The following is a 72,089-nucleotide window of genomic DNA, read 5'->3' as shown; positions in this document are numbered from 1 at the left end:
GGGTGTGCAGACCGATGTTGGATCGCTCGATGATCGTGTTCATCGACGACATATTGGTGTATTCGAGATCCAGAGAGCAGCATGAGCAGCATTTGAGGGAGATCCTTGGAGTCCTGAGATCGGAGAGGTTGTATTCCAAATTCTCCAAGTGTGAGTTCTGGTTACGGGAGATTCAGTTCTTGGGACACCTCGTCAACCAGAATGGGATATTGGTCGATCCGGCCAAGATTAAGGCAGCCATGAGGTGGGAAGTGCCGAGATCACCCACCGAGATCAGGAGCTTTCTGGGATTGGCCGGCTACTATCGGAGATTTATTAAGGATTTATCCAAGATCACTGTACCACTCACCAAGATGACCCGGAAGGGTGTTGCATTTTCATGGGGTCCGGAGCATCAGACTTCATTTGAGACACTTCGCCAGAAGTTATGCGAGGCCCCAGTATTAGCTCTTCCAGAAGGGATGGAGGATTTTGTGGTATATTGTGATGCATCGATATCCGGATTGGGAGCGGTGCTTATGCAGAGGGGGCATGTGATAGCGTATGCTTCGAGGCAGCTTAATCCTCATGAGTCGAGATATCCCACTCATGACTTGGAGCTGGGAGCGATAGTGTTCGCTCTCAAAATCTGGCGACATTATCTGTACGGGGTTCGGTGTACGATATACACGGACCACAAGAGCTTGAAGTATTTGATGGATTAGCCCAACCTGAATATGCGCTAGAGAAGGTGGTTGGATGAGGTCAAGGATTATGATTGTGAGATCCTGTACCACCCGGGCAAGGCTAATGTGGTAGCCGATGCATTGAGCCGTAGGGCGGAGGGTGCCCCAATTCGAGATGTTTGTTTGAGATTGACAGTGATGACTCCGGTGTTAGATGCTATCCGTGGGGCCCAGGCTGAGGATGTGAGGTCAGAAAGCCAGAAGAGAGAGCGAGTTGTCGGGCTGGTATCGGAATTCGTTACCGATAGTCGGGGGCTTATGACCTTTCAGGGTCAGATATGGGTATCGTCCGTGGGCGGAACGCGTACCATCTTATTTGAAGAGGCTCATCGATCGAAATTCTTAATCCATCCCAGGGCCACTAAGATGTATTTGGACCTGAAAAAGGATTATTGGTGGCCCGATATGAAGAGGGGTGTCGCATGGTTTGTAGAGAGATGCTTGACTTGTTGCAGGGTTAAGGCCGAGCACCAACATCCACATGGTAAACTGCAACCATTAAAGATTCCCGAGTGGAAATGGGAACAGATTACCATGGATTTCATCACCAAATTGCCAAGGACCGCGAGGGGTGTCGATGCAATTTGGGTGATTGTGGACATGTTGACGAAGAGCACTCACTTTCTTGCTATCAGTGAGAGCTCTTCTGCTGAGAGGCTGGCAGAATTGTATGTGAGGAAGGTGGTATCGCGACATGGAGTTCCGATCTCGATTGTTTCAGACCGAGATGTGCGATTTACTTCCAGATTTTGGAAGAAGTTTCACGTGGAGTTGGGTACGAGGCTGCATTTCAGTACCGCATACCACCCACAGACGGACGGGTAGAGTGAGCGGACGATTCAGACGCTCGAGGATATGCTTCGGGCATGTGTATTGGATTTCAGAAGGATTTGGGACACGTATTTTCCCTTGGCGGAGTTTTCTTATAACAATAGCCATCATTCGAGCATTGGCATGCCACCCTTTGAGCTGTTGTATGGGAGGAGGTGTCGAACCCCCATTTGCTGGGGAGAAGTAGGGCAGCGTGTGATGGGCAGCACCGAGATTGTGCTTCAGACGACAGAGCAGATCCAGCAGGTCAGACAGAGGTTGTTGACCGCTCAGAGTCGGTAGAAGAGTTATGCGGACAGACGTCGGTCCGAGCTCGAGTTTCAGGTCAGCGACTTCGTGCTCCTGAAGGTCTCTCCTTGGAAATGAGTGATCCGATTCAGGAAGAAGGGCAAGTTGGGGCCCCGATATATTGGTCCTTTCAGGGTGATCGCGAGGGTAGGCATGGTAGCCTATCGTTTGGAGTTTCCTGCAGAGTTAGGTCAGACTAGGGGTGTAAGTGAGCCGAGCTACTCGTGAGCTACTCGGGATCGACTCGTTAAAAGCTTGACTCGAGATCGAATTAAACGAGCCCGAGCCGAGCTCGAGCCTAGATATGAGGCTCGTTTACTAAACGAGCTCGAGCCGAGCTTCAATTAATGGGGCTCGCGAGCCTAAACGAGCTTAAACGAGCCTCTCTCTCTCTATATATATATATATATATATATATATATATATATATGTGTGTGTGTGTGTGTGTGTGTGTGTGTGTGTGTGTATATATACATATATATACATAGAGGCTCGTTTAGGCTCAATTAGGCTCGCGAGCCCACTAAATTTTTCATGAGCCGAGCTCGAGCTTCATTGTAAGGCTCGAATCGAGCTCGAGCTTCGTCAAATTAAACGAGCCGAGCTCGAGCTTGGTCAGGCTCGGGCTCGGCTCGGCTCGTTTACACCCCTAGGTCAGACGCATGACACTTTCCACGTGTCGCAGCTGCGAAAGTGTATAGCCGACGAGTCGACAGTAGTGCCATTAGAAGATATTCAGGTGGATGCAAGCTTGAATTATGCTGGGAGACCAGTGGCAATCAGGGATCGGAAGATCAAGGTTTTGAGGAACAAGGAAGTTCCTCTGGTGCAGGTCCAGTGGCAGCATCGGAAAGGGTCAGAGTTGACTTGGGAACCGGAGCGTGAGATACGGGAGCAGCATCCAGAGTTGTTTTCAGAGTAAGACTTCGAGGGCGAAGTCTGATTCTAGTGGGGGAGAATTGTAACATCCGGGTTCCCAGGTATTATTTTTATTCTTTTATTTTTATATTGTGAGGGGACTCGGCGAGTTGGCGTGTAAACTCGCCAAGTATGGTCGCGGATGTTCACGTGGGTTCGCGTATGGACTTGGCGAGTCCACGGGGTGGACACGGCGAGTCCACGCTGTTTAATGAAACCCTAATTTCATGGGTTTGGGACCTATTTAAAGGCCCTTAGGGCCGTCATTTGCATCTATCAGTCCCTTGAGAGAAACCCTAGAGCACTTGAGCGTTTTGGGAGAGAGAGAGAGGAGGCTATTGTTAACCTTTGAAGCTTTGTTTAGCAAGGAAAAGGAGGTTTTAGCCAAGAGGAAGCAAGGGGGTGGACATCCTGCGAATTTGGAGCTCAGAGCATCACATTAGAGGTAATATCTTGGCTCCCCTTTTGTTGTTATGATGATAATATGGATTTAGGGTTTCTTGGACCCTTTATTGGCTAGATTTGACGTCCAATCCGTCCCAATGTGTGGTGAGGCTGTAGATCTGGATCCATTGAGGTCCGGAGAGCTTTACTCCTCAATCTTAATGAAGATCATTGGGGGATTTGACCATGTGTTATGATAATTGGGGCTAAAACATCATATAGAAGAAAATAGATGTTGTTTGTGTGTCAAGGTCCGAACTTTACGTGATTATCATGCTTGGGGAGGCTAGATCTATGATTGGATGGAGCATATCTAACCTCAGAAGTCGTTTTTAGTTTGTGCGTGGCATGAACTCGCTGAGTCTGAAGAACAGACTCGGCAAGTAGTTTGAAGGTTGCCCGTTAATCACTTAGTGAGTGGACTTGTCGAGTTGGGGGAATGACTCGGTGAGTCAGGGAGAGTCAGGTGTCTGAGTTCGAGTTGGAACTCACCGAGTTGTTTTTGGGACTCGGCGAGTTGAGTCGGGGTGGCCCCGCGATTATTGCCAGGTGGAACTCGTCGAGTCAGGGGAGTACTCGACGTGCCAAGAGAGGGTTTAAGTGAGAGTCAGTGGACACGTGTAGACTCGCCGAGTCGCCCTAGTGCACTCGCCGAGTCGGGTCAAAGTTTGACCATTGACCTTGTTGACTTTTAGGGTTGAGTGCAGTTGTATTTATGGGATTGTTTACTTTATGTGATTAGGCAGAGGCTAGATCACATTTCTACCAAGGCAGAGACTTACCGAGATATCAGAGGTGAGTCTTCTCACTATACTGTACCTGGAAGGGTACCTATGTGTGACCGAAAAGTCTTGTATGCTATGAGTTGCATGTTTTGTATGCTTTATGTATGTGATATGTATGCTATGTATGATATGGGCCGAAAGGCATTATGACATGGACCGGAAGGTCAGGGAGTCATGGACCGGAAGGTCAACACGAGTAGGACCGGAAGGTCTACTGGTACTGGGAAGGAAGTCCCCTGAAATGCATGGACCGGAAGGTCATGTGGAGTATGGCCTGGAAAGGCGTATGTGTGAAAGGGTATTCTGGGGAACTCACTAAGCATTTATGCTTACAGTTGTTGTGTTATGTGTTTCAGGTACTAGCGAGGACGGTGGAAAGGCGCCAGCGTGATTCGTACACACTAGAGAGAGGATTTGATTTTTGTGATCTTGGGATACGATATGTTTTGATAACTATTACTGGATATTTTGTAAAACATTTTATGTGAAAATGGTTGTGACAAAAATGAAATTTTTGTTTTGAAATTTACGTTGTTACAAATACATAGTTACAACATTGCCTGAACTTGTAATTCATCACGTACAGGTTATGAGTTTTTTGGTATTTCCACATGACTGTCTGAATAGTCCACGGTCTCCATCTATACTATGGTAGATGACTACATCGCCACATCGCCGGTCAAGGTCATGGTATCTCCTCTAATCTCACATCACCAATTTATCATCACCTATCTATCATCACCTAATTATCATCACCATTCTATCATCACCTATCTCTCATCACCCGTCGCTACCCAATATATATTTATAAGTATAAAAATGTGTATATAGTTTTAATCACATAAACATGTATAAATCGTTCATCTAGCATAGATATCAGGAACACAGATAATATGCACACATAGTAGGTAATTTATATTAAATACTTTATATATATGTGTAAGATGAAAGTAACTATGCACTCACTTGTTAAAGTGATGATTCCAAACTCGAGCAGCGCTTCGCTTCTAACAATTCTATTTCCCTTTGACGAAACATAGTATCAATACCGCTAGATTTTAGTCTAATATTTATTGCGACTATTTACGAGCGATATCATTTATACGTGTTGAACAATACTTTTCAACCACTATGTACAGACAGGGGTAGACATGAAACACTGGAGGGCAGGACCATTTTGGCATTATAACACTTCTGAAATCCAACAACCCTATGCGGCCCTTTAAACCAGATTCCCCGTACCGCGAGTAGTTAAAAGATATTATAATAACACTTTGTATACTATATTTTATAATATATATTGATTGTAAGTTCATAATAACGATATTGAACTTAAACATAAGCTATACTTAAAGTAGGGTAAACATAACTTACTTATAAGAGGGTTTGGCTGGGAACCGGGCTCTGTGGGGGTAGAACTTCCAAGCCGAAAGCTCTTCTTATCAGATCCTTTTAGTGTTGTGGGACTCGCCTCTTAGCACTTGGGAAGTACTAGGGATTGGCAGCGGTTTAGAGAGAAGTTTGAGAGAGAAAGAATGGGAAATGTGTGAGTTTTTTGGGGTGATTTGCACCTCTATTTATAGGCTGAGTTCAATTAGAACGTGGGGTGTTCCCTTGCTGAATGTTGGGCATTCGTGGCCAGGTATCATCATCTGGCGCCAAGCCTTGGTGTGGAAGCAATGGCTCAGATCGCGCCACATGTCACTCAGGACTACCATCTTTATTGAGCCAAGTTTTTATGCAAACCCTAGATCTACACTTTTTATCTTGTTTAGGGCTTTCTAACCCCATATCTTCATGCATGCACGTAAAGTTGGAAACTTTACGTGTAAAAACAGCCCTAGGAACCCAGATCTATGAATAGAATGCAATGGTTTCGAGCAGAATTGATTATATAGTAATGACATGCATGAGACTCGGTGAGTCGCTCTTCAAACTCGACGAGTCGAGTTGCGAGTCCCTGATTTTTTCCCCTTTGGGAGTTGAGGGTGGAATTAGTGAGTAGATAAGGGACTCAGTGAGTTAGGGCTCAGATCTAGTTTGGAAGGACTCGACGAGTTGTTCATACAACTCGGCGAGTCGTGGTTTGGACACATTCATAGGATGAAGGAGGACTCGACGAGTTGTTCATGCAACTCGGAGAGTCAGATGAAGATGGACTCGATGTTAGTATCGAATATGGACTCGTCAAGGCTTTGCTAAACTCGGCGAGTAGAAGCGTATAGAGATTTGGAAATAAGGACAGGGACTCGACGATTTGGCGGTCCAACTCGGCGAATCAGGTCAACTGAGAGTTGACTTTGGTTAGAAGGTTGACTTTGACCCGGGGGTAAAATAGTCATTTTACCCTAAGTTTAGTTATTAGTAATTAATTGAGTGTTTATGGGAATTGTAGTCTGGAAGCTACAGAGCAGCAGCAGCAGTCAGTTTCCGAGTAGCATTTCTTCAGCCAGTTTACGAGGTGAGTTTCCTTCCAGTAAGAACGAGTCTAAGGCTATAATGCCGACCCGTATAGTTAACAGTAGTTTTCGGACTTGGTCCGATGCAGTAGTCAGTATGTTTGATGTCTTCGTGAACCAAGCAGGATTATGTGTTATGTGTTCCGGACTACGGTCCGATGTAGTATGCAGTATATGTGTTCATGCTATGTGATTATGCTTATGCTATGATATGTACAGTCAGTTCCAGACTTCGGTCCGATGTAGAGGGCAAGGCCCTTGTTAGTTCTGAACTCCGGTCCGATGCAGTTTCTGGACTAGGTCCGAGGCAGGGGCAAGGCTCCGGATTAGTTCCGGACTTCGGTCCGATGCAGAGGGCAAGGCCCTAGTTAGTTTTGGAATCGAGTCCGATGCAGTGGGAAAGGCCTAGTATATGCTTTTATGTTATTGTATGGTATGTGGTAGTTTGGTGGAGCTCACTAAGCTTTGTGCTTACAGTTTCAGTTTTGTTTTTAGGTACCTCCGCTAGTAAGGGGAAGAGCTCGGGATGATGGCATGGCACACACCTTAGTTTTTCTGTTAGCCTGGGAGTTCACTCTGATGTTTTGATATGTTTGACATAGTTTTTTATTTGATATATTTTGATATGAATTTTTGAGATACATGGTTTATGGATTCTATTATATAATACTTGATATTATGGTTTTAATATGGTTTTCAAATGAAATTTTCGGGTCATATTTTTGGGTTGTTTCAAGTTGGTATCAGAGCCTTGGTTTGAGGGATTCAGATGCACTTTCAAGTGTGTCTGAACTCAAACTAAGGAAATGGTATAAGGTTTTCAAAAGAAAAACGTTTTCGAAAGAATTTTTGAAAAGAAACGTAAAAAGAAAAGAACTTTGAAAAGAGAAAAAGGGTGTGGGGCCTGCAATCAGCCGAGCTCAAGTAAGTACTCCCAAATTACCCATACAAGATTATGTTATGATTATCGGTTTCAATAGAACAACATGCTAGAATAGGACTAAGGATCTAGGAGGATGCCTTATGTGCCTGCTATATGTGTCTCATCTTTATGAGAATTACATGCTAGTATCAAGTGGGCACTAGTAGGATAGCCTGATTAGGATATGTCTGATAGTATGAGCTTAGAATCGTATGCTAGTGTAGATTCTTGTTATATGAATATGATTGCTTGATTATGTTATGGTTAGAATTTCCTTTGTCTGAATGCTGCTTGCTCTGTGCTTTGTGGGATTCCGAGTGATGGAAGTTGGTTGTTAGGTGAGTACGTTAAGTCACATGTAATCAGGGTTGAATAATCTCATAGTATTGGATTTGACCCTATTGCGTAGCTCTCGTTTGAGTCTTAACCATTGTAAGGATGAGTCCCTTACTCGAAGGATTATCCGAGCCTCGTTACATGTGATGGTATTCAGGTAATGGCTAATTGGCATTACGAGGAGACCTTCAGTAGCTGAGGACTGGTTTGTGGTCAGAGATTTCTCTAGAGTAAGCCTAGGATGAGTTTCATGCTGGGAGCAATAGTAGTAGTGAAAAGGGACTTGGTGGAGTCGAGGTAACTATCCGTACTCGATTTAAGAGGGGCCAAGGCAAAACTAAACAACTTGCAGAGTATGTGTGCGATTCCCCAGCAGTGATGTATATTCTGATAGTCATAGTGATATGTGTTTTGACGGTTGTTACGAAATGTTTTCAGTATGGTGACGCTGCGAGAGATACCAGTTGGCAGTTCAGGTGTCGGGGAGGGGTCTGGCTCAGGCTCTGGAGGCGGGCAGTTTGGTGAGTGGATAAGAGAGTTTATGTCAGCGGAAATTATGCGGAACGTCATTGATCAGACTCCTGTGGTATTTGGTTCGGTCAAAGAGCCCATGGAGGAGCTTTTGGACAGTTGTGTTGAGGCCTTTTGGGCCGAGATTGTAGCAGAGCAGGTGGGGGCTCATCTGGAGCCCGAAGTGTGGGGAACCCTAGGATCCTTCTGGAAGGAGGATCCTACGTTGTAGTCTGGGATCAAAAGTGAATGGTGTACCATGCTTTCAGGGGAGCCAACTATAGGAGTGGATTGCTATAGAGGTTTCGTGGGCCCTCCGTGAAGAGTTACCCGACACTGTTGGGCGTGCCACCGATAGGGTTGATGTTAGGATCGAGAGGCGGGCCTCAGCTATCCAGGGGATGAATGAGATGGTCAGGGTAACCCGGGAACAGGAGATTGGTTCAGATAGTCAGTTGAGGAAGAGGAAGCGGGCTTACGATCTAGCTCGACAAGCTGGACAGTTAGACGTTGCTATAGCTGGTGCCAGAGACCTGCGGGGTCGAAATGGTTGCCCGAGAAAGGAGGGAATGCGGGATGACGTACGCAACAAGTCTAAGTGCCGCAGATGCGGATGGAAGGGTCATAAGCACCAACAATGCACAATAGAAGTAGAGTTATGCCATCGTTGCCATCAGCCTGGTCATGTTAGGGAAAATTGCCCCGCTCAACGGTTGGGGAAGTCTCGGTACCATCGCAGGCTTTAGAAGGAAGGAGGATTCGAGGGTTCTTCAGGGCAGGTTACAGGTATGAATCTTTCTCTCTCTATCAGCTTATGCTATGAGTCTATTGTTTTGATACTGCATCGATATTATTAAGCATGTGTATTTGAGTATTATATTACCTGCTTGTGATTGAGTTATATGCCATCTGCATACCTTAGATTTTACAATGATGGTTGAGAATGTCGCCTGTAGAGCAGGTTACTTCGGATGCAGTAACTGTAGCAAGTATGAGTGAGGCTCGGTGGTGTCTTGCTATTTTCGGGAAGGTGTCATTTGGGTATAGGTCGTTTATATCCTCAGCAGTGGTATGCTCGAGTGCCCAGTGAAGTAACCAGAGGGCGATATGATAGTAGTTTGAGGAAGTTCCCCCTTAAGCGCAGGTTCTCAAGATGCAGTCTTTGTAGCAGAATCAATCGGGGATTAAAGGGTGCTTGGTTAATTGGCAAAATTCATTCAGGTCAGGTAAGGGTTAGTTGGAGCGCCAGCAGAGGTAAACGCTGGTTGGCAGGAGATCGACTCCTTTAGATGATAGGAGGGATGGGGAATCCTTTTCAAGCTGTGAGCTGTAAGAGATTAGTCGAATCAAGGTGGGGGGGAACCCTTCAAGTATTCAAGGTCAGTAGTATGCTAAACTTAGAAGGGCTACTGACCTTCGAGAAGAAAAGGGAAAGCAGTTTGAGGGGTCGTGTGGGTAAAAGGAGTTTAGTTGGGAGTTTGGGAAACTTCCCAACTTCGGGTTCATGTAATTGGGATGAGTAGACGATTGATTTGGGAAACCAAGCTGAAGGTTTTCTCGACGGAACGCAAGTGTAACAAGGATGTAAGACTACAAGATAGATGTGGCATTTGAGGGCTGAGGGCGGGTTTTGGAAATTAGGTCAGAGGATCGCTAGCAGTACTCGAGTGAGTCAGGATGCCCTCGGAATAGTAGTTAGTGATAGAGTCAGCAGGGAGAGTGTTGTAATTCTGCGGGTGTAGCCATAGCATTCACTAGCAGCCAGCTAGTGTTGGAGTGTTGTAAGTCTGCAGGTGTAGCCGTAGCATTCACTAGCAGCCAGACAGTGATAAAGTGATGTAAGGTTGCAGGTGTAGCCGTAGAATTCACCAGGTTGATAGATAACATGAGCGCGTTGTTAGGACGCGGAAGGGACAGTAGTACCCACCAGTTCGGGTGTGACAGTGAGGATATGGAAATCCACGGATTGGATTTTGGATTTTTCCCAAATGGTTTAGTTTTAGGTTGAGCCAACAATTTGGTAGTTGGAATGTCACCACAATTATGAGATTAGGGAATCGATGGACCGCTTGGGTTTATATATGATATAGGGCTACTGTCGGTCTCGGAGCCATCACTTTTAGTCTTGGATTTGATTATGTCAGGATTCGATGTATGGACCCGATCGGTTGGATCGGGAGGTTGTTAGAGCCACAGTGACAAGTTAACTAGTGGCAACTAGTTCCATAGAAGGATTTTGTCAGAAGACGTGTGAGCGACTAAGTAGGGAGTCCTTTGGCTCCGCAGTTGAGTTGGAACCCGGTATATCAGATGACCGAAGAATGAATGGAGACCGGGAAGGTCTTGATATGTTTTGGGAAGCATCCATGTAGCAGCGTGCTATTTCAGGTAGTTCAGTGTTCCAGGCAGATCAGTGTGTTGGATAGTTTCAGTGTTATGGTCATTATTAGTATTCATGTGGGTTGGAAGTGCAGACGGAATAGTTGGTTGATTGGGAAGTGACAAGTCACTCACAGCAGGATCAGCTGAGCCTTTGTCAAGTATAAGTGATATGAAGGGATAATTAGGCATGTAATCCTACTTTTAGGATGGGAAAAATTCGAGCTATTAGAGTGGAGTAGCCAGTTTAGAGATAAGTAGGCTGGTTTTAGCGATGATGATTCAGTAGGAGTGGTCTGTCAGGGAATCAGACTATCTCAAGACAGCAGATTTCAGACGGAGTAGATGTGATCATGTTGCAAGGGACTCGTTTCATCTTCGGGTTTTAGAACCTTACAGTGTTGGTCTTGGTTGCCTTGAAAAGGTTAGGTATTCATGTGGAGGCGATCATGTCGTTCAGGTTGTCGGGTGATGCTAAGTTGCTCACCGCGGAATCAGGTAATCTCAGAACGGTTGAATTGTCTATGTTGCGTAGTTCTCGTTGATTCTTGTCCATAGCAGAGAAGGATCTGCTTCTCGGCGGATTGTATGAATTCTTGCGCATAGTGGAGATTTTAGTACTGGAGCATCGTATGTGGAATTATTTCGTGAGTAGTGGTGTGATGGCCGACACTGGGAGTGGCCGAAATTGTAGCTCAGCAGAGAATTGAAGGATATCAGAAAGGTTTGTTGCTTACGGAAAGTTGCCTTAGAAAGGCCAGTGGAGGTGCAGGGTAAAGGGGTAAACCCCTTGTGTATCAGCTATAGGTGTACTGGGAGTACCAGCGGAATTTCATGTGGGCGATATGGTCCTCCTGAAGGTATCACCCTGAAAGGGTGTTATCAGGTTTCGGAAGAGGGGCAAGGTGGGCCCCAGGTTTATTGGTCCTTTTTGGGTTTCGGCCCGGGTGGGTAGGGTTGCTTATCGGTTGGATCTTCCAGTAGAGCTTAGCTAGATCCACAACACTTTCCATGTTTCTCAGTTGAGGAAGTGTTTGGTAGACGAGACAGCAGTTGTAACCTTGAAGGATATTCAAGTTGATAGAAGCTTGAATTATATTGAGACGCCAGTTGCGATCTTGGATCAGAAGATGAAGACCTTGAGAACAAGGTAGTTCAGCTAGTGAAGGTGCAGTGGCAGCACCGGAAGGGTTCGGAGTGGACGTGGGAGTCCGAGGAGGAAATGAGGGAGCATTATCCGGAGTTATTTATGGATTCAGCAGCAGCAGACTTCGAGAACGAAGTCTAAGATAAGTGGGGGAGAGTTGTAACGCCCCAATTTTGGTATGTAATCTAAATAAAGTAATGTTCATTTCTTAAGAGGTACTCGACGAGTCAGAATCTCGACTCGTTGAGTAGAGTCGGGATTTACACGCGGATTAAGTTGGCGACTCGATGAGTCTATATTCCCGGACTCGACGAGTCCGCCAGTCTGGATGAAACCCTAAATTTAAGGGTTTGCACCCTATTTAAATAACTTTATAGCCTGCCATCCCAGCCTACAACACCTCCAGAGCGAATTATTCTGTAAACCCTAGCCCCATTATGAAGTTTGAGTGTTTTGTGTTCTTTGAAGTTTTTGGAGAGAAGAAGGAAGGAAGACCCAAAGTGGAAGAAGAAGATCCAGGATCCTTGTGCCATCTCAGAGCTTGTTGAGGTATAAACTTGAACCTTTTCTGTTCCTTCACTTGAATCTCCTTTAAAGCTTAATATGGTCACTTTTGGGGCCATTTCTAGACTTGATTTTGAGTAGGGGGTATGTAGAGATAAAGGGACTTCAGATCTAGTCATGTTTGAGCTCCAGAAGCTCAGGACTACCATCTTTATTGAGCCAAGTTTTTATGCAAACCCTAGATCTACACTTTTTAGCTTGTTTAGGGCTTTCTACCCCCATATCTTCATGCATGCACGTAAAGTTGGAAACTTTACTGTGTAAAAACAGCCCTAGGAACCCAGATCTATGAATAGAATGCAATGGTTTCTAGCAGAATCGATTATATAGTAATGAAATGCATGAGACTCGGCGAGTCGTTCTTCAGACTCGACGAGTCGAGTCGTGAGTCGCCGATTTTCCCCCCTTTGAGAGTTGAGGGTGGAATCAGTGAGTAGATAACGGAATCGGTGAGTTAGGGCTCAGATCTAGTTTGGAGGGACTCGACGAGTTGTTCATACAACTCGACGAGTCGTGGTTTGGACACATTCATAGGATGAAGGAGGACTCGACGAGTTGTTCATACAACTCGGCGAGTCAGATGAAGATGGACTCGATGTTAGTATCGAATATGGACTCGTCAAGGCTTTGCTAAACTCGACGAGTAGAAGCGTATAGAGATTTGGAAATAAAGACAGGGACTCGACAATTTGGCGGTCCAACTCGGCGAATCTGGTCAACTGAGAGTTGACTTTGGTTAGAAGGTTGACTTTGACCCGGGGGTAAAATAGTCATTTTACCCTAAGTTTAGTTATCAGTAATTAATTAAGTGTTTATGGGAATTGTAGCCGGGAAGCTATGGAGCAGCAGCAACAGTCAGTTTCCGAGTAGCATTTCTTCAGCCAATTTACGATGTGAGTTTCCATCTAGTAGGAACGGGTCTAAGGCTATAATGCTGACCCGTATAGTTAACAGTAGTTTCCGGACTTGGTCTGATGCAGTAGTCAGTATGTTTGATGTCTTCGTGACCCAAGCAGGATTATGTGTTATGTGTTCCGGACTATGGTCCGATGTAGTATGCAGTATATGTGTTCATGCTATGTGATTATGCTTATGCTATGTTATGTACAATCAGTTTCGGACTTCGGTCCGATGCAGAGGGCAAGGCCCTTATTAGTTTCGGACTCCGGTCCGATGCAGTTTCCGGACTAGGTCCGAAGCAGGGGGCAAGGCTCCGGGTTAGTTCCGGACTTCGGTCCGAAACAGAGAGCGAGGCCCTAGTTAGTTCCGGACTCGGGTCCGATGCAGTGGGCAAGGCCCAGTATATGCTTTTATGTTATTATATGGTATGTGGTAGTTTGGGGGAGCTCACTAAGCTTTGTGCTTACAGTTTCAGTTTTTTTTTCAGGTACCTCCGCTAGTAAGGGGAAGAGCTCGAGATGATGGCAAGGCACACACCGCAATTTTTCAGTTATCCTGGGAGTTCACTCTGATGTTTTGATATGTTTGACACAGTTTTTGATTTGATACATTTTGATATGACTTTTTGAGATACATGGTTTATGGATTCTATTATATGATACTCGATATTATGGTTTTAATATAGTTTTCAAATGAAATTTTTGGGTCGTATTTTTGGGTTGTTTCAATATATATATATATATATATATATATATATATATATATATATATATATATATATATATATATATAGAGAGAGAGAGAGAGAGAGAGAGAGAGGTAGGTAGGTTCAAATGTTTCTAGCAACTATTGTGTGCATGTATGTACCAATAAGAATTCAAGAAAATTTTAAATCATTAATTAAATAAATAAGGGTAGTATAGTAAATTGGTAAATCAAATTAGGTAACTAATAATTATTCTTGATTCACATCCATTATTTAAAACAGAAAGAATTATTCAACGTAAACCCTAAATCACATCTACCAATCCTCCTGCAAAAGAACACAACCGATTATTCTTCACATTCATAGGTTGCAGCTTGTCGTCTTCGAAGCACGCACCACCAATCTTCTATCCCTCTCTGTATGTGATCCTTTTCAAACATCAGGAAATTGTTATTCAAGCTTTCGACTTGTTGATTTTATTGTTGTTGTTGTTTGTAGAGGGAGATTTAGAAAAAGAAGCGAAGATGAGTCGAGCCGGAGGTACCAGATCAAAGGGGGGAAAGAAGAAGCCAGCGACTTTTGTGATTGATTGTAGGAAGCCTGTCAAGGATAACATCATGGAGATAGCCTCACTCAAGAAGTTTCTTCAAGAGAGAATCAAAGTCGGTGGTAAAGCTGGTAATCTCGGTGATTCAGTTACGATTTCTCGTGAGAAGAACAAGATATTCTTCACATTAGACAACAACTTCTCCAAAAGGTACTTAGCATTCCTTAAACTGGTTCAGTTAATTTTCTCCACTTTCATGATATTTTTCTTTAAATGACTCGGGGAGGCAACAGAGCAGGACATCAAAACTTTGTAATGGTTGTTTTTAATTTAATTGACTTGGTTTCGTTTGACATGAATTGGTGGCTTATTCAGGTGCAAGACAATTGAGGAGTACAATATTGCTGCTTCTGTAAGCATTAGCCCTTTTCCATTTTTTCCCTTTTCCCCTTTCTATAAATCTAATTGTTTATTTCATGATTGTTTTTGTATGTGATTAATTTAGATGAATTTGATTAGTATGTTAGTGTGTTTGGCTGTACTTTATCTTATTGCATGTAACGTGTTTCTGAAAATGTCTAAAAGAGAACTTGATATAATATATACAATTTGTTTGATCGGTGGGTTTGGATATGTATTATCTCATGATTGATTTTGTATATGATTGATTTTAGGTGAATTTTATTAGTGTGTTAGTGTGTGCGGATGTACTTTATCTTATTACATGCTAGGTGTATTCTAGCAGAATGTATTCTACTACTTGTATTTCACTTAACAAGATCTGATGTGTATATACATGCTTGTATGTGTTCAATAGGTCTTTGATGGATATAACCAAAGAACAAAACATAAACAATAGAATGAGAAAACACAATATTCTTTTAGAATCAGGTTAGTAACACTCGTCAATTTGATGTCTATTATTCTGACAAAATTAGATTTCAATCTCCTTATTTGTCAAGATAGGAAAAGTAAAAACATTTTGTGATGTATTTTTTTTTGTCATATAGAAGAAAATAATATGATTTAAGTGTATTCTATGACATATCCTGTCAGAATTTATTTGTATAAATGCATTCTGTCAGAATGTCTTTAAGAATGTTTGTTGACAAGTAACATGCTTTTAACCATTCTTCGTTTATTTTTATTTATTTATTTATTTATTTTTGTATTTGTGATAGGAATGGTTGGAACAACGGGTTGAAGATATGATAGGAATAACTTGAAGAATGAATAAAAGATTGATCACACTCACAATTTAAGAATGTTGTTATTTTTTAAGAATTTTATTCATTTTTGTTGATATTCTTTTAGAATATGTATAATTATATTAAAATGTATAAGACTATTAGTCTGTTAGAATATGTAAGAATTTGAATTTAAGTTTGAATGTATAAGAATATATTAGAATGATGTTATTCTTCAACCGGGGATTCAAGAATTATGTTATTCTTCAATAATATTCTAATAGAATAAAATTCTGAAAGAACATCATTCTAACAAAAAAACATTCTGATAGAATAAAATCGGTTATGTTTACAAATTACATTAGAATTAAAATTGAATTAATATAAAAAATCCAGATTTTTAAAATTAGGAGAATTAATTATCCATAAAAACCGAAAATTTCCTTTTTTAAATATAGTTAATTGTCCAAAATACCCTTATGTAACATACAAAATTTTAGGTATTATATTTATTCGTTGTATTTCAAGTTTTGTGGAAGAACTCGGCGAGTTGGTGCGTAGACTCGCATAGTAGAGACGTGAATCATTATCCGGGTGGATGGCTGGACTCGGCGAGTCCACGCTGTTTAATGAAACCCTAATTCCTCAGGTTTGGGGCCTATTTAAAGGGCCTTATGGCCGTCATTTGCGGCTACCAGACCCCAGAGAGAAACCCTAAGTGAGCTAGAGCGATTGTGAGAGGAAAGGAGCCATTTCTTGATCATTTGTTAGTGTTTTTGCAAATAGAAGAGGACCAAGACAAGAGGAGGCTGAAGAGGGTGCTAATCCAGTGATTCCAGGGCTCAGAGACTTCAATTTGAGGCATTCATCCGACCCTTCTTCAGTTTATGGTGTAATTCCTAGAGTTAGGGCTTTTTAGCCCCTTTAGAGGAAGGTTATATTGAGTAATTGGTCCCTTCTCGTGTTGGTGCTGTAGATCTGGACTCAAAGAGGTCCAGAGACCCTTTTCCCTTGAGCTTTATGAGTGTTAATGGGGGTTATAAGCTTAGGATGTCATTTTAGAGGTCATATCTTCAAATAAGGCCTTTGAGCCTTTGCATGAGCACCAAGATGTTAGCTTTACGTGATTATAATGCTTTGGGAGGCTGGATCTACGGTTTAGAGGAGCGGATCTAACCTCAAGAGGTCAGTTCAGCTTGAGCATGGCATGAACTCGCCGAGTCCGATAGCCGACTTGCCGAGTAGGACGAGGGTTTTCCCGATAATCACACAGTTGGTGATTCACTGAGTTGGGGAAGTGACTCGATGAGTCAAAGGGAATCTAAAGGACAAAGTGCACGATGGTACTCGCCGAGTCAGGAGCCAGACTCGGCGAGTTGGGTCGGGACATTTCACAGATTGTGATCAGTGATGATTTGTAGAGTTGAGGTTGACTCAGTGAGTCGAATGAGGACTAGGAGAGTGGAGAACACGTGTGGACTCGCCGAGTCACAGTTGTGCACTCGGCGAGTTTGGTCAAGGTTGACCATTGACTTCGTTGACTTTTAAGGTTAGTCAATGTTTGGACCTTAGAGTCATCGGAAGGGTAGGATAGTCTTTTACCCTTCCTAGAGGATGTATAGAGAGAGAGAGAGAGAGATTAGCCTAGCCCTGAGGGTTGTATTAATTAGAGTATTTATTTCATGTGATTAGGCAGGGGCTAGACTAGGGTTTACCGAGTTAGAGATTTACTGAGATATCCGAGGTGAGTCTTCTCACTATACTTTACCTTGAGTAGGTAATCAGAGTTATGTGATACAGTGTTTGTATGCTATATATGTGTTATGTGTTGCACTGCATTATTCTATGTGATTTATGCTGTGCATGTTTACACAGTTAGAACCTGAAGGTTCATAGAGATAGAACCTGAAGGTTCACAGAGTTTGGGTGCACGGACCCACAGAGTTATAGCCTCGAGTGGCTAATATGTGTTATATATGGTATTTTGGGGAACTCACTAAGCTTCGTGCTTACAGTGTTATGTGTTGTGTGTTTCAGATACTAGTGAGGATCGCGGGAAGGCGCCGACCTGATCAGTACACACACGGGATTTTTATGTTATGAGATCTTGGAATTGATATATGTTATGAATTGAGTTTTAAACAATGATGTTTTTATGAGTAATGAATGAATTATATTTTTATAAAATGCGAAAAATTGTTTTGAAATTTACGGTGTTACACATTATGCTGAAATTTGTGTGATTATATGGCACATGCTATCCCATTGTAATATCATAGACTCTCAGATCATGATCATTGTTTATATTCCATCCGATGGTCCAGATCTATGCATTCTGGCACACAATAGATGTAAGAAACAAAATAACCTAACCCTATATATATATATATATATATATATATATATATATATATGTGTGTGTGTGTGTGTGTGTGTGTGTGTATGTGCGCGCGCACGTGCATGCGTGTGTGTTATTTTTTATCGTGTGCTTGGACTTCAAAGCGATCAACTATTCACACCCATTATGATTGATGGATCGATCTTCTGATTTTTTTTTTATTAATTTTAGGAATGATGCAAAAAGATGAAAATAGAAATATTTTTTTATATGAAATGCATATGCAAACTAAAAATAAGGTTAAAGCAAAATCTTTTTCTGATTTTTGACATATATAAAATCCTTTTTTTAGAAAAAAAAAATAAATGCAATGCAACGAATGAAGAATGAAATGATTCACCTTCTCCCCAAATTTAAAATTATGCATCGTCCTCGATATATAGGAAGAGAGTGGGACAAATTACTGACGAGGGTTTTGAAGGGGGTATTAAGGGTATGGTGGAGGATATTGGATGTGTATGGATGAGTGTATTGTTGTGGATATTGAGGGTAGTAGATTGATCATGTGGGTTGACCACCCAAACAAAGCACTCAATGCATATCAGTTATAAGTCATAAGAGTATCTACGTGTTGGTTATGTGTTTGTTGGTTCTCTTTAAAGGAGTAGAATTCTTCTCTCAACTCCACCATCTCATTATTCATTTCACAAGCCATGTCATAAAGATCAGAATAATCATGATGGAGGCGTCTATAGTCAATATGCAATTACTAAAATTCTTGCATATACATATCATGGTGAGGATGCATGACAAGCTCTTGCTGCACTGGCGCAACAACATCAGGAATAGAAGCATCGGGCATAGGCTCATCTGCATCAGACTCAGAAATAGCTCAGGCATTGCAACACCTAAATTGGATGTAAGTTTTCATCTCATGTCGAAGAGTGGGTTGATGAGAGCTAGAAGTTGGCGATTTCAACCATCAACACGAAGATTGTCTACAGCCTCAACCTACCAGTAAACATTGTAAACATTGCACTCATCCACCCAAAATATTTTGACCAATTAACGAAAAAAGACAGGATACTGGCTAAATTTGCGAAACTGGCTAAAAATGGTTATTCTAAGGTTTAACCGGTAATCTGTCTTTTTTTGTAAACAAAAACTAATTTGGGATTAAACCGTAAACTAACCCAAAATATAGAAACTTTATTAGAGATTTCCCAATAAACAAAGCATCACTCAGATATTAGTTTGTGTTTGATCAAAACTGTCTTGTTCACCACTTTGTAAACATTTTACCCCTGATGCTTAAATGTCAAGTTTCCAGTGGAGTTATAAAACTTGTGACATTATTTGGAATGAGCTCCTCTTCATCATTCATAATGTAAAATCGTAATTACACCAAATAATTGGGTTTCAGAAACAAATGAACTTCCATGGTCCACTACCTCAGCATTCTTATAATTTTTTGTGGTTATGCTGGTAGTATTACAGAGGAAAGAGGAAGCAAGAGCTTATGAGGATGTCATTTTTAGTTTCGAAATTGAGAAAATCAAGATTGCAAAAAAAAAAAAACTTTGAGAATAAAGAGCTTTTTTTTTGGTGTGATGAAATCTATTTAAACCAATTCTAGAGGGGCAAATTGGTTCAAATTACAACTAATTTTGAGAATAGATATAAATTTACCTAACTATCCATAACTTCAATAAAATGTCTAGCCTTCTTAAAGTAAATATTTCTTCAAAAAATGAAATTCAAGTACCAAAAAAGAAATTTTCTAAAAACCTGAAGCCACAAAAGCTTATATCTTTTTCTTGTTGCTATATAATACCATACTCATGCAAAAATCATCAAAAGATTTATATAACTTGGAATTTAAACACCCCAAATAAAGAAGAGGTCCAGTGTTTGAATCTCACATGCTTTAATCTTGGCGTGACCTGCTGTTTAAAGAAAAAAAAAACATTTGGAATCACACATTCGCATATACAATTATCATCATCGCCTATAAATAACATGTACAAATTGTTGAAAGCATCATAACAGCTTATTACCTACAGAGGGCGCAACAACGAATAATCTTCAAGATATTCTTGTTTTGTAAGAGTGTCATTTTCATCTTGTGGGGTCCATAACACCTCGACAGCCTGCAAATCGATCAAATAGTTAGCACATCCAACAGGAAAAAAAAATTAGGTTTTCGTGGCAAGAAAAAAAAAAAAAAAAAAAAAACGGAAATAGGTCCTACCTTAACGCTGCTTGAAGGGATAGTTGCCAGGTTTTGCAATGCTTCCTTCAATTTTGCACTGCTGTTTATGGGCGGCAGTTTATGTATGCCTCCAGCAGCAACAACGATTGTAATCTATATATACGGTTAATGAGAACAAAACTTAATCTGATAAGTTATATATAGTGTTTCTTCTTTTATTCAATGCAGAAAGAGTGATTTAAGAAAGTCAGTGAAAGAAGCCAAAAGCACTGACCACAATATACTCAGCATTGAAGTCAGTAGATCTTTGAGTTGTTGCACTTTGCTTTCTGATGTTGTTCACATTGACCAGAGTCTCCTCATCAAATTTACTCCTTTCGTCAATACAAAGTTGATTAAATAGTGTCTCAACATCCACGATGCTCCTCTTTGCGTCCACCTAGCAAATTAGAAGACCAAAACCCAAACATTCAATGTTTCAAAAAAGTAATAAAAAGTAACAATTCACTTTCATGTCACATAAATATTGTGTTTCTACATGGAAACTAAGGTGGTGTTTCTTTTTTACTTAATGTACTTAATGGGGATATGACTTATGGGTTTGTTTCTTTTAGACTTACTAAAATTAATGAGTTAAGCACTTAATCTAGAAAAATATACATGGTTGTTTCTTTGTTTGGACAACATGACTTAATGGGTTATTGGGTTAAGCCAAAAAACTTGGCTTAATATATTAAGACACTAAACATTTACTTATTTGCCATTTTTCTTTGTTTCTGTCAACTTGTCTCATGTTAAAATAGAAAAATATTGTGAACTTTGTTTTTTTTAGGAGTTTTAGAATAAATTGATCTTTGTTACCCATACAAGACTTTATGAGGTAAGAAAAGAAACAACCCTTTAATATGGTCAACTATTTATGAGTGCTTTTTTTTACTTAATCCAGAAAAAACAACTTAAGAAAAAGACAGGAAAATGAGAGTGTATTGCATACAGAGGAATAACCAGAGATGCAATAATCAGGATATCGTTGTAGAACTCGTGTTGTCTCTGCAACCAAAACGAAATCAGTATATGTAAACATCAATTACAAGATTATATGATTAGTAAAGGCTCAAAACTAATACATGTTTTGCCTGATTAGAAGATAGATAATGAGTTAAAAAGTAATATTTTGTGGTGCTTCATATATCCAAAATTGTTTATAAATCCTGTAAACATCATTCATTACCTTGTAATATATAGCTCAAGCCCTCAGGGCAGGATGTATCAGCTTTCTCAGCAATCCGATTGAGATCCTTTTGCATTGATCTAACATTACCCGACAATCCAACCTTAAGAATAATATACAAAGATAATAGTTACTCGATCATTACCCAATCAGCAATAAAGATGGATCAAAATTGAAAATGATTTGGCATGGATATCAGCAATCGTTGAAAGAGCATATATATAATACCTGAAGCTTCAGAACACTTGTTTTCTGGGCAAGCAGAGGTCGTGGTAAGATTGCAGCCACAAAACCTACAGCAAGAAAAATCATTGTGCCTGCAATTATTGGATCAACTCTAACCGCCGGCTGAATTCCAACGGCTGGCTCAACTGCAACCGCTTGATCAACTCCAACCGCTGGCTCTACACCATCCTTGACTGGATTTGGAGACGAAGATGACGACTTATTTCGCCTTTTAGAAGAAGACGAAGGTGACGACTTCGGGATTTCATACGAAGATGAAGATTTTGGGCTTTCATATGAAGACGAAGATTTCGGGCTTTCATATGAAGATGACCAAGAAGAAGAATTCTTAGACGACCAGGAAGAAGAAGACGTCTCTGGTTTTGTAGACGAAGACGACCAGGAAGAAGAAGAAGAAGACGATGAGGAAGGCTTTGTAGATGAAGAAGACGACGAAGATGAATATGATGAAGACTTCGGGGTTGAAGATGATGACGATTTCGAGCTTTTATAAGAGGAAGATGAAGAAGAAGAAGAAGAAGAAGGATATGACGATTTCGATGTTGTAGAGGAAGACGAGGAAGAAGAAGTGGATGACTTGGTAGACGAAGAAGAAAATGAGCTACCACCCATTCGCCCACCGGAAGCAGCAAACGCAAACTGATGATCATACAAAAATAACAAACCCAGTAAAACTCCAGTTATGACAGGAAATTGTAAGGCCGTCAGGATATTTTTCATTGATCTACAAAGCACTTCGTTTATATTTATACCGCTGCTAATAGCAACTGCTTTCAAATCGTTATCATCCGGGCATGTATTTCCACCAATTCCAGTTTCTCCTTTGGGCTTAGCGCTCATGAGGCATTTAATGCTCAACTTGGAGGAATATTTGATTCCCTTGTAAGGAGTGTAGTTCAGTTTGAAAGAATGATTATTTCCAGACGACAATTTGGTTGGGAAAGAACGAAGTGGGGACAAACGGAAGGTCTGTTGGAGCAAAGGGTTGAGATTGAATCTGGTTTCTAGCAGGAAAGGTGTGTTCGCCATGAGGAGAGGAAGCGGGTGGACGTTGCAGAACAATCAGGAGTAGGATTTGAAATGGGAATTTGGTAGCGGCGGTGGTCGTTGTGAAGGGAGGAACGAAACAGGACGAAAATTAAGGATGGGCCAAAAAAGCCCTCGGTTGTGGATTTCTGGTTGACAAGTGATTTATTTTTAAATAGAAATTGGTCAACTCATTTTCATTAATATAAATAATGCTTTAGAAATTATCAATGATATAGGTCCATGATCAAAGTAAAGGGGCATCTCCAATAAGTAAAGGGGTATCCCGATAAAAAAAATCCCGTAATACACAATAAGAAAAAAAATTTCGGAAAAAATTACACTACTAAATTTTTTTAGGGGTATCCCGGGATACATAGTAGATCCGCCTATGGTCGTCAAAAACCAATTTTTCTATAAAATGGTTTTGTGTTTTGCAAAATTTTGATTGAACTATCCTATCAAAATGAATACATATTCAAATTTGTTGATGAAGTTTTGAGTGTGGAGTATACATTATAATTTAGAAAAATATTTCATACATGTTGTAAACATTATGTATTACGTCTTTTATGTAGAAAAATTTAATTATTTTGGAAATATTTGTAATAAAGTAAAAAAGGTTTTTTTGAACAGAAAAATCTTATTATTTTGGAAAAATCACATAATCTTTTATTTTCTGTTAAAAAAAATACTTTAATTTAGGCAAAATTATAAATAATCAGTATTTTTCTGTTAAAAAAATTATGATTTTATCAAAAACTTTCTCAAAATAACGAGATTTCTTTGTATAAAATCCTTACATCTATACCCTTCAAAAGTTCATAATTACATATATATCCTTCTTAACCTATTAAACTCATATTTATATGCAATCGTATAATTTAATGAGGTATAAATCAATGTAATACCATAAAATATATTTAAAAATCAAATTAAAAGGTGATTGTACTAAAATACCCCTTCCAAATTATTAAAGAATAGAAATAATGAATTTAGTTAGGATTCAAATGCTAATGACGCCTCAAAAAGATATAAACCGAAATAGAGTGTTACAACTTTCCACGTTTCTTAGTTGCGAAAGTGTTTAGCATAAGATTCAATAGTGGTACCTTTGGACGGAATTCAGGTTGATAAACATCTTAATTATATGGAAAGACTAATCGTGATTTAGGATATAAAGATGAAGACATTGCGCAACAAGGTGGTGACCTTGGTGAAGGTGCAGTGGCAGTACCAAAAGGGTTCCAAGTGGACTTGCGAATATGAAAGGGGATGCGTGAGCCTTACCCAAAGTTATTTAAGACAATAGATTTTGAGGGCAAAATCTTATTCAAGTTTGGGAGAATTGTAACATGCTTATTTCCCGGTATGTAAGAATTTATGGTTCTATTTTACTTATTTGCTGAGAGTAAGGATTTAATCGTATGAGACATGATACATCTCTTAAGGGCGCGATGCGCCTAAACCCATGGGTTGAACGTCTTTTTAGGGTTTTCGGAGTTATTTAAGCATCATTAACTTTAACGGCTTAGCTCATTATCATATTCCATCATGCCTTAAATAATTTAAGAAACCCTACCCACATTTCATAGTTTTAAGCCACTGATCTCTCATCTCATCCTTTTTGGTATGTTGTTGGTGGTTTAGAGTGAAGATTTCTTACAAGATTGAGTTTTGGATTTTTGTATCAGAAGATCTCAAGCCTTCTCCAATCTTTTGGACCTTTATAAGTTACAAAGATCCTTGTTTTATTATATTTCATCTTTGGAATTGAGTGATTATGATGTTTTAGTCCATGTTTTGGTGTTTTTGCCCCTTAATTCTTTGAACTTTGGAGTTTAGACAACTCCAAGATCTTAGAACCAATGGTTAAGTTGAGAGAGCATACATAAGCTCTCTCTACTCCATACATGGAGAAAAATGGGATCTTGGACTTTTAGGAAACTAGTCTTTTGGGGTGTTTAAATAGACAAAGTTGGAAACTTTATCCATTAGGACATCATTTAGATTCAGATCTAAAAGACCGAAGCTTATACTTAATGGATCAAGTCATCTTTAAAGGGATAAATCAGGGTAGATGAGGCGCGTCTATTATGGTCGCGACACGCATTCTGGATTTTTCTGAAGCATGGCTATTTTGTGAGAAATACGCGACTGTTTTTTTCAAGTAGTGGGCACGAGGCGTCCGTTTGACCTAATGTTGACGTTTTGATATTTTTCCTAAGTTTGGCATTGGGTCAAACTTTAGGGTTTTAGGTCATAAACTGAGGTTTGACCTTTCCTTTATTGTTTAGGAGGTTTGTGAGACCAACTTTCTCATTGTTTCCGCAAGCTGTGGTGGTTATCAGTGTTATCTGCGAGGTGAGTATTTTCATTATTAATAGAGACACCCTGGCACCCCCAAAAGACGCCTCGCGCCCAAACATATTTTCAAAGGGTTTTTAACTAATCCATTAAGTCAAGGCTCAAATTCTTATATCTGATTCTCAATAGTGTATTAATGGATAAAGTTTCCGACTTTATCCATTAAAACGCCCCAAACAACCAAGATCTAGAACCCTAGTTTCCAAAAAGTTCAAGAATTGTAACACCCTGATGTTCAGGTACTTTTAAATTCATCCTTATAATTTTAATTCATGTCATTTTTGTCCCTTTAGTAGAAGGAAGTAGCCATGGGAAGCCCTAATGGCAAAACCATAATTTGGAAGGAGTGGGAGTACACCATGCGTACGTGTGTACGCTTAGCGTATTAGGGTGTGCCCTAGTACGTTGGGTGTACGTCAATGTACGTGGTCATACTCATCATATGTTGAAAACCCTAATTTTTAGGGTTAAGCCCTATATAATCCCCCTTATAACCCCATTTCCCTCACACTTTCAGCCTCCACTCTCCTTGAGACATTCTTGCAAGCCCTAGCCCTTGTGTGTGTGTGTTGAGCTTGAGTGTGTGTGTTCTTGGTGTTGAAGAAAGAAGAAAGGATTCTTTGAGAAGCTTTGGTGCGGGATTCAAGCTTGTAGATCTGAGATCCTCATCTCTTTGGGAAGCTCCAAAAGGTTTAAAGCCTTGAGCTTTACTTGTATTTCTTAGAGATCTAGCCATATGGAGTTTTATGAGTTTTGTCCCCTTTCATAAACTTAATGAGTAAATACTACTGTAAGACCAAAGAAGCTGCCTTTTCAGAAGATTTGAGTCATGTTAAGTCATAAAAATGCCTTCGTGACTCACTTAGTGCTTGCATGCAAAGTGTAGAGGTCTTTAGTGGTTAAGACAAACTAAGAGGTTGGTTTTGGGTCTTAATGATGCATGCATAACCATAAAGTTGTAAACTTTATGGTTAAGAGCACCTTCTTGGACTTGGATCTGGAAATTTGACGTTTGGACTGAATGAATTAAGCCCTTATTAGACAGTTTGCATGGCCACTGCGTACGTTGGGCATACCAGGGTGTACGCTGGCGTAGGTGGTCAGCAGCATGTTTTCTTAGTAAAAGGCGGAGTACGCAGAGCGTACCATCCCGTACGCACAACATACAAGCTCCAAAGCGTGTACGCTTAGCGTATAGTTGGGTACGCCCCGCATACTCAGTCTATTGGGTTTAGCAAGTTTGGGACACCTTTTGGGCTTAGATGCTTGGGCCCTTATTGGACCATCTAGGTATTGGTGTTTTAGTCTAAGTGAAGGGATGGACTTTAGGGTAAGGCCCAAGTAGGATTTTGGACCGAATTTGGAAAATTGGGTCGAATATGGGCCTTGAGTGATTACTTAGTTTTGGGCCTTTTTGGATCAAAGATTTGGCCCTGGCCCTGGGTCTTAGCCCAAACTAGGAAAAGGGCTAATGTATCCTTTTACCCTAATTTTGGACTAATAGCTAAGGTTTTTAATCCAGTTATTAATTGGATGATTATTTTGTTGTGATAGCGCGGGGATTTTAGTGAGCCAGCAGCCGGAGACTTTCAGTGTGATTCGGTAGTGTGAGGTGAGTTTTCATCACTGTACTTACGGGTCGAAGGCACCTAGTTGGCCCATTGGTTTGATAACATGATATTCGTCGATCTACTGAGTAGGGAATAGATATGCATGCTAGTTTTGATATGCTAGTCTGGTAGATCTATAGGACTAGCTATGATACTGTCTGTATGTTTATCTGTATATGTTTTTTATCTGATATATTTCGACATATTGTGTGGGCTAGGTTGACGTTGTACTGCTCCGAGCGGTAGTCAACAAATCATGGAGCAATCTAGATATGAGCTGAGGGTCGGGGATGACATGCCAGACTCATACTGACAGCTCATGAGCATTCTAGATACGAGCTGTGGGTCGGAAAGAGCATGCCAGACTCATACTGAGGGCTTGGTGGTATTCAGTCTGAGGGATGATCTGGTTGGGGAGCAAGCGAAACATAAACTGTGGGTTGATGGCAAACCATTGCATGCTTCAGTTTGTTAGTTATTTGTTGGCTGTGGACCCATTGCATGCTGTTATTATATATGTGTTATTTGTTATGTTGGTATTTTGGGGGAACTCACTAAGCTTTGGGCTTACATTTTTGGATTATGTTTCAGGTAACTTAGAGGATCGCGAGAAGACGAAGGCGTGATCGTGAACCTCCTTAGTGTGTTGTTTTATGATTTTGGGAAAACTCTGATATTAAACATGTTTTGAAAACTATTTTGTAAACAATGATGATTTATGGGTTGTTTAAAAGGTTTAAATTTTTCATGAATTTTATGGATGTTACAAGAAGCATCTTTCTTCATGCATGGAGAAAAGAGAATGTATACATACACTCAAAGCTTCTCAAAAATGTCAGATCTGAAGTAAAACATGCTTCTAGGATCATGGAGTTTTCGAAGCTCCATTAAATCAAGTCATAAAGGGACAAAAACTTCATGAAAAGGGACCAAAACACCAAATACTCTTCTTAGATTAAAAGATGAAACACAATAAAACATGGATCTTTGTGACTTATAATGGTCCAAAAGATGTAAGAAGCTTGACCTCTTTAGTTGCAAAGCTTCCAAAGCCAATCTTTCAAGAACTCTACACAAAAGAACCACCAAATGCACAAAAACTGGATAAGAGGATAGATGAGTTTAAAACCCATAAAGGTAGGCTAAAGTTTCACAAGGGTCGATATAGGGTTGATGGAGGATGAGAATGGCAAACCCTATCGATTAATGTCCTTTAAATAGTTCCTAAAACCCTAAAAAGATGAACAACCCATCGGTTTGGACGCTCTTCATGCCTTAGTTTATACTTCTAATTTTCCTTGGACATTGAAACCACCACTCAAATAATGGAAAAACATAATCGGAACTCGCGCGTTACACTTAGGTTACCTGATTGTATATTTGTTTCTATTTCTCTTCTTAGCATGGTATATTTGATAGTGTTGTGTCCCATTAAATCGTGGAAATCATAGTATATGTTGTTATCTCTAGGATTAAATATTTCCGCCTGTTTTCCTCCATTATTCTTCTTTCCTACAACAATTGTTGATCATTACGAGAAAATGTGCCTTTAATGACATGTAGACTATAACATGCATAAATGCACGTCATCTGTAACGCCCGCATATTCGGCTAGTAAATTTAAAGATAATAAGCGTTAAAAATGATTTTTGATAGAAGATTATTTAGGATAAATAATACTAACCAAAGTTATAGTATATGTCACAAGGATTCCATACATATAAAGAACGCTGAAATATGACTTATAACGAAGAAGTTATGACCCGTCGAAGTTTTGCGATTAAACCGGCACGGCTCCGCGTATCGTAAAAAGTAAACTTTTGACAAAATACTTTTTAGCCTTAACGATCTAAACGAAAGTCGTAGTAGACGTTAAACTGAGAGTGTGCATATAGAGAACGTCCAATTTCGACTTCGTTAGAGGATGTTATGATTTTTCTAAGATTCATCGTAGCATTATACGACTCAGAAATCGAATTTTAGATCAATCGATTATTAGCCGACACAAACTAAACAAGAATTGAAGATCTCGTTAATAGGAGCTCAACAATATTAAAACAGCCAAAAACGGACGTCGGATGACGAAGTTATGAATTTTTAACGAACTTTAACTATTTAAGTCTGTTAAAATATAACTTTAAAAATAAATTCAAAATTAGCCGATGAATTCTAAACGAAAATTGTAGATCCCATCGATATCTACGCGTAGATATAAAGAACATAAAAAATGAAGCTCGTATGCGAAAGTTACAAATTTTAGAAGATAATTAATTTTTGGATTAAACCCCGTAGTTAAACGTGGCAAAATCTGGGCCAATACTTCTTCCCCACAGCTTGGAACGAGATCACGACACCTAGACTCGGTACACCCAACGTAGCTCGAAGTACGCTCAATGCACTGCCTTTTTACCCATTACGCCCAACATAATTCTTGAGTACGCGTCACGTACTTGGGCACTCGCAGTTATAAATAGAGCTCATTTCTCACTCTTTTTTTCACACCTCTCATCCATTTCTCTCCCAAACACCCCCAAGCCTTTATTCCTTTCCCAGCACCTCCTAGATGTTATTAGCGAGTCCCGAAGCGCTTGAAGGCTCTGAGAAAAAGAGCTTTCAGCTCAGAAGTTCTGCCCGCGCAGAGCTCGGTTCCTTGCTAAACCCCCAGTAGGTGAGTTATGCTTACCATACTTTAAGTATAAATTATGTTTATGTTCATTATTGATATTATGAACCTTTAAACAAGACTTATCAGTGATTCAAATTCGTTATACTAATTGATCTACTTACGGGGATGATGTTTAGGCTGGATTTAGTGAGGAGCTTAAAGTGAGATTTCTAAATAGTATACTTCGTATACCAAACAAACCCTACCTCCAATATGATCCTACCTGGTTGTTCCTTACTTAATAGATCTTGAAGTAAACTTTGAATTAATGATGATTCTAGACTAATAATTAGTCGCAATAAATATTAAAATAAAACTTAGTGATAATGATACTAGGTTTCGTCAAAGGAAAAAACAATTGCTAGAAGCGAAGCGCTGCCCGAATTTCGAGTCATCACTTTAACAAGTGAGTGCATAGTCCCTTTCATGAAGATGATTTTAATACAAGTATTAATAAAAGTATTAAATATATCTTGAAAGTTTATATGTGAGTTATATGCTTATTATTTGGAAATATGTGTTATATGTATATTTAATGATATACGCTATACGAACCAGACATGGTTCTTATGTGTTAAGATGTATTTACATGATAATAATAATAGAAGTATTATAAATGAGAAGATAAATGTATGTTAATACTTAATACTTTGTATAAAATATTACACTAAATTAGTATTGTGTTGCTGAAACAGAGTTGGTATTGAAAGTTGATTATAAGCATTGTAGGTTTGCCTAGTGATGCAATAGGACTTAAAAAGATATGCTTAGTTCAATTAAGTTTGGATATTGGGTAGCATCTTATTAAGGGTACGTGTGTGATCGGAATAGAGAGTAGAAACTCTGTTCAAGGAGATTAATGATCGATGGAGTATGTCCTACGTACAAAAGTACTTTTTATGTACCAAATCTTTTTCAAAGCTTTGTATCTCAGGTGCTGCTTATGCCGGGGTATTATTATGTTCTAGGGTACGATTCGTACTCATACCAGGGTACTATAATGTGCCAGAAGTACTATCATGTACAAAGTCCTTTTTGACACTATTATGTGTCGGAGTACGGGAGCGTACGAGAGTACTTTATTAGTATTTCCCTATACTTTTTCTTTTGATGAGCTTTGTGTGTCAGTGTTGCCTTTCACGAAGTAATTGAGGGAACTTCATAGATTGTCTAATAGAGTGTGTCAGTAATAGACCACTACTAGGTATGTATGATGTTGTATTGCCGGATAGGGTGAGTCTGGGGGTAAAATACCTCACGGTGTCAGACCACTGCTAGGAACAGTTATCTAGATAACCACCCTTGACTTAATTGTCTTGTGATTTTTTTTACAAACAGAGGTTCGTGGTGAAACTTATTTCATTCCCCTTATTTGATGCATTTATAGATCCTCGTTTGCTGCCAGGGTAATATCCGAAGCGGTGTCGTCAGTTTGTTGTTCATATTGATCATTTAGGCTTGATATTGTAAGATCGTTGTATAGGATCAATACATGGGAATCGAAAGAATGGGAGAGATTGTTTTAGAGATATGATATATCTGTGTTAATGATAATAGTTGGTTTTGCAGGTTTGAGATATACATTATCGTCACATTGTGGGATTTAAATCCATATGTACTCACTAGGTTTCCCACATTGACCCACTCAATTTATTGTATCGCAGGTAGAGATATTAAAGATACATTCTTTTGAGGGATTCAAAGAGTATTAGGCTATTAGTTTAATTACTGTAAGGCTTGTAATATTTCATTATGCTTATGTTTCTGTATTGACAAAGACATTCCAATGTTTTAATATAAATAAAATACATTTCGTCGGAAATGTTTTGATAATATCGTTATCGTGTGTTCTGGGGAACAAATTACGCAATATTATTCTTTAAAAAGGATACTCTGATTTTTAAATAAACATAAAAAAAATCTGTCTTTTCTAGCTGTAAAAATTGGAGATGTCACATCATCTTTTATTGTTGTAAAATGAAAAAAAAAAAAAAAAAAAAAAAAAAAAAAAAAAAAAAAAAAAAAAAACAACAACATTGGAGGCACCTTTTACTTTTGCCTGTCATTTTAAATTAATATTGTGTCGTTTTTTAATTCCTTTGTATATATGTCCATATTATGTATATATGCGATTTAGGGTTTTCATTAAGAACTTATAAACCCTCAACGATTTTGTTTAGAAATTTGTTGACGTTTCCTCCTCACATTGATGCCTCTCTTTTATGTGTTATGCGTTTGTATTTTTTGGTTGTGTTCCATTCGACCATTAGTCCTCTAGTGAGCTTATTGCTCTTTGGTTGTTACCCTACGATTTAGGATTTTTTTATACCCAGTGATCAACACCATCAAATTAACCGCGTTGTTGTTTCTGATTTTAATAGAGTTATGTAAACTTTGCTTCTTTTAATACCAATGCAGTTAGTGATGATCTTAATCACATAGAAGAAAAGTAGACGTAATTAAGGGAATTGTTTGATTATAAATCCATATACACAAAATTTGCATCTATAAAATTATTGGTTTTTGCCTACCATATATGAAAATTTCGGGGTTCTACTGTTACTGTTCAGTAGTGTTGTAAATATCAGCCTAGGCGGCCGCCTAGGCGCTAGGCGGTCTGCAACTAATTACAATTAGGGGTGCTTGGCGAAAATTGGTCAATATTAGTCAAACTCGTGTTAGGGGGTCCTCGGTGCTCCTAGGCGGAAATATTTAAAAAAAAAACTAAAATATTAAAATTTTCAAAAATTACACCAAAATTTACAAAATTTTAAAATTTTAAATATTGAAATTTTCAAATATTATAACATATTTTAAAATTTTAAATTTTCTAATACTAATTTCCTTAGGATATATTAAGTTTAAAATAGTTTTATTAGTAATTTAGGTTCCCCGATTAATCCCTGCCAAATCGATTAATCGCTTGACGCTTGACAGAGTCGACCGCTGAGCTACCGCCAAACAATATTTACAACATTGTTGTTACGTAGTTCGAGGATCATAGATGGGTAAATCCTAAGCTTCAACCCAAAATTATTTGAACTTTTAAGTTAATTAGCAAAGAATTGACATTTATGATATAAGCTTAGGTCTTGCTTGTTTCAAAATGTTCATAAATGAATGACAAATGTCTTAATTTTACGTGTGTTTCTCAACTCATTTTAAGTTTACTGTGTCTACTTATACAAGTCTAGTTATATATTTTACAAAAGTTGAGACAAATAAACATTTAAAAGAGCATGTTCTCTTTGCCTGAGTCAATTGTATGGTCATAAGTTTACTTTGGATCAACCGGAAAACTCGAAATGTTTTGTTGTATAAAAGGGAGTTGCATATTAATTGAATGCTTTATGTGTTGCTGATTTTTTTTTTTTCACATTGGTAGTTTTAGGTCTTTTCAACCACTTTATAATCTTTATTGATCACATTGTGCGAGCGATGAATGGGCAGGTTTAACTTTCTTTTAAGACAAAACTTCATAAATGGTCCCTGCGGTTTCATAAAATCTGAAGTTTCGTCTCTAATTTTTAAAACCTTACTGATGGTCCCTGTGGTTTCAAAATTTTAATGTTTAGTCTTTATGCCTAACTCTGTCACTATTTGTCCGTTAAGTGAAGAGTATTTTCGTCATTTCACTATCCTAGAGACCATTTATGAGGTTTTTGCTTAATTTTTTTTAAAAATTAAAAAATAAACTTTAATATGCAAGGATCCCGTCTCTCTCTCTCTCTCTCTCTCTCTCTCTCTCTCTAAAACCCATAATGCAATTAATACATATATCACATAGTTGATGAGAAGCAAAAGATGAATGATGATGGGCCTGTTTGCTCAGAATCCATGAGCTAAAACCAATGTAGGGCCATTGTTTTCGGCGTACCAGTATCGAATTGAATAGCCTCTCCAGTTACAGATGGTAGAACACATATTGAGTCAAATCGAGATAATTAGTTTATTCACACATCAAAACACCCCCAAAATCAGGCTTCATAAATCACAACATTGTAAGTATCGTCTTAGTTTGCAAAATCAAGGAGTTCAAACAACCCTAATTAGTGAAATAGATGATGATACCATGTTTCGACTTTAACTTTGGGGCTGATTACTTTGACTGCTTCAATTGAAGAACTATCTGTTAAACACGAACAATTATTCTGCTTGGTTTCGAAGAAATGGAAGGAACCCGAGTTTTCTTGGGGAGACTCGATGATAAAGATGGAATTTTGTGCGTAAATGATTGTGGGAAGTGGAGTTTGGGCAATCCGAGTGTAGAAGAAGTGGTGCTCGCCATTGAGAGGGAGCTCTGTGTGCGCCTCACAACGTGTTCTTGAGCATTTGAAAGTTTCGAAGGCTTTGGAGAGAGAGAGAGAGAGAGAGAGAGAGAGAGAGAGAGAGAGAGAGAGAGATGTGGGACCCCTTTTCATATTAATTTTTTTTTTAAATTAAGTGAATACCTCATAAATGGTCCCTGGGGTAGTGAAATGACGAAAATATCCGTCACTTAAATACTAACGGAATTATCTATAAGGACTAGACATTAAAATTTTTGAAACCATAGGGACCATACATGAGGTTTTTAAAAATTAAGGACGAAACTTCAGATTTTGTGAAACCACAGGGACCATTTATGAAGTTTTGTCTTCTTTTAATTTAAAATATTTAAGATGGTTTGGTGGTTAGTGATCTTGTTGGATCTACTCAACGTTGAACCACTTATTTTTAGTTTGGTAAACCATTAACATTTCTAAAAAAAATTAATTTGTAAGAACTAACATGTGACAATTGTAGAGTTTTATTATATAAATGAGAGTGAATTGTGAATCGTAAGGGCTCAATGGGAAAACCTCCTTTTAGGTATCTACTTTTTGTTGTTTTTACATAAACTCAAAAGGCAATATCTATTTATCATACATTGGTAATAAGATTAACTGATTAACATATTTTGGGTGTTAAATCTGATTTCAAGAACAATTCTGTCAGTTACCTTGCCCACATTATATAATAGATATGAAGAGCAAGTTGATCGATGTGCTGGAATTAACTATCAACATAAATTTTTCAAGAAATGTAATACCCAAGGACAAATCTGTGTAACTATAAACCATATTATACACTCATATCTTCTTTGAATATCTTGTATAATCCTACGTTGCTCAAATGTAAATATATAATGTTTTTATTTTTTAGTCATTCCACTACTATATATTATGGGTTTGTTTTAAATTTAAGAACAATTTATATTTACTATTTCACGAGATATATTTTAGGTATATCAAAAAATTATGTGGGGCCCGGAACCCATGGGGCCTTGATCCCGTATATGGCATATTTGTTAAAAAATCGAGAGCAAGGACGGGGGCATGTTTAATCTCCGTTTTAATTTTGGGGACGGGGACGAGGGTAAGTAGTCCCATCCTGAACCCCCCATGATTTTGAGCTTGAAGATATGCAGAGAGCATGTACCCTGGAATTCCAAGGTAACCGGGATGAACATTTACCCCTGGTAGAATTTCCTACAATAATAGTTTCCACTCGAACATAAAGATGGTACCATATCAAGCTTTGTACGGATAGAAGCGTCGTACGCCGTCTTGTTGGCTTGAGGCTGGAAAAAATCAGTTTATGGGACCTGAGATAGTCCATCAAACTGTTGAAAAGTTGAAAATAATTAGGGAGAGAATGTTAGCAGCTCAGGATCGTCAAAAGAGCTATGCTGACAACAAGCGAAGACCAATGACTTTTGAAGTTGGAGATTCGGTTTTGCTTAAAGTGTCACCATGGAAGAGACTTATAAGATTTGGTAAAAAGGGAAAGTTAAGTCCAAGGTTTATTGGACCGTTTAAAGTTCTTCAGAAGATTGGGAACCAAGCTTACAAGTTCAAAGTACCCGAAGAACTGAATGGAATTCATAACACTTTCCATGTGTGTTATTTGAAGAAGTGCGCGGGAGAAGTTCCCGAAATAATTCCAATTTCTAAGTTAAAAATTGATGAGAACAAAAGGTTAATTGAAGAACCTGAGGCAATCGTTGACCGAAAAACTAAGAAGTTATGACGTAAGATGGTCGAATTAGTGCTTGTCCGTTGGAAACATACGAATGGGCCAAATCTCACCTGTGAGACGGAGAGTGACATGATGAGTCGCTATTCACATTTTTGTTGTTGATGTGTGATTAATCATCCTAAGGGGGAGAGAATTGTAACGCCCGTGTTTCTAGGCTACACATTAATGATGATGTAACTGTTGGATTAGTGTCTAAGTCCATAACTATTTTGGTATGTACTTGACCCGATGGTGCATGGTCCTTTTGGGTTGCCTTCACCAAAGCAACTTGATTGGAGAAATAAATAAAGAGAGAGAGGTTATTATGATTTATTAATATATTATAAGAATAATATATTGAAGGAGAAATCATATTTGTTTAATTAATATTGGTCAATAATTAATTAAGAATTAATTTTGTGATCAAGTGTAATTAATTAAACTAGAGGGGCTGAATTGTAATTATGTGATAGTTACAAAATAAGGTGAGAATTATCTTATATATATGGTGGACGAATTTGAAGTGATAATCACTTAGAATTTGACTATGATAAGGATTCAAGGATTATCTTATGGGTTGCTTGGTGGATAAGCAACTAGATAAGGATAATGACTGAAACTCTATCTTTACACCTATATAAAGACCCCAAGGCTCATGAATTCGTGTACTTGATCTCTAGAGCATCTAAGGACGAATTCCTACCCTTCTCCTCTCTCTTTATACCTTCTCCACTTGCTTATGGTGTTTGTAAGCCATTAGAGGAGTGACACTTGTGACTCTCAGCTTTCCAAGGTCAATTCAAGGAGGAATTGGATTGTTATTGCTATATAACAATTAAGGTATGTTCTTAAACCTATTTACATGTGAATTCTGATTTCCATATGCTAGAATTAGGGTTCAAAGTCTTGGATTCAAAGTATGTACAATAGAGAAACCTAGATCCGAGCTTTAGGGTTTGTATGAGCACATAGGATGTCTTATGACCAAAACCCATCAGTGGTATCAGAGCCATGATTGGTTTCTATTGTATTGATGCTTGATGTAACTGAAAATCGTGTTTTGGCCTCACTGTTCGACCTGACTCGGCGAGTCACTCTTGGACTCGGCGAGTCAGCCCTACTCGGCGAGTTCCAGAGGGTGACTCGGCGAGTCGGTTCGTCAGATAGTGCTTATCTCGGGATTTCTTGCTGTTTTTGCATTGGGATAATTACCTAATCATGTTAGATTAATATTAATCCGATTATATGATAAATTTGAGTATATTTTTAATCTAATTGAAGATATTTATCAATTAATAAGATAATTGTTTCCTTATAAGATAATTGATTAATTATTTTAAGTAAATTGATAAATTATTTTGCAAGAAATCATCAAATATGGATAATTATGTGATTAAATGTTAATTTGAATTATTTGTTATTTGATCCTTGTTGTTGTGAAAAGTTTCATATTTGAACCTTTAGGTTTTATAGTTTAAATTTGAACCCCAAAAGTTTTGTTGTTTTGAAATTTAAATAGTTGAAACCCTAATGTTTTGAAAAAGGTTTCAAAACTTGCCCTCAAGTTTTGGAATTTAAATTTTGATTAAATAGTATAATTTTGATGCATATTTAAATTCTAAGCCCTTATGGTTTGAAATGCTTCAAAACTTGCCCTCAAGTTTTGGAATTTAAAAGTTGATTAAAAGTTTAATTAGGAATGTTAAATTCTAAAACCCTAGTATAGTTTTGAAAAAGGTTCAAATCACACCCTTATGGTTTTATTAATTAATTAAGGTGTATAATTAAAAGAGGTTTAATAAATCCATAAAAAATTTTGGTTTAAAATTTAATTGAATTAAAAGTATAATTATTAAATTTAACCACATAGTATTTTAGAAGTGTTAAAATACATCCTATACTATATATATATATATATAACATTAAAAAGTCTAACATTATATATGTATGAGTAAAAGTCAGTCTTACCGTTAGTAGGCCTCATTCACGAAGCTAGTCTATAAGGGGTGTTTAAGGAAATTGCCTATAAAATGGCGATTGAATGGGTATCCACTCTTACCCACCGCACTCTTGACTAGTGGAGGGTCGTTAGCCGAACGGGTAGGATAGGACAAAACCTTCCATTATAAGTATAATGAATTATCAAGTAACTAAATGTTTTCATAAAATTCCCAATCTTAGTTACTTAGGCAAAAGTGAATTGATGCAATTCCATGAAATTACACTTTGTGCCCTTGCGAAGACGTTAGTGGAGCGTGTGTGGTTAACCGGCACACTAAATGGGTCTAAGCAAAGGTAGCAAAGGGTGACTCAATGTTTGTCATAGTTCGGTGGAGCGTGTGTGGTTTACCGGCACATCGAATAGGTGATTGTAACATATGAGGTCACCATGTAAATTTGCATGGTTATTCACACCCGCTTTGTGATCCTCGGCATCCCAGTCACAAACAAGAGGGGCATATTGAGATTAAAACATGCCATTGAAAGTTCAATGAATCTCAAAGGATCTAGGAGTTTTCATAGATTTAAAACTTAAATTTCTTTTTCGTTTTTCATGGTGGAAATTAGTGAATCGTCATTCACTTACCTTCAAATATTCTGCAATTAGGGTTACGGCATCCCTCTCCCGAGTTGTAGAATATTGTGTTGGGTCCTAGCCTTAGTATCTCATTTGGGTGATTTACGAAGGACTTAATCAATCAACTAACTTGAATTCGTTTTCTCCCGTTTTGTAGATGTCAAAGTTCGACAACTATGGTCTTCTCAAATCCCGTGGAACAATCATTCCACATGAAGATGGTATTCCACGATTCGATCGAGGAACAAGAAATCATGCTTCACTTCCTCTACCTCCTCCAATTGTTCTCCCTAACCCACAAGATCGAAAAATTGAAAGGTTCAACATCACTAAAGCCCTATTAGAAATGAAACATGAAGATGGTAAACCCGTGTGTGCCCACGTTCTAGGAATAAAGTCACACATTGATAGGTTGATAATGTTGGGTGTGTCATTCCCGGATGAGTTGGCTGTGAATTGGGTTTTGCAGTCACTTCGAGAATCATATAATGAGTTCAAAAGAAAGTATTATATGATGGATCATGACGACAACCTCATTGACCTAACTTACATGCTCATTGCTGCTGAATCAGAAATGATTTGGCGAAGCAATGGAGCGTATTTGTTAGGAGAGTCAACCGACCATACTTCCGAGGACGCTCTAGGAGAACCGACCTGCGTTTGCTGCCAAAAGAAAGGGCGTTGGATACAAGTCTGCCAAAAGAGCCTGAAGAGTCCAAAAGATGGGAGAGTCAAAGAGTATGGCTGCGCTTCAGGTAAAATCCACTATCTAACTCAATTAAGTTCCTATTCATTGATTCTTAATATATAATGTGATAAGATTGCATTTGAATGTTTTGCAGGATCGGTGAAAAGAAATGAAGCTTGGTGAAAAGAGCAAGATGAATCTAATCACAAGGAATGGATCTTGATCGCATGGACTTGAAGATTAGATTTTGAGCCTAGATAGTTATGATAGAGTTGTTAGAAATTTTCTTTTTACATAGTTTTCAATGGATTTTGCATTGTAAGGACAAATTTTTCCGCTGCTTTATAAATAAAATAAATTTTCGTTTGACTTATTTATTTGTTTGTTTATTTCCTTGCAATGAAATCATTATGAAAATTGGTGTTTGCATATTTCTACAACAAATGGATATGATTCTTATTTATGGTGTTTATGGAAAAGTCGAGAATTTACCAAATAGGGAGAGTTTCTCATCACCCAAGTTTCAATTGGACAGAAACTTGGAATCATGCAACGTGGATGCATGATGAATGAGAAATTTCGTATTTGGAAATTAGACTAATTCATTGACAAAGTGTCAAGTGAAGGACTTGGAGATCGAGTACACAAAATTATGTGTTGATCAAACTCCACCATAAGAGTAACAAGATATTCGTCATGATTTACTAAAGGTTTAGTAAATATGATTATACTTATAAGATTAAGTGTAATTCTTAGTTGATTGAAAAAGTTTAAATCAATAGCAGAACGAATAAGAAGAATCAAGAAGGCAGAAAGATAAAAGTTTCTCCATTCTAAGAAGAAGGGAGAGTAGCTTTTATGCTTTATGATAGGTCTTAATGATTGAGAACCATATCTCAATTGATCCTCTAAGTGAGTCTTGGTACAATTGTATGTCCAAGAAGAGGAATCAAGAATTGAAGAAATGGTTAAATCAAGAAGTCTATCATACTTCGTTCCAATAACAAGTCTTAAAGTTAAGATTGTGACAATGAGTGAAAAGTATTAAAGGTTTATAACATTCATCAAATGTGAAAAGTTGTGATGTCTTGAATAAAACAAAGTCCAACTTGGACCAATTTATGAAGTGTTTTGATAAAAGCTACACTAACTCTTGAATATTTATTTGTCAAGAAATGTTTATTGACAAAAGAATCTTATATGTCAAGGAGTCAGTGAGAGTCTTAATGGTCTTGAAAGGTTTCAAGAACAAATCAAATAAACCTTATCGACATCACTAGCACACGAGTTGAGGTTTACAACCTATCGTAATGACATTATTTTGTTTCTGTGCCAATCCAATCGAGTTAATTATGCATGAGAGTTATATGAGTTCTCATTTTGAACGCATAAAAGGCAAAGCACCTTAATCAATGAAAGGTACATTGATAGGAAAGGGTGAGCTGCTTAACTACTAGGAAGACATGGTGGGCAGCTGTGCTACCATAAGGCAAGAAATCAAGATTAAGAAAGTTCGGTCCATATGAGTTTGAATTTGTTGTAAACTTTAGTTTTAACAAATTCACATGGAAAAGAACATATACGCTGCTCAAATCTAAGTGTCATAAGATTTCCTCCTTCATGAAAATGATTGTGAAGAAATGCTTTCACTAAGAAAGATTTTAAGAAGATAGTGATTGTAAAATTGCATTTGCAAATTCGATTATGGTTACGGCATCCCTTTCCATAATTTGAATTCTGAGGTTTGGCAATTAGTCTTAATTGTTTAGACACACATATGAACTATCGAAGGCAAAGGTGTATAAGTTCAAGAAGCATTGATAAAGGATTATCAAAGCACTAAGTATTAGAAACATGAACTTAAGAAATTCAATAAGTATTGTTTTCTGAAAGTTAAGATGTTTATGAATACATGTCGAAGCTAGTGGGAGCATAAGTGTTATGTTTTATAGTAATCATAATGATAGTGGGAGCATAAAAGTTATGATTGTATGATTATTAAGGAAAGTATTGCAAGTTTAGCAATATTAATTATAGAAAACATGAGTCATACTTTGCAAAGTCGCAATAGTTGAAAAGTTGTTTTGCTATAATTAAGGGAGAGAATATTATGCTTCATTTCAAATCTAAAGGTTTAGGTTGAGAAATGTTAATAAAATTTAGTCAAAGGTACAAAGTGTGTTCTTAAAATTTCGATTATGATTACGGCATCCCTCTTCACAATTCGAATTTTGAGAACATAGCAAATAAAACATTATGTGTCGTGTCCCATACGTTTCGGGTATAGGATCGATTGCAAATGCTTTTAATGTTTGACCATTCTAAAATTTTCCAAATGTCGAGCACATTTAGAGGGAAAAGGGACTAGAATTGGTTTTGACTAAAATAATTAAACAACTATCAAAGGACAATCCAAGTTCGACGAGGATTGGTCGCTTGTGAGTAGTTGGAAGTATAGTATTGGAAAATATGGAAATGTTTCCATATTGGATGGACCATATCGACATCATTACGAATAGATAAGATTCTATTAAAAATAAGTTGTCATATGGAAAATATGGAAATGTATCTATATTGGGAATTGAATATTGAAAATCTATGTCTAGATTAGAAACTATTATGCAAAAGGATGTTCAAAGGAATGTACTTTGAGTGAGAGACATCTAAGGAATTGTCTTGTAACAATCTCCGATAGAGGACTTTGTAATATCATTGACAATAGTCTTTGTGACTTTGGTGCAGTGACATTACGAAAGGATCATTGCATAAAGTGTTAGAATCTAGCATATTCTATAAGTAGCAAGAATTGATATTCTTACACTTATGGAAAAAGGATTTGGAGTTGTAAAATGAGAAAGATTGGAAATGTGTTCAATTGATCTGTTTCACGAAGTAAGAACCATAGGTAAACATTGTGTGCATGCTAGGAGCATGAGACAAGTGTTGGAATTCAAGTAAGAAGTTGATTACCCGAAACGACAAATAATGAGTAATCAATATGGTGATAAATAAAAGGTGTTTTATTTATGCTCAAAGGTTTGAGGTCATATGGGATTAGTATTATTCTTGTGTTTCACTTTGCATGTTTTGACTTCCAGAATAATTGAGTTTATTAAGAATAATCAAATTATTCAAACGGGCCACAGTCGTTCATATGTTGGAAGTAGATATGAATGAAGACTGTCATGAATTGGTGTGTGGATTGTCTAAAGAGCATTAGACATAAGCAATTGTTTGCTGCAACGTTCATGAGTGCTTATGAATATGAATTTGAGCATTGGATCAAACCCACGCTCACTTGGATCACTCCATGAATTGTATCACGAGTGATTGGTGAGACGATAACATCTTATATTCTTGAAACCGAGATGTGTGAGTTGTATCTTGCGAATCGGTTGCACATTGATAATATGTAAACGCACTAGTAACTTGGTGTTATAAAACATATTGTTGTGTGTAATTCGGTGCATGAGTGCAAGCAAGCATTGTATCAAAGTTTATCCGTTCCTTTTATTCAAAGTAGGATAAAAGCGATATCTTTGGGCCCCTCGATGGTTTAGTGATGACAAACGTAAATGCTCGGCCAGGCTAGGGCTAATTTGATTTGTTCAACTAGTCAGTCGTCATAAATCGGAAATCGAGATATAGTACAAAGAGAATGATTTGAAATCATATCTTATACGATATCTAGAATGGAGGAATATATGATCCCTTATCTAAGGACACGCGTATTTGATATGATCAGAGTTGACAGCGGCTTTGGAAAGCTACGATTGCAGACCGGGATCCGAAGTCATACGCAGAATAGTTGTTAGACTTATCCAAGTGGGAGACTGTTGGATTAGTGTCTAAGTCCATAACTATTTTGGTATGTACTTGACCCGATGGTGCATGGTCCTTTTGGGTTGCCTTCACCAAAGCAACTTGATTGGAGAAATAAATAAAGAGAGAGAGGTTATTATGATTTATTAATATATTATAAGAATAATATATTGAAGGAGAAATCATATTTGTTTAATTAATATTGGTCAATAATTAATTAAGAATTAATTTTGTGATCAAGTGTAATTAATTAAACTAGAGGGGCTGAATTGTAATTATGTGATAGTTACAAAATAAGGTAAGAATTATCTTATATATATGGTGGACGCATTTGAAGTGATAATCACTTAGAATTCGACTATGATAAGGATTCAAGGATTATCTTATGGGTTGCTTGGTGGATAAGCAACTAGATAAGGATAATGACTGAAACTCTATCTTTACACCTATATAAAGACCCCAAGGCTCATGAATTCGTGTACTTGATCTCTAGAGCATCTAAGGATGAATTCCTACCCTTCTCCTCTCTCTTTATACCTTCTCCACTTGCTTATGGTGTTTGTAGGCCATTAGAGGAGTGACACTTGTGACTCTCAGCTTTCCAAGGTCAATTCAAGGAGGAATTGGATTGTTATTGCTATATAACAATTAAGGTATGTTCTTAAACCTATTTACATGTGAATTCTGATTTCCATATGCTAGAATTAGGGTTCAAAGTCTTGGATTCAAAGTATGTACAATAGAGAAACCTAGATCCGAGCTTTAGGGTTTGTATGAGCACATAGGATGTCTTATGACCAAAACCCATCAGTAATAGTCTAGGTTAACCTTTGTAACTCGTTTTGAAATAATAAGAATGTATTATTTGAGTATTATGTGTTTATTGCTTAATTGTGTGATTTAAATGAATTAAAGATAAAATAAAATATTAGATAATCCCGATATCCATACATGAAGTTGTAGTGGTCGTGGCAAGGTTTCCGAAAATATAAAGAATGCCGAAATCCGAGTTATAACGAATAGGTTATGACCTGTCGAAGTTTCGCGACAGAACTGGTACGACACTATGTGATGTAAATAGTAAATTTACGATAGAGCGATATTTAGCCTTAGTGATCTAAACGAAAGTCATAGAATACGTTAAACCGAGAGCATACATAAAAAGAACGTCTAAATCTGACTTCGTATGAGGAAGTTATGATTTTTCGAAGTTTCAACTTAGCGGTATGCAGCCCAAAGTTCGAATATGAGATCGAGTGGTTTCTAGCCGAAACAATCTAAACAAGAATCGAAGATCTCGTCGATAGTAGTCCAACGGTAAAAAGACAGATGAAAACGGACGTCAGATGAAGGAGTTGTGAATTCCTAACGGAGTTTTCCTGTCCCGGCCTACTGAAAATAATATAATAAAAGTTGAAGTCAAAATTAGCCGACGGAGTCTAAATGAGAGTTGTAGAGCATCATCTCACCTACGCGTGCATATAAATAACGTCAAAAACGGAGCTTGTATGCGAAAGATATGAATTTCTGAAGTTCGGGGCACGAACCCCGACATTGTGTCTGAGTTCACGACGTGAACACAGTGTTCACAACGTGAACAGGTGCTGGACGCCTTCCAGAGCAAGTGGACTGATGACGAACGCAATGACCTATTCCTGAATGAACTCACGACGTGAATTTTGAGATTCACGACGTGAATCCAAAAAATGACCCTATAAATAGAAACCGAAGGGCAACCGGCCATGGTTGCTAATTCCTTCACTCTCTCACTCCCGATACCCTCTCTAGCTGTCTTGAAGTACCCCCAAAGCCCCGGTATCATCCTGACACCCGAAACAAGTCCCGACGCACTGAAGATCCCGAGAAGAAAAGAGTTTCAAGCCGAAACTCTGCCCGCGAGAAGCCCGGTGTGTGAAGATATTCCGGTTTCACCGAAGAATACTGCTTTAAGAGCCGTAGTGCTGTCCGATAATCTTCTTATCAAGTGAGTGTGTAGTTGCTTTCTTCTAACACATAGATATGAATTATTCTCTATAAAATACATGCTATGTGTTTGTATATTACCTGTTACCTGGAATGAGTATTCAATGGATATATTATACAGGTTTTAAAGTTGTAAAAGTATGTATATATGTATATGTTATCTACAAAATGTTGGGTATAACATGGGTAGATAGTTGATGTGTGATGAAATAAAATGATGAGAGGCCTCGATGCTGTTGTGAACGATGTGTTCATCGGGGTACTCTATCCCCCTCATGGTTGCCTTTAGGACATCTATTGTTGAGGAAACCCCTTTGCAGTAATGTCCATCCCGATGAAAATCCTAGATTAGGTCCCTGGAAATAGCTGTTGTTTTAGGGACGTAAAGTGAGAATAACGAGAATGAGTAATCGAGTTATTGTTGGTTGGTGAAATTAAATATAATTATTTATTGTGGGTTGAAAACCCTATATGCTCACCAGGCTCCCAAGTCTGACCCACTCAGTTTTATTTGTATTAGAGGTAGTGGCGCAAGAGCATAATTTGGATGGATCATCAAGTTATTTTGTTTATAGGCCTGTAGTTGTATATAACTGTTGTAAGGCTTATAATGTGCCGTTTATGCTTTTGGTTTGTATCGGAACATGACATCCCGAGTTTTGTTATATATGAAAAGACATTTCCTTAAGAAATGCTTTCATAAGATTTATGCTATGATATTTTGTTTTGGGAACAAATTCCGCAACTCTTTTAATCAAATGATTACTCTGAAATTATTTTAAAAAGCATAAATTAAATCGGTTTTTTCTGGCCGTGATTTTGGGGATGTCGCACAGAGACACTTGTTGATGTTCAACCCTTTCTCTATAACCTCTTTGCAGATCTGGTATGTGTATTAATTCCTTTTTGAAAGTCTAAAGAAAGATTCAATGCTAATTTAGTTCCAATATTTTTCATCATGCTAACAATTTTAGTGTTTGGGACAAGATATTATCCGTCTACCAAGGTTGTTCTGTTTCCTACAACGACCGTTAGCACAAATCATTTTTGTATTAAGAGCAAGAAAAAGTAAAGAAGCTTATGCTATTGTTAAGACATGCTATTGTTGATGTTTGAGTTTATTAATTAACTTTCATCTGCTTTTTATATTGCATTTCATTTCAGTATATATTTATGATTGTAGTTGTTTGTTGTAGGCTGCTGCTCTAAATTCAGAACTTGAAGCTAAGAAATTACCTGCTAATGTCTACATTGCAATAAGTTACTGGCATCCTTTCACTGAAGAAGCTATCCAACAGGTAGTTAACTTATTATCATTTAATTATCCTTTTTCATTGTAATTGCTCATTTGAAGACACATTTTGGAGAATAAGTGGTTTACCATAGGGCATTTCAATTCCAACACAAAATAATAATAATAATAATAATAATAATAATAATAATAATAATAATAATAATAATAATAATAATAAATTAAAGATTACCATAAAGTGTTCATCAATTGAGATTGTTAATAATGATGTTTCTTTTTTTTATCCATGACAAATTAAGAGGGATGGGATCACGAGGCTTGTGGTGTTGCCTCTTTACCCTCAGTTTTCTATTTCAACAACTGGGTCAAGTATACGTGCACTTCAAAACATTTTTAGGTAAATCATAAATGCTTGATTTCATTTTCCGTTAGATTTTAGATTTTGAAACTCATTAATTTAAGTCACATCACAATCACATGCAGGGAAGACAAAGTTTTGTCTAAGCTTCATGTTGCTATTATCCAGTCTAGGTATCAACGATATGGTTATATCAAGGATATGGCTGACTTTTATTGAAGAAGAGTTGCAAAGTTTTAATAAACCTCAAGAGGTAAGCTTCTTTGTTGATTGCTTTTAAATATTAAATACCATGAAATCTCAAAGTAGAAGTATAATAAAAAAAGGGTGAACCAAGAAATAGCAACCAATAGATGAAATTTCTCTGAATGAAGGGAAAAGTGAAGAACCAAATCAATATGCTATGCTAGAAGACGGTGAGGATTTGGAACTAAAAGAACTACAAGCAACATAAAATCCATTAACATGTTATGCTTATTGTGCAACCAATAGGTTACATGGTTGCTCCCTTTGCAAATGCCAGGTTCATTTACTTGATACTCATTTCATTTCTTATTCTTGACTCACAAGTAAATCAGATATGATTCACAAGTAAATCACATACGATTCACATATAAATCACATGTGAATCGCACATAAATCACATTTGATTCACATATGAATCACATTTGATTCACATGTAAATTACATGCAATTCACATACGATTCACATGTAATTCACAAATGAATCACATGTAATTCACATGTAAATCACAAGTGAATCACATATGAATTGCATGTGATTCACATGTAAATCACATGTAATTCACATATGAATTACATGTGATTCACATGTAAATCACATATGTATTTTTGTGAGTGTTTTTGCATTAATCAATTTCTTTTTAATTTTCTTGTAGATTTGGAAGAAATTGTGGTGAATAATGAAGAGTTGAAAAATGATAAATTGAAGAAAATATGGAAATATTGACACGAAGACCTGAAAACCTTTTGAAATTTGTAGCATTTTTTTGTTTTTTATATTTTATTTTGTATCGAATAAAATAATTATTGTATTATGTTTTATAGATTAATAAATAAAATTAGTTTTCTTGTGATTTCTTTACAAATATTATAGTATACGAAATATGCATATATGCTTTTGAAAAAAATATGCATATATGCACCTAAAATGTTGATTTTTTTGGTTAAAATAGTTAGAGTTCATATATATATATATATATATATATATATATATATATATATATATATATATATATATATATATATATATATATATATATATATATTGTAGTTTTTGTTTTTTAATTTACTGATTTTTAAATATATTTTTTTTTAAAATGCAGTTTTTATTTTTGAAAAAATGTTGGTAGTTTTTTGAAAAAATTCCAGTTTTTTTTATAAAAAATTGCAGGTTTTTTTTTTTTTTTTTTTTTTTTTTTTGAAAAAAAGCAGTTTTTTTTAAATTGCAGCTTTTTTAAAAAAAATATTTTTTTTTCAATTTTTTAAAAAAAATTCATGTTTTTCTGAAAAAAGTAACAAATCTTCATTTTAAAAAAAATCAAAAATTATTTTAAAAAAATATGTAATTTGATTTATTATGTTAATTTTTAGAACATTTTATTAATATTCCAATAACAAAAAAAAAATTAAACATTAAATGAGATCGGTAAGATGACGATCATGTCCTTAATGAGTTACATTTGATCTAACGCTCCACCTTTAGTTCTCTGGTTCTCGGGAAACTATAAGTTTTCAACCGATCTCACCCTATATATATATATATATATATATATATATATATATATATATATATATCTTTACTATCTTATAAAAGAAATCCCACTATTTCTAAAAATAGATTGAATATAATAATAATATTTTTTTAAGACGTTCAAATCATTAAGCTAATAGTACAAGTAGTCATCAATAAAATAATATTAAATTTTAACCTATGTTTTGAATCCTTATATTTCTCAACAAATTCTATCTCCTTCCCTGAATTTCGGATAATTCAAAATTTGAAACCATCAGAAAATACATGTTGATTCAAATATCCCTCCTGCAGATGGCTCTTTCTTAATAGGTTTTTATTTTAATCCTTACTTGTAATTGATTTCATCATTTTTAACTTTTTGTATTTTTATCTTATAAATATATTGAGTGAAGGCTTTATTATATCAGGTTTGTTCCTAAAAAGGTTTTACTATGTTTCTTTAATGTGTTGGCTTTGCAGGTTCAAAGAACTCAACCAAGAGGGCCAGTTAGAGCATTGTATTATCATTAGTTTGTATATTTTGGCATCTTACTTTTGCAATAAAGAACGGTTAAACACAATATTTGACATGATTAAGGTAGTTTGTATATTTTTAATCTTGTTTAGTCTAAAAATGAAACCTTTTTCATCACTGGTCCTTATACTATCAAGTTTCATCACATGGACTTTCTGATTACGGTGATTATTGTCCTTATTATAAGGTTCTATATAGATTTTGTTCAATATTTTAAGGTTTCGAGAACCTAAATCAATATGAATCCTTGAATTACATACCATCGTTGAAAATGTTTTAATTTGTGACCAAACTTGGTTTAAGATCACAATGAACAAGTTGACACCTGAGTATTTTGGCCTTCTCAAAAGCATATTTATCGACTTTTGAATCACAACACCTGATATTCTAAAGGTTTATTTTATAAACTATTATTTATATATTTTAGCATTTTACTTAGTAGGACATTAAATTAATAAATGAATTAAGGAAAACGAAAAAAAGAGAGGACGATAAACAGTACAAGTGGTTTAGATATGTATAAATGGAAGTAATAACCATTTAGGGGGTGTTTGGCAGAAAAAGTTTATTGCTTATTAGTTTATTAGCTTATAAGTTAATAAGTAAGTGTAGGGTAACTTATGAAAAAATGACGTATTAGAGGTTCCCCACCGGAATAAGTTATTTTAATCCAAACACTTTTTTAACTTATAGTGATGTGGAACCTAATAAGTTGTTTTAAAAAAGCTTAGCCAAACACCCCCTTAATATGGTATGATAATGCTCTTGAAAAATAGATGTCATTTAATATTCATTTCTCGAAGTGAACGCAAAATGGTTTTAACTCTAAAGAGATCAAATTATTCGCCGCCCGCCGCTTTGCGCGGGTAGACAACTAGTATATATATATATATATATATATATATATATATATATATATATATATATATATATATATATATATATATATATATATATATATATATATATATATATATATATATATATATATATATATATATATATAGAGTCAAGATCAAATAAGAAGAAAATTTTTTGAAGGAAGGTAAGAAGTTTTTTTTCTACATATTTTTTTCGCGAACAAACAAAATGAATCATTAGATAATTCATTTGTAAGATGATTCACAAGAAAAAATTCTCAAAAAAACATCTCGATGATTCATTTATACAATGATTTTGTTGTTATTCACTAAAATTATCATAAAAATGAATTTTTTTCTTAATTTACTTAAAAATGAATCATAAAGATGTTTTTTTGGGAATTTTTTCTTGTGAATCACCTTACAAATGAACCATCTAGTGATTCATTTTTTTTGTTCGTCAAAAAAATATGTAGAAAAAAAACTTCTTACCTTCCTAACAAAAAAAATTTCTTACCGGATCTATATATATATATATATATATATATATATATATATATATATATATATATATATATATATATATATAATTAAAAAAATTAGATTTATACCTGAACAAATTAATTTTTTTTTTCTAAATTGTAGATTTCTTTATAAAATATACCATGTATAAGACATATTCATAGTTTAAATATCATATTCACAGATTAATAAAAATATTAATTCATTAATACATAGTTTAATTTTTCATGCAAACATTCATTCATATTTTAACATAAAATTTATATAATATATACAACTTGACACAGTCCATTTTTAGTTTATACATAAACTCACAACATATTACAATTCATTATACATTAATTCACAAATTCAAATAACTTAAACCCATACTCTACCACCATTACTAACGACTAGACACCGCCACCAACTACATGTGCCACTTTCGCAACCATCCTTCCTTCCAAATCAGACATGTATATAAAATCATGAATTCATAGCTTAAATAATTCACTGTTTGATAAACCAATTAATTTACTAATTAAGAGTTTAATGCAAAATAATTATAAAAACTAATATATTCTTGCCTATTTATACAACACAAAAAGTAAATATATTCACAAAAGAATTAATACAAACATTCATACATAAATTAGTCATATTTTAACACAAAATCCATTTAAAATTCACAGCGTAATACAATCAATTCACAATCCAGTGCACAAAATTCACAACTAAATATAAAAAGTTCACAATTTAATGCACAAAAATTATACATTCACAACAATATTGTTAACTGAAAACTTACATATACCGTTAGATGGTTAATGTTTCTTTCAAAGTTTATTTACAAAAGTCTTCACTTAAAATTTACATACTTTATTCAAAATTAGATTAAATCAAATAATCATATAATGCTACTTTCATCTTATATTTCAGAAGCAAACAAATAATTAATAAAAAAATTCACAGTTTAATACGATTATATCACAGCTTAATACAATCAAAGCGTGGTTTAATAAAAATAACAATCACATCTTAATATGATAATTTCAAAGTTTAATACAAAACATTATACATTAAAGTCATATTCTCAACTTAAAACTTACATTTTAAGATTTTAATTCATAGTTTAATAAAGTAGTTTAGGTTTCTCATTCACGGTATTTGAAACTTAAAAACATGATTGATTTTGTTAAAGCATTACATCAAATATCTTGTATGCACCAAACAAATTTGCAGTTTAATAAAGCATTTCAGGACTCTAATTCACAGTTTAATAAAACAGTTTAGAAATCTTATTCAAAGTATTCACAACTTAAAAAACGTATTAATTCACTCATTAAAAATCAAGATGCACAGCTTAAAAAAAATCATATTATTTGAGAAAACATTAACATAATAAAACACATTCTAATTTAAATTCACAGTATAACTATAAAACAAAAACAATAAATAACAATTTGATGTAAATATTATAACAAATAAGAAAATAAACATTGATTCACAACTTAACAAAATAAAAAACCATGATTAACAAAAATAAACAATAAATGAGATATTAAAACATTAAATTCACAGCTTAACAGAATGCGAAAAAAAATCCACATACCTGATATGTTTCATTAGAGATCAGAGAGAAAGGGATGGAGGAGGTGGCGGTGCTGGAACATATCTAAGGCAGTGGAACTCCCATCAGCCACTGTTATCACTGTTATAACTTCAAATCTATACATGAAATAACATCACACAAAGTAGATCTAGAAAACTCGAACCAAATTCATCAGATCTGACTATATCTAAACGTGATGTCCACAGTAGGAGGTTGTGGTGGACATCAGTGGTGGTAGCGATGGTGGAAACGAAGTTGATGGTGATGAACGTGGTATCAGATCTGACCAAATCGCACCAGATCTGAGATGTTTTGCGTTTTAGAGAGGGAAAGTTAAGCTGAAACAACTTCGTGATTCGAGACTAGGTGGCGATTGATGGTGGATATGGATGTATTTTCATCAAATCTTATCAGATCTGTGTTTCCGTTGGTGGTAGATTAACGACATGGAAGAAGAATTTGTGTTGACAGTGATGGACGAAAGTGGTGGTTATGCCGCACGCCGGAACTTATAAATCTAAAGGAAAAAATCATAGATCTGAAGACGAACGTCGTAGATCTGAAGAAGAAAATCGTAGATCTGAAGTTGCAAATCATACATCTGAAGTTAAAAATCGTAGATCTGAAGCTAAAGTTGTAGATCTGGAGCCAACCGGAGTTTGTGGATCTGATGGTTGTTGTTCACCAGTGGTAGGAGGCGGCGGTGGTTCGTCGGCGGCAGGAAGCGACGTCACTACGGGGGTGGTGGCTGGTGGCAACCTGTAATAATGTTTGTTTGTTCTTCATGTTTGAGATGAGAGAGAAGATCTTCATATGAGAGTGTGTATAAATCAAAAATAATAAAAGATGAAAGTGACTTCTTATGTTATAACTTAATAAAAAAAGGTTCTTAACCTTTAGGTGTTTTCATTTGATCTTATATATATATATATATATATATATATATATATATATATATATATATATATATATATATATATATATATATATATATATTGAATACTAGTTTATAACTCGTGGGAACCACGGTTATACAATTAATTAAACATTTAAAATAAAATCTAAAAACTATTAATCAATTATTTTAAATAAATTATTAATCAAGAGATTTTTTTAGTTATAAAAATTTTAATCATTGATTTAAAAAAAAATGTGAAATGATATCACTTTATAATTTGTATTAAGTTTATTTTAAGAGAAAATGACAAAAATAGTCATTTACACTAATTACATTACAAAAATAGCCAAAAAAAAATCGTAATTGCAAAAATAGCCCTTAATTTCGTAGATGGAAATGCCCCATCTACGAAATCACCATCCCATCTGCAAATGTACAAGCAGCTAAAGCACAGCTATGCTTTAGCTGGTTGTACATTCGCAGATGGTTTTATTTATTTATTTTTTTAATTTTTTTCTCTATATATAGGCTAAAATTGCAGATGGAAATGCCCCATCTGCGATTTACTCTCATCCCATCTGCGAAATTGTGAATTTTTTTTGTTTTTTTTTTTTTTTTGTTTTTTAGTTTGACAATGAAATCAATTGGTTTGACTACGAAATCATGTTGCTATATAAAAAGTTTTGTAGAAAATTATCATTTTGGTTGTTATTTGTTTATGAACTTTCTCTAAAATTTGCTCTAAAAATGATTGAATATTTGGTTTGTCTTGTAACCGGTGGGAGATGGCAAGTTAATGGAACTAATCTGGAATATGTATGTCCACAAGGAGGTATTTCTGAATTTGCTTTGATATTTTCTGAGTATATTAGTTATAGTGATTTTGTATCTTTGGTAAGAAACAAAATTGGTTTGTTAGACAAATATAGAATTGGTCTTCGTTTCCACCATCCTGAATTAAATTATTATATAGCTATAGTTGAAGACATGGATGTTAGAATGTTGATAAACGTAATCAAATGTAGTGGAGGAAGGGCTGTGAAAGTGTTTGTGGTGGTTGATGAAGTTGAGGAGGTTAATGGGGGTAGTGAAATTGGAAACCAGCTTGTTGGTAATTTATGCAGTTATTAAGGGAGCAACGATCTGATAGGTACTTTCAATACTCCTAGTGTACCTCAGTTTCACAGTGTTGCTGAAAATGTTAATGTTAGTTATTCACCTATTCACTATGTGGATCCTGAGAATTACAAGCATGTTGGTGATGATGATGTTGGTACTTATCTTGATGATGTGGGTGGTCGTTGTGATGATGTTGCCGAACAAGAAGTTAAAGTTATGAATAGGCCTGTGGTAGATAAAACTAAAAAGAAAAAAAAAATTCAAGTCAAAAAAATGAAAAAAAATCATGTTTACGGGCATTATGTTGATGTTGGTGATGTACGTTTAGATATAACCGAGCTACAAAGCAATTTCGATAGAGATGAGTTGGGTGATGAAGTTAAAGCTAAGTTTCCCGATAACCTTTTTCACGGTATGCCCCCTTGTACCAGAATGCCTACTTGATCTTAATGAAGATATCCCAACACAGATGGTAGACATGAACCTTCAAAAGATTCAATGTGAGAGTATATTTAAGAACAAAGAACTTTTAAAGCGGTGTATTGGTAAAAAATGTCTTCGAGAAGGTTTCCAGACGAGGACTAGTAGATCCACCAAATCAAGGTATGAAGCTGTGTGCGTTTCGAAAAATTGTTCTTGGTTACTAAGAGCAAAAGCAATTAAAAATTCTGATGGACTTTTCCAAGTGAATAAATTTGTTGATGTACACACATGTTCTTCAATATTTTTGCAACCTAATCATCGACAAACAAACAAATATGTTTTGGGTGAATATGTTGCTGATGTTTTGGTTGAAGACTATAGTAGAGTTTATCGGGGAAAAGATATTGTTAATAATATAAATGCTCAATTGAATATCAATATCTCATACCATCAGGCATGGCGTGCGAAGCAATATGCATTATTGTCGTTAAGGGGTACGAAAGAGGATTCTTTTACCAAACTTTCGGCGTATTGTCACAACTTGGCCAAACATAATCCGGGTACTGTCACACATATTAAAACAGATGCTGATGATCGCTTTGAGTTTTTATACGTCGCACTCGGTTGCTCGGTTAGTATTATAATATTATATTAATTTTTTAATATTTATTTTGGTGTATTTGAATAGATATACAATGTATTGTAGGTACGCACTTTTGTCAATTTTTGTAAACCGACCCTAGTAGTAGATGGAGCTCACCTAAAGGGCGAGTTCAAAGGTACCATGTTACTTGCAGTTACTAAGGACGGACAGTGCAAATATTACCGGTTGCATATGGTATATGCAAAAATGAGTGTACCGATTCTTGGACATGGTTTTTTCAAAAACTACGTGATTGCATAGGAAATATGCAGGAGCTTACAATTATATCTGATAGGTCTCCATCTATAGCAACATCCGTTGCCAACATTTTTCCTCACGCTCATCATGGAATATGTGGTGTCCATTTGTATTTCAACATAGTATCTAGATTCGGCAAGAGTAAAACGGTTAAAGGAATTTTTTGGGAGGCGTGTAGGACGTACACATTCTCAGCCAAATTCTCAGCCAAAAATATACCTGTTCCAGAGCTCCAAATTCTCAGCAAAAAAAACAAAAACGAATCTTGTGGCACCCGATCATTAATTTCTTTTCCCAAAAAACCTTCACACAAAATGTATATCAAATATACTCTAACTGCATCAACGTCGTCAAGTTCTAGGAATGTTCGATTTAAAATTAAACGTTTCAGGTCGCCGATTTTCACCGAACTATTGGTATGGTCCGGAAATAGCCGCTCATGCAATAAACATCTTTTTTTTACTAGTTAATAATTTTTTCGACCCTTTTTTCCCAATGTTTTTTGGATACTCCCCAAAATTGAAGTCGGTTATCAAACCAAACTCTTCCGGCCCATAAACCATTTTCGTATTGCCTACTCGAAAATATAATCGTTTTATTCCATCTGGAGATAAAACAGGGTCCGGCCGGATCTGATGAAGGAACATTTTATGGAACAACAATGCATCCCCTTGTAAACGAGGGACATCAATAAAATAACCAAATATAGTATCTCTGAAAATGGCACGCCTGACATCATCTAAAACTTCAAATACTTCCCATATGTTACCGCTCGAGCCTTTTAAGTTCACAACTGCTTTCATATTGATAAAACTAAAATCATGCTGCAAAAAAAACACAAAAACAAATTAGAGAACTAAAAAATATTTTGTTTTTAAAATATATGATTATGAACTGCAATAAGTACATAAACAATTAGTAATGCAAATACAAATTCTTAATTAATAATTTATATATTTACGATAAAAAACAATAACATACACATATATAAACAATTTTCCAAGTTATACAACAAATATATTTACGATAAAAAATAATATCATACATAATTATATAAACATTTTATTAAACAAATTTTCAACTTAAACGACAAATATATAAACAATTTTTATCTTTCTAATTATATAAACTAACATTTTATAACCATATAAACAAACAATTTTTCAAATAAAACGACAACCAAATTAACAATTTTGCAAGTTATACGACAATTGTATACAAATTTTCAACTTATACGACAAACACAAACAATTTCTAACAATATATATACAACAAATTTTCAACTTATACAAATGTTATATTTATACGACAAATATATATACAAACGACTATTTTGCACATACTGTAATTTAACTATTTTTCACTTTATATAAACAATTATACGATAAGAATATACAAGTTTTCAGGTTATACAACGACTAAACAAACAACAAAAATAACAAATTGTAAACATTATCTACGCAGTCTCTACTTGTACATTCAAACAACCACTAACAAAATAGCATTTAAACTTCAAGTATACTAAAGAAATATTAAAACTATCAAACACAACAAAATTACCCTTTCAAAAACTTTATAATTACTATTTTTTAACACTAAATAATACAATAAATGATAAAATAAAAAAAAGTTTAAACATTAAAAGAGTTAAAATCTAACCATATTTGCGGGATTGTTGACATAATCCTCAATTTTCTTCAAAAACTAGCCAAAATCCCGAGAGAAGCCCAAAGATAGAGAGAGTTTTTGTGTAGAGAAGGGTGAAAAATGGAGAAAAAAAAAAACGTTTATATAGTGAAACATAGGGGATTTCGCAGATGGAAGGGTGATTTCGCAGATGGGGCATTTCCATCTGCGAAATTGTGGGCTATTTTTGTAATTTCGATTTTTTTTTTGCTATTTTGGTAATGTAATTAGTGTAAATGACTATTTTTGTCATCTTCTCTTATTTTAATTTTTTATTCTAATGTTACTAATTTAATGTAATTAGAGCGGGAAATTTAAAATTTAAAATTTGAAATGAAGAATCAATAGGTTTACAAATGTCATGTATTAATTAGGAGATATAATATGATAACACATGACAAAAGAAGAATAAAATATACATTAACTAAGAGGCTTAATAAGATGACACATATCAAGAGGAAAATAAAACTATTTTTTTATTAGATAGGGAGATTACTTTGGGGAAAAGTGAATAGATGTAATTAGGGAAAAAATAAGAAATTATGTTAAAAAGCGTATTCACTAAACGAGTAAAATTGATGAATTAAAAAGCTTGTTCACAAAATGAAACTAGATCAACATAATCCGATTTTGGTACTACAAAGTATTAAATTCAACAGAAATTGGTGTATTCATCGAAGTAAAGTAGAATGCTACTCAAATTTATATGGAACATATTTTTGCAGCAATTCTTCAAAGTCAGTTGTGTCTCTGTATAATCATGATCCATGTTTATAGTAACCTTATACAAGAATCTCGATTTCTCTAATGATAACTAAGATAACACATAGGAACAAAATTCAGGGATACTGAAGCATGGAGACGACGATCCTCAGTTTATTATCTTTAATGACGGATTAGATAACTTTTTTCATATTAGAATAGCTTATATTATGGAAATAATCAAATTTGAGATTACCATGCTACTCCTACCGTTAATATACAAAAGTTACAACTTGATGACAATACTTTCACAAATTTAAATAAATAGCATACTGATAGTAGCACAAATTTAAATAAATAGCATACTGATATTAGCCTTAGAACAATATTATCGGAGGGTTCAAATCTGCCCTCATGTTGTCAACCTTTTTGGTTATCTGATTATAATCTTATTCTGATATTGAAAATACACAAATAAACTTCAAGTCCCAAACAAGAAAGCTCTATAAGCAGGTAGCCACAAACGCTTATATCTTTTTCTTGTTGCTATATAAAATATACCATATCATCGCTGCAAAAATTGTTAAAAATCATTTCAAACTGATACAATTGGAATCACACATTCGCGTATACAGTTATCATATATCATCGCCTATAAATAACATGCAAAAATTGTTGAAAACATCATAACAGCTTATTACCTAAAGAGGATGCAACATCCAATAATCTTCAATGTATTCTTGTTGTGTAAGAGTATCATTTTCCATTTGTGGGGTCCATAACACCTCCACTGCCTGTAAATTGACAAAATAGTTAGCATACCCAACACAAAATAAATAAATAAATAAATAAAAATTCTAGGCAAGAATAATCTATTGGTCTCACCATAATTCTGCTTGAAGGGATAGAAGCTAGCTTTTGCAATGCTTCTTTTAATTGTGCACTACTGTTTATAGGCGGCAGTTTATGTTCGCCACCGGCCGCCACAATGATTGTAATCTTCAACCACCAAATACATGTTTTTAGTCAACAAATGATATACATTACTGCTTCTTTGACTTAATGCAGAAATAAACGTGTTGATAGGGAAAGTGTTTAGCTTGGGAATTAATGGAAAAATCTGAATAAAAAGAGAAAACGAAACACTTTTCAAAAGTACTGACCACAATATACTCATTACGGAATCCATTAGATCTTTTGCTTCTTGCACTTTGCTTTCTGATGTTGTTCACATTGACTAGAGTCTCTTCATTAAATTTACCCCTTTCTTCAATAGAAAATTGATTAAATATTTTCTCAACTTCCTCTATGCTCCACTTTTCATCCACCTGGACCAAATTAATAAACCAAATCCCAAACATTTAATAAACGATGTTTGTTAATCTATAAATATAGGTTCGATAGAAAGTTGATTAAATATTTTCTCAACTTCCGGTATCAAAACAAAGTTTCAAAAAAAGTGTTTGGATTAGCTTATACAATATCAAAATGTAATAAGCTGATAAGTTGTTTTTTAATGCTTGGCAATTTCGGCTTATAGACGTAAAACGACCAATAAGTGTCAAATAACTATTTTTAATTTTAATTTACTCAAACACTAAAAACGGTTTATTAGCGGTGTAAAACTGCAATAAGCTAATAAGCACTTTGAAAAAACAATCCCAAACACTCCCTTAATCCAAAAAGAACTACTTAATATTAAAACAAGAAAATGAGATAGTGAAGCGCATACAAATGAATAACCAGAGATGCAATAATCAGGATGTCGAAGTAGAGCTAGTGTTGTCTCTGCAATCAAAACAGATTCACTTTAAACATCAATCACAAGATCATATGACTAGTTAAGACTCAAGATTTATAAATGTTTTTGCATAATTAGATGATAGATAATGATAGATATCGATGGTGCTTCACATATCCAAAATGTATATATAACATGTAAACATTATTCATTACCTTGTAATATATAGCTCAAGCCCCAAGGGCTGGATGTATCAGCGGTCTCGGCAATCCGATTGAGATCCCTTTGCAGTGATTTAGCCGTGCCCAATAATCCAACCTTAAAAAACACAAAGTATAATAATAGTTACTCGTCACTGAATAAGCAATAAAAATCGATCATTTTTTAAATGCGAATGCTAAAATTCGGACGACATTAAAAATTTGGCCAACATTATAAAATTCGAATGACTATATAAAACAGAACAAAAGCAAAGTTTGTATAGTGCATTATGCATATTGAAATCATTTAGTTGAGCAATTATATACCCATGCTACCGAATATTCTGATTTGTATGTACGGAGAAGTCTAGACAAAACATTAGACATTGGATATACTCCTTGTAAATCAGTCATTACATAATGGTTAGGGTGAATTGCAATTTATCAATATACGATAATGGTATCGGTTTGTTTTTAAAATAAAGACAAATTTTGCTTTTGTTCCATTTTATATATCCGTTCGAATTTTATGATGTCATCCGAATTTATAATGTTGTCCGAATTTTAAAATGTCACACGAATTTTATATTGGTTAAGGAAATACTTATAGCACAACCCAGTTATACATGGCGAAGATACCTGCAGCTTGAGAACACTTGTTTTCTCGGCAGGCGGAGTAGGTGACCTTGAGGATCTTCCATCCGTTTGAGTCGCCATCGCCGAATATACAAGCAAAATCATTATCAAAAAGAACAAGAATATTGGAGTATCATCAGCTCCAACCTCTGGCCTACTACAACCACCTTCAAAAGACGTTGAAGACGAATAATAAGTATCTGACGTTTTCCGCCTTTTAGACGAATAAGAATAATCTGACGAAGGCCTTGTAGACGAAGAATAGGAAGAATCTGACGACTTCGGCCTTGTAAAAGAAGAAGACCGATTAGAATAATCTGAGGATGACGGCCATGTAGAAGAAGAATAAGAAGAATCCGGCGAAGATGGCCGTGTAGATGAAGAAGACGACCAATAAGAAGAATCCGACGAGGTCGGCCTGGACGAAGAAGAAAATGAGCTCCCACCCATTCGCCCACCGGAAGCAGCCAAAGCAACGCAGCCATGTTGACGATTGTACAAGATTAACAAACCCAGTAAAACACCCGTTACGACGGGAAATTGTAAGGCCTTCTGGATATTTTTTATTGATCTCCAAAACACTTCATTATAATTAGCAACCGCTTTAATACCGTTACCCTGTCGGCATGGATTTCCACCAATGCCATATTCACCTTTGGGCTTAGGGCTCATAAAGAAACATTTAATTCTCAGTTTCGAGGAATACCTGATCACCTTGTAAGGAGAGTAGTTCAGCTTGAAAACATTATTATTGCCAGACAACAATTTGATTGGGAAAGACCGAAGTGGGGGCAAAGTTAACGTCTGTTTGAGCGAAGGGTTGAAATTGAACCTGGTTTCTAGCAGGAAAGGTGTGTTCGCCATGAGCAGAGGAAGTCGGATGTTGCAGAACAATCAAGAGTAGGATTTGAGATGGGAATTTGGCGGCGGCCGTGGTCGACTGGTCGTTGTTATTTCTTTTCAAACAGAAATCCTTCGATTTAATTTTTATTAATATAAAGGTGCCCTAACTGCATGTATAAGAAATAATAATTATGGTAATTTGTTTTATTAGAGCTAGGATTCGATATTAAATAACAAACTGTTTATTCTTTTCCATATATATACCTTCCTATTATGGGCCCTAATGGTTAATTCTTACAACGCATGATTTTATCTTTCCATTGAAAAAAAAGTATATGAACACTTAGGCCCGTTTGATAGTTGCTGACTGAGAAAGTGCTGAAATGTCTGTCTAAGTAACAAATCCTGACTGAGTAAAAAATCATGTTGTTTGATTATACATCTGACTGACTGGATGTGCTGACTGATGAAAAATGACCATTTTACCCTCGTTCTAAACCAACATGCTAAAATATTAATATTTAAAGTAATTTATCATAACTTTTATCATGATCAAGAACAATTTTAAACATAAAACAATTTTCTACTAATGAAATCAACATCATCCTAAATAATAATAACACAATTAAGGTCAACAGTGGCAACATATATCCGAATAATATTCAAAGATTACACTAACCAAATCGTTTAAATATTCAAAGATTACACTCTTATAATGCTCAACAATCATCACCATTAATGACAACATTACAATCTCTAAATGCATTATCACCTTCTTGTGTTTCAACTACTACCCAATTCCTTTTGAGAGCTTAGATTGGCCATAATCAAAGTTTTTGATCGATTATCCTGGTGTCGCGGATGGACATCAAGGAAATCAAAGATTAAAAACAAATCAACTATGGATATAAAAAGAGAAGATATGTTCCTTTGCAGCAGGCTACCGGCTAAATTAATAAGATAAGTAAACAAGACTAAAATTCCAAAAAAATAGAAATCTACATACGTTCACAGCTTGTGGCTCATCATCACAACTTTCCTCAGCCACATCACTCTTGTCTACCTTTTGTTTATTGCTATTTACTGCTTTCTTATTAATATTCTCCTCTAGGTCCCTCTTGCCTATATCTCATAAAAACCATCAAACCACACAAGAAGCTACAACCTTTTTACAATCACTAAAACCATTATTATCAATTGGAAGACCTAAACTAAACTATTTCATACATCAGTACTTAATTAAAAAATAAAAATATCACCAAACTACAGGCTCTCAATCAAGACTATACCTTACAAGGGTAGGCTTTTTGTCCTTCATATAAAAAATAATTTCTAATCCCAAAACACAAGAATAATATACATCTCAATATCTCATACACATACCAACAGTATAGTATAATTTATAAGATAGCCCTCAAAAAGGAATAATAAATTTAAACATTAATTACCTGTTTTCATTTCTTTGGTCGGTTGAACTACAAGATTTCAGATTTTAAAGCTTATAGGTCATCGAAAAGAAGTAGAAATTAGAGGGTAGGATTCAAATTTCATAATAATAGCACAAAAACAATTTTGATTTTAGAGCTTATAAACAAAGAACTTTTGATTTTAAAGGTTATGTACAAACGATTTTGATTGTCGAACTTACCTGCTGGAGAAGACAAAGATCCGACAGGGTGGTAGTTGTTCGATGTTGATGGAGGCAGCGATTGGGAATGAGTTGTTCGATGGAGGCGATGGAGGAGGCGTCTGATTTTGGACGCAGTCTCTTTTAGGTCACGAGAAAAATTTTAGAGGGCAGGATGGTCTTTTGGGCAAGTCAGCAACATCTTCACAGCTGAGCGAGTCATGCATTTGGGCCAGACAAGCTGAATGAGACAATTCGTATCAACCACGAAAGTCTGAACGAGAAAGCAGATTTATCTGACTCGGTTTAGGTCAGATGGGTATCAAACAACCCCTAACAAATGTTGTTAACCTTACTCTTGTAGGACTTCTATGGATACATCCTCTCTCTCATGACCGAGAAAACAAAATATTCAGGTAATTTAAAAAAGTTTATCGCAATGACATTCAAACTCCCTATTTAATGGTGCTTGTGTAGAAAATGGAGAAAAAACAGCTTGAACAGTCGCTCGTAGACTCCATTATAGCCTTGGCCCTAGAACAGTCGAAGGCGTCAGGTTTTTAGATGAATTCTCACAACCTCGACAAAGTATTAAATTCTATTGTTTTATTTTTTTTAATTTTGAGGGTGTCACGCCCCCAAACCAAGGATGACGCAAACGTCCGGGGGTGGCGGACTTCATGTATAGTATCACAACAACAAGTATAATAGTGCTCAAAGTAAATACAACCAATCATAAATATAATCAGAAAAGAATTTCATGGTTTCAAGTTTTACATATTTTAATGATTGATTACAACATGATATAAAACTAGTTGTTCAACGCCGTAGCGTACCATCCTCAAAAGCTTGTGATTTCCTGATTTCGTTGATTCCCTGATAATACAAGTAGTTTTGAAAAAGTGTCAACAATTAAGTTGGTGAGTTCATAAACTTTTTAGATGAAGAGTTTGGAAACCGATCTTTATAATGAGTTGTGTGTTTCCAAGAAAAATACAATATTTTCCTTACAAGAGTGATGTGTAGTCCTAAATACCAAGACCGAAATGTACAAGTAATATCCATACTTATTGATATAAAAGGTGATTTTAAATCGACATAAAACCCTTTTTGATTTGAGAAAATCCCCGTAAACTTTATGTGTTGCTAACTCCCTATGTGAGTCGATATAACCATACTATGACTAATGAACCTGCCACGACGTTTTTCAGGCATCGAAAAAGATAATGACACTTGTCATCTCAGACCTGTCGGTCTAGCTGTTGCATGCAACTCAAGTGTGGGTTTGTCAGACCCAATGTAGATCTATACACAACTATCACGTTCTCCCTACAAGAGACTCTGGTTATAACTACCTTGAATTTTAACCTGTACTTTAGGAGTACTGAGAAGAATGTCTCACAATTTACGTTAACAAGTTTATGTGTAGTGTGCGTGAGTGTAAAACATTTTTCCATGGGAATAGAACCTTCCGAAATGTGTTTGTTGTGTTAATGGAAACATGTTTATAATGTATATGAAACATAAACTATACTTACCATAGTTTATCATAAATGTTTGTAATGTATACGAAACATAAACTATACCTATTATAGCTTATCAAAAACGTTTTGTAATGGTAGAAATCCTTTTTACATATGACGTAAACCTCTATAATAAGGTAAAAGACATGCAATATAACCAACATGTATTTATATATATATATATATATATATATATATATATATATATATATATATATATATATATATATATATATATATATATATGATAATACACACCTTGCTCAGCAAGTTACAAGGTGTAAAGGAGTTATCAATAATTTACTAGTGTTATCTTTCATGTTCCTATTCTTGGAATAATTATAGAAAAAGCATACGGAACCGTAAACTAAATCTGTAAACTCTGAAAGTTTAGAAAGTGTGTCTAGTTTGTCCATAAATTTTATTGTGATTTTTAAAAGTCTCTAACTAGTGTGAAAACATTCATATTCACTAACTGGTCCGAATTCGTAGCTACAGTGATAAGCAGTTTTGTAAAAATCACCATAAACAGTAGAAAATCGTATGGACATGTGCAACTAGTCATTTTAAAGGTATAAACCTGAACTATTTGTATCTAATACAGTTTTGAAAATTAAATGTTTAAGTTGCCCAATACAATCCGTGAATGAACATTAACTTTTCTGTTGAAAGCTGATGTTTAAGTTTAGTTGTGCTCTTGGTGTTTTAACTTGTATTCCCCATTTAAAACTTAAGAAAAACATGAAAAGATAGGGGTATGAACTCACCTTGTGTAATTTCAGTGGGTGGATGTTGAAGAAAGTCAGTGTTCAACACAAGAAAACTTATAAGATTGCTTGAAGATTCGAAGAACTAACACAAATATGATGAAGTTTGTGTAAGCAACCTATGATTTGAGTAGAAAGAGGTGGAATAATCATATGAAGGATAATATTACTTACCAAAAGTAGATGAAGAACTTGAAAATCATCCTTGAAATCTCGAAATTTAGAGAGAGAAGAGTGTTTGCTCTTTGGTGAAAAGTGAGTGAAATGGGAGGAGAGAGGAGATCTTTAGCCTTTGTTCAAGAGTATGGCTGGAAAAATGAGTGTAAAAAGGACAATGATTGACTGAATGATGATGAATAGTGGTTGGGTATGGCCATGGAGTGGGTGTGGGAGGTTGCTTGTGTCTTACACTAAGGCAAAGTCAACACTCCACTCCTAAATCTTACCTACTATATTTTATTCTTAGGCAAGGATTTTCCCCAAAATATAATTAAAATATGAATATTTAGGGTTTATTATGTTAAAATACGAGTTTGGGCGAAAATCTCATGTTAAAATCACGAAAACGGGCTCAAAACGCTAAAAATATTGAAAACCAGGTAGAAATTGCTAAAATCCGAAATTCAGGACCGATGGTGCGAAGGTTCGGCTCCTTAGGAGCATAGAACCGAAGGTAGGGTTCGGTTGTATATGGGAACCGAGAGGTCTTGTAGGCGAGAAGGGAGGCGAAGGTGAAGCTCGACTCTGACAGGCTCGGTCCTGACAAGTTCGGTCTGAAGGTTTCGGTTCCAAAGGAGGTTCGGTCCTCAAGCTTCTTTCGGTTCTTCCTGCTTCGGCTTCGGTTCCTTGGGGTCTCGCCTCTTAGGGTTTCGGCTCTAAGAAGGTTTCGGTTCCTAAGAGGGTCTCGGCTCTAGGAGACTGTCTTTCGTGATTTCTTCCTGTTTTAAGTTTTTTGACCAAGTTAAGGGTCGGGATGACCCGGATGACTATAAAAGGTTGAGAGAGATTTTGAGAGAGATTTGGGAGAGATTTCTCATACAGAGAGAGATTTGGGAGAGATTTCACACACTTGGAGAGATTTCTCATACATAGAGAGATTTGGGAGAGATTTCACACACTTGGAGAGATTTCTCATACAGAGAGAGATTTGGGAGAGATTTCACATACTTGGAGAGATTTTTCATACAGAGAGAGATTTCTCATGCAGAGAGAGATTTGGGAGAGATTTCACATACTTGGAGAGATTTCTCATACAAAGAGAGATTTGGGGGATATTTCCCATACTTGGAGAGATTTGGGAGAGATTTCACATACTTGGAGAGATTTAGGATAGAGAGAGATAGAGCGAGGGAGATCGAGAGAAACCTAGTTTGTGACCTTTGCGAGTGTTTAAACTTAAACGCAAAGTTTGTAAACCCCGTTTTGCCTTGTTATGAGCTTTATATGCCCTCGAAGGGTATGTATTAATGTTTTTATCGAGTAGTTCCATCTCTTACCCTAATTTGGGTGTGGATTTTCTGAACACGTGAAAATTTTAAGCGATGCTTTATATTAAGATGGTGTGTTGTACAATAGTAAACATAAGGTAAACCCTAATATACAAGGGTTAATTGAGTTGACCGGTTTGACTTGTTGACTTTATTTGACTTTGACTTGACCAGAAATTGACGATTGTCACATCATCCCCCCGTTAGAAGGAATTTCGTCCCGAAATTAGCGTTTCGACTGGGACTTCAAGGGTTGGGGAAAGATGTTGGTATTTTTGTTTCATCTGATCTTCGCATTCCTAGGTGAACTTGGGTCCTCGTTTTACGTTCCAATGGACCTTCACCGTCGGAATGCGACTTTGTTTCGTTCTCTTGATTTCCCGATCAATGATTTCAACCGGTTCTTCTACGAAGTGGAGAATCTTGGTGGTTTTGGTTTGATCGAGTGGTATTACAAGAGTCTTTTCGGACAGACACTTCTTTAAGTTTGATACGTGGAAGGTCGGGTGTATGTTGTTAAGTTCTTGTTGCAGTCGAAGTTTGTACGCCACTGGCCAATCCTGGCAAGGATTTCGAATGGTCGGATGTATCTTGGATTTAATTTCCCACGTTTACCAAAACATACCGTTCTTTTCCACGGTGAGACCTTCAGTAGTACACGGTCACTAACCTCGAATTTGCACGACCTTTTTCGTTGTGTCTCTTATGATTTCAGGGCCCGTGAGGGTGTTGTCAGGGACTTGCTCCTTCGCTAGCTGTGCATCTCCCACTTCAGCCCGACGCATTGGTGATCTGCCCTTGCGGCTATAGAGAGCTTCGAATGGAATGACCTTGATGTTAGGGTGATAGTTGTTGTTGTGCGAAAATTTAATGAGTGATAAGTGGGAATTCCCACGTTTCACCGAAGTCAATCACTCAACCTATTAGTATGTCTTCCAAGGTTTGAACATTCCCTTTTGTTCTGCCCGCTGGTTTGCTGGTGGTAGGTCATACTCAAGTCTAGCCTAGTTCCCTGTAAGGGTTGCCAGAGTCGTGAAATGAATATACTATCTCTGTTAGAGATAACAGATATTGACAGACCCTGCGGTCGTATAATCTCTTTGATGTACGTTCTAGTCAATTTCTCCATCTTGCTGGTTCCTTTGATTGGTAGGAAGTGCGCGGATTTGGTCATCCTATCATCAATTACTCAAAGGGTATCGAGACTACCCTATGACTTGGGTAACTTGGTTATGAAGTTCTTGGCTATCCGCTTCCACTTCCTTTCGGTTATCATTGGTAGTTTGTAGGAAACTCGAAGACTTCTGTTGTTCTACCTTGACCTTGGCACAAGTTCGATACTTGGCCATATGTGTAGCGATGTCAGCTTTCCTATTCGGCCACCGATGTTACTTTTTGAGGTCCAGACACATCTTATCCGAGCCTGGATGAAGGGAGTAGCGAGTTTTCATGTGCTTCGTTTGTGACATTATTTCTGAATCCATCAATCTCGGTGTCCAGATCTGGTTCATGAGATAACATGTCTTGCCGCTTTTGCCTTTTAGGTTCTTATGATCGGTGAAGATTGCACATTTCGTGTCGTAAAGATGGTGTCTCTAGATCTCTAAGGCGAATACTAATTCTCCTAGTTTGAGGTCATGCATGACCTAGCCGACCACGTACGTCTTTAGCTATCTTTAGACATAAGTAATAATTTCTCCTCGGAGTGCTGCATAGGGTCTGCTGTAGTGTTTCTTGTTTGTCGGTTAGATCAGTGGGAAGCATGTGGGTTTGGTTTACGCGACTAGACTTATTCGGATGGTAGGACGTTCACTCGCACTCATGGGTAGTCTTGTTTCGAAGTTCCTGATAGGACTCGTACCTATTCCATCTATCATTAACTCGCGCATATAGGTCGTATGTAATTACGGTTGGTAAGGCTGTTGGATGGGTACGGTTGGTAAGGCGGTTGGATGGGTGATTCTGCCCCAGGTCCACAACCAGACAAGGAACAGGAAATAGGGCGGAAGCACACATCCAATGTCCGTAGAACTTTAATTATATATTATCCTCGTATATACACTTAGAAGTGATACACTAACCGTATTCGTCCCAAGCTTCCATGCTTGATCTTGACCTGATATACGAGTGATATCCTCGAAGGGTTTACTAGGAATAAATTGAAAAGGTTACAAAAGATATAACACACGTCCAGAGAGTGCTTTGGGGTTTCGCAATGAAGGATGACCAGAGAGTCAAAGTCAGATTTAGGGTCGTGAGAGACGAGGGTTTCGATATTCGGCTGGTTAGGTGGAGGGTCTTCTCGTAACATATGCAATTGACAAGGTGATGGTCCAAACCAATCCATATCAAATGAATACACTGCAATTTCTAGATGACACATGTACTAAGTCGTATTCGTAATAGGTATTCATTACAGTGGTAGTGCATCCTGTGTTTCTTTTTAGTGTTTTCCGTTTTGATCGATGTTATTGCTACTGCAATTGATTCATAACACAACATCTTGTGCTGACAATAAGCGTGATATGATAGCTAGTGATGATACTTTATATTGTGATCCCCGACCGATCATTCCATGATCGATCGGTATATGCAAGTCGTATGTCATTTGATATTGATGAAATCAAAGAGTGAATGGTTCTATCCTAATTCTACCACTAGTCACGGAACAGGAATTATGACGGAATTATTTGTTCTAAGTCTGTAGTATTTTGATTATACTTAATCCTGATGTATACATCAACTCATCACGGCTCGCCGATAATGATCCTAAGGCCACATATGAGTGTCTTTGATTTGATTTAACGAGAGGGTATTTTAACTACTTTTTGAAAGACAATAATTTTTAGCGAACACACCGAATTCATTAAAAACATATGGTACTTAAAAGTTTTCGTTGTTGGAAACATTACAAAAGTCCTAATAAGATTCATTGTTGCCCTTGATGGTTTGTTCGTCACACTCCTCCTGCTCCCCCGTCATTCCTCTCAGTTGGACAGTCTCTCTTGAAGTGTCCCATTTCACCGCATAGGTGGCACGCTGGACTTACGTTGGTATTGGTGGTTGAACTGATGTGTTGAGTTGGAGTCCTGCAGAAGCGGACGGTATGTCCTTTCTTGTTGCAGTTGATACAGCGCGGAATCTGGCAAGCTCCTGTGGGATGGTAGTTACACTTTGGAAGTGTTCCCATATATTGCCTGTCTGGTGCTTGAGTGACAGATGTTGTGCCGGATGTCGAGACATGTGTTGCGACTACTATCGTAATTGTAAGGGCAGCCACGGATTGCTATCTTTTAGCGAGTTTTTGGGATTGGTTGCGCTTCTTTTTGTCCTAAAACTTCCTTTTCTTGCTCTTATGTTTGTGGCCTGAGGTATTTTTGTTGGTAGATGCCCGCTAGTGTTCTTGATTGTTATTGCGATTAGTATTTCTAGCACCATCTCTGCGTCTGCTGACGGGGTTAGAGTTGAGCTGCGCCATGACGGTTGCCATGACTGCAGCTTGAAAGGTAGTAGAGTCTATCTGCAGGGTTGGTGCCTTGCTAGTTGGTTGGTTACCTCTTGGTGAAGACATAATTATGTTTCCTGATGAAAAATGACTTCGTGAGTGGGGATGATTATCTCAAGTGCATTCTTACAATTTATATTCACATATATATAAATTTTGCACATTGATGTACTTTTCTTAGTGTTTCTGCTAAACACTCCTAAGATGGAGTTACGAAAATGGGTAGAAGCAGGTTTTGTACGAATGTTGAGTTTACCCATCCTAGCTACTATCTTTGCCCAAACACACTTAGTTGAGGGGTTCTGATGGGATCCGGTGCATTAGTGCTGGTATGATCGCACCCTATAGGTCTACGAAGAAGGCACCTTTCAACCAAAATGGTTAAAAGTGAGACGATAATGAGTCGTTAGAAAGGGCTATGCGTCGCGAGTTATCTAACTAAGTTTATCTTAGTTCTAAGTGTATTGTATTTCGATTCTTATGGTGTTCTGAAAGCAATTCCTAATAAGAGTCTATATATAATAAACCCATGGAATTTAGTAGTTCTGTTATCCAAGTGAAACCTTGAAATTTGATCCAAGCCAGGTCCTTCTTACGACCACGTGATGTATGCTTAGTTGCATGAGTAAGACTTAATAGACCTTCGAGCCTAATGGACCTGCCGTAAACCAATTTTGTTAATATGATTCTAGAAATTTTGGTTTCAGGGAAAATTTTGACCTTGATGCAGGTCTACACCAGATCATTGTAAGGAAAAGTTTTTGACAGCAAATAAATCCCCCGATTAGTATAACCACTTAAATCGCAGGGTTGAGCTTACACATAGAATATAGTAGCACCAACGAATACTCATGAACCTAACCTACAAGGTCTTGCGAGTAATATGAACTTTGCTCACAACAGTACGTCTTCGGTGGAGCTTGAAACGAAGTCGATGTGTCCTGTAGTTCTACTAATCTACGCTCGGCTGCGACCACTCTCTCTTCGAGTGTCGAGTGTCTATCCTGACGCTCTCTTGCCTTCGCCCGAGTGGCGAAAAGGTCCTTAATGATTTGGTCTTTGAAATGGTAGTTCTTTTCCAAGTCTCGAGTTTGTGAGATGGTAGCGTCTGTAGTAGCACGCAGTTCCTGGACTTGATTCGCAATCTCCCTGTTTTGATCCCTGATGTTTGCGATCCGCTGGATCTTCGCCGAGAGGGCTCTGTCAGTCGGTCCCCCATGGTTGAGGTCATAGCAACCTCGTTGGTCTCCAAATGGTGATCGTTGTCGTTGCTGTCGACTACAACCCTCGATCACGGTTGCCCAACGTGGCACAAGTCTGATGTAGTCAAAACAGTTCGCGGGAACCATGTCTATGTACGGAGGTTTGATCACCTCCGGTTTCTCTTTGGGTTCTTCTCCTAACCATCCACCATTTCCCTGGTTGGGAAATTAGGGGTCGCCTGGTAGCTAGAATCTTGCCATGCTATATGTGCGAGAATAGGAGGGGTAGGAAGCAAATATTAGTCGTATTCCTATAAATTATTATAGGGGTTTGATCCTCATTAATTACTTGTATAATGACATAGTGCATACTAATTACATATAACAAGATATGATAGACCTTCGAATAAGTGATTCTACCCTAGGTCCACATCCAAACAAGGAAAAGGAGGTAAGGCAATGACCACAAATTGTAAGTCTATGATCTCTAAGTTATGTATAACTTTGGAGTATCCACTTAGTGACTATAGACCTATTATTAAGGATATGTTTAGTTTTCACATAAGTTATAATATTACAAAATACTCCTATAGTATTTTAAATGTTATGTTTGGTTCTTAGTAACTTTCTTGTATGGGAAGTTTTTAGGCTTGTTGCTCTCTATGAACATGCCCCGGCATACCATAGTCACACCTCGGATAAATATAGTTGATCAGGCTATATTCACCCCAAGTCGGATTACATATCCCAAGGTCTACTCGTAGTGTCCAACTCCTCATTTTACTTTTGTGTTTTCCTTAGACGTGACACTATACCGGTATGCATGTATGTATTTATACTTTTAACAAGAAACTATTTATTTCTAAAAGTATAATTATTTGAAAACGTTTAAATCAGAGACTTTAGTCCCAATGCATTTATAGTTTGTATATATTATGTGGTTCGATATACTTAGTTCACTATAAACAATGCTCTGATACCAATCTGTCACACCCCCAAACCAAGGATGGCGGAAACGTCCGGGGGTGGTGGACTTCATGTATAGTATCACAACAACGAGTATAATAGTGCTCAAAGTAAATACAACCAATCATAAATATAATCAGAAAAGAATTTCATGGTTTCAAGTGTTACATATTTCAATGATTGATTACAACATGATATAAAACTAGTTGTTCAATGTCGTAGCGTACCATCCTCAAAAGCTTGTGATTTCCTGATTTCGTTGATTCCCTGATAATACAAGTAGTTTTGAAAAAGTGTCAACATTTAAGTTGGTGAGTTCATAAGCTTTTTAGATGAAGAGTTTGGAAACCGATCTTTATAATGAGTTGTGTGTTACCAAGAAAAATCCAATATTTTCCTTACAAGAGTGATGTGTAGTCCTAAATACCAAGACCGAAATGTACAAGTAATATCCATCCTTATTGATATAAAAGGTGATTTTAAATCGACATAAAACCCTTTTTGATTTGAGAAAATCCCCGTAAACTTTATGTGTT

The 72,089-nt window shown here is 36.4% G+C and overlaps 2 protein-coding genes across 3 annotated transcripts; both read right to left on the bottom strand.

Moving 5' to 3' along the window:
- Nucleotides 1–19,679: 19,679 nt before the first annotated feature.
- LOC145090498 (uncharacterized) lies at nucleotides 19,680–22,812 on the bottom strand. 2 transcript variants are annotated; one of them, XM_079028676.1, is made up of 7 exons: nucleotides 21,658–22,812; nucleotides 21,430–21,532; nucleotides 21,193–21,248; nucleotides 20,473–20,637; nucleotides 20,238–20,351; nucleotides 20,044–20,136; nucleotides 19,680–19,929 (listed from the first exon to the last, which is right to left on the bottom strand). In XM_079028676.1, exons 1-6 carry the CDS (start codon nucleotides 22,702–22,704, stop codon nucleotides 20,044–20,046), a joined length of 1,578 nt encoding a protein of 525 aa, XP_078884802.1. In that variant the 5' UTR covers nucleotides 22,705–22,812; the 3' UTR covers nucleotides 19,680–19,929. The 2 variants fall into 2 exon arrangements, with proteins under 2 accessions (XP_078884802.1, XP_078884801.1); XM_079028675.1 differs by lacking the exon at nucleotides 19,680–19,929 and having other exon boundaries at nucleotides 19,998–20,136.
- Nucleotides 22,813–57,757: 34,945 nt separating this feature from the next.
- On the bottom strand, nucleotides 57,758–60,497 carry LOC145089653 (FLUCTUATING-LIGHT-ACCLIMATION protein 1, chloroplastic-like). The gene is made up of 6 exons (XM_079028062.1): nucleotides 59,637–60,497; nucleotides 59,013–59,115; nucleotides 58,789–58,844; nucleotides 58,220–58,384; nucleotides 57,942–58,055; nucleotides 57,758–57,850 (listed from the first exon to the last, which is right to left on the bottom strand). Exons 1-6 carry the CDS (start codon nucleotides 60,495–60,497, stop codon nucleotides 57,758–57,760), a joined length of 1,392 nt encoding a protein of 463 aa, XP_078884188.1.
- Nucleotides 60,498–72,089: the final 11,592 nt, after the last annotated feature.

Source organism: Lactuca serriola, chromosome 2 (assembly GCF_051521515.1).
Source record: "Lactuca serriola cultivar US96UC23 chromosome 2, Lser_US96UC23_V15, whole genome shotgun sequence".
NCBI classification, from domain to species: Eukaryota; Viridiplantae; Streptophyta; class Magnoliopsida; order Asterales; family Asteraceae; genus Lactuca; species Lactuca serriola.
The sequence above is the reverse complement of the archived record's forward strand: the minus strand, read 5'-3'. Positions and strand labels throughout refer to the sequence as shown.

What these genes read in the sequence shown, in the direction of transcription:
- LOC145090498 (XM_079028676.1), bottom strand. Translation starts at nt 22,704, where the DNA reads ATGGCGAACACACCTTTCCTGCTAGAAACCAGATTCAATCTCAACCCT. An exon ending in CAAGTGTTCTGAAGCTTCAG is followed by an intron (nt 21,533 to 21,657) that starts GTATTATATATA and finishes ATTATTCTTAAG; the next exon opens with GTTGGATTGTCGGGTAATGT. An exon ending in TCCCTTCAAGCAGCGTTAAG is followed by an intron (nt 20,137 to 20,237) that starts GTAGGACCTATT and finishes ATCGATTTGCAG; the next exon opens with GCTGTCGAGGTGTTATGGAC.
- LOC145089653 (XM_079028062.1), bottom strand. Translation starts at nt 60,497, where the DNA reads ATGGCGAACACACCTTTCCTGCTAGAAACCAGGTTCAATTTCAACCCT. An exon ending in CAAGTGTTCTCAAGCTGCAG is followed by an intron (nt 59,116 to 59,636) that starts GTATCTTCGCCA and finishes GTGTTTTTTAAG; the next exon opens with GTTGGATTATTGGGCACGGC. An exon ending in TCCGTAATGAGTATATTGTG is followed by an intron (nt 58,056 to 58,219) that starts GTCAGTACTTTT and finishes TGGTGGTTGAAG; the next exon opens with ATTACAATCATTGTGGCGGC.